Raw genomic sequence first — 72,089 nt, 5'->3', positions numbered from 1 at the left:
CTGCGTGACTTTAGGTATTACCCTTACTCCAACTAATAATAATATATTCAAGGTCGTGCGTAATAACCATTTAAGTGCAACGGGAATCAAGAAACTTGGACAGAAAGGGAGAGAAAGAATTATTGAGGCCAGGATTGGATAGCCATTACTCAAGGATCCAGAGACGGTCTGTCCTCATTCTCCTGCCGTTTCTTCTGTTCTTATTTTTGACAAACTCTTCCTAATAGTGTTTCAGTTTATTTAATTCTCAATCGAATCTAACGGAGCCTTTCTATCCTCAAGATAAGGAGGTTTTTTTAATCTTTTTATTTTGGCGTATGGAAGGACAAAGGGTAGTCAAACTCCGTGGATTTTTTAACCATCTCCACGTTCTTTGTAGATTTTGTACAAGGAACATCCAACAAATCCTCCACCAAAATCTTGCATTCTCTTTCCAGATATGCATTATATACTGCGCCGTTCGTATTTTTCGATCTGCAGTAATCCTTTCTCCGTAACTTTCTCAGTAACTTTAGAACATCTGGTTTCCGAAGTCCGATATGACTTTCACTTTATCCCTCTAAATATTCCCATTCGGCTGGAACTTTAGCACACTTTCTCTCTCTCTCTCGTTGCTGCTATATTTATGTTTTCAGCCCTGCATTTTCCACCGTTTTGTTTTTATTTCTTTGCTAGAATAACAAACGAAAGCAATAAAGTTAGCAGTCTATCCAGTACTACGATTTGTGAGATAGACTACCAATTCAGCACCATCACCATCTGGTAATCCAGTTACTAATTTTCCATCTACTTTTGACATATTTGCATAATTTTTCAGTAAATTATCATCCACTGCACCTGCAGTACAGATTCATGAAGCGCTCAGCACTTATGACTGGCTATGTAACCGATATAATAATTATTGTTCCTCAAGCTGTTTCTTTCGCACGTTGCCCAGGGTCTTCTTTTTACGACCTGTTAGAAATTGAAGACATCTTGTTTTAATGTCTCCTTTGAAAAATAAGTTCAGTCGAAGAAATCTGTGCAAATATCTGATCACTGATATCCAACAGTCTCTAAATTCGCCAAATTTATCATCACCTTGATAATTTCACTTATTCTTTCTTCACATTATCTGCGACCTTAACATAAGCGCGAAAAGAAAAATTGCAGTTTTCCAGATGGGACTGAGAGAATGATCATGTATTGCCAGCATTCATTAATTATGTTTCCGTTCCTTTTGTTTTACAGTCTCTTCTTGCCCCGTTCAATGTTATTCAGTATTAGATGGCGTTAACGGATATGTTCAACCTTGACACCTTTTGGTTTTATTTCTTTTAGATTGCCTTTCCTTTAATCTTTTCAATTTTATCCTGCACATTTTCATATACATAAAAGAAGAATTTTCCTATCACAATCCCAACGTCATATTCAGAACTGGTGTAAAATGCCCCTGAGTGAAAGGAGTCTGTTTTTAATCTTTCCTGGCGTTTCAGAATCATCGTGTGATTTTTGATTTACTGTTCACGCATTTCGAAAAATGTATTGTCATTCCACTTGGTATTTCTGTCCCTATTGTGGATTTCCTTTCTATTCCATACCTAGAGCACACTCTCTTCAAAGAGTCATTTGCCTCAAATATATAGGCACAGGGCTCCGCAATACCAACTTTCACTCGAAACAAATCCATTACAATATCCTGCTCTCTTACAATCTGTAGCTTAGTTAGTAAAACGATAATGTCTTCAACAACGTTTTTTTCAACCGCATTCGCTTCTCTTGTTCCCTTTATGGAACAATTCACATACACCTCAAAGTCACGCCATACTTTCATACATCCTCCCCCTCGTTCTATTTTTCCAACACGTGTTCCGTTTTCTCCATATTAAAGGACAGAGTTCCCCAAATGACCAGAGCATATACAGTTTCCTGTCGTGTAAATTCTTCTTCTTTCTCGAATCCCCGTAAAAAAAAATGCTGCACTGGGGCATTTGTCTTCCTTCATGAACAAAATTAGCCGGTGCGCTATTCAGGCAAAAAAAATATATTTGAAAATCAATTGCATTGCAAACTTGAATTATTCCCATAACTATGAGGCAGTGACTGGGTATTCTTCAGGAGCTATCATACTGAACTTTGCAGCGGTCATTGACCTCAGCACGGTGTCACGTCATTTAAGGAATGTCCTTTCTAGTTGCACATTCAGAGCCAGCTCTTCAGCGCTTGACGTCCTGTTTTGCGGAAACTGCCAAAATGTTTGGCCTGGAAGTCAGCCTGAAGAAAACTCCATCAGCCAGCTCCCCACCATGACTACCAGCCCCCCCACATCTCCATCGGGCACACAAAACTCAAAACGGTCAACCAGTTTACCTATCTCGGCTGTACCATTTCATCAGATGCAAGGATCCACAATGAGATAGACAACAGACTCGCCAAGGCAAATAGCGCCTTTGGAAGACTACACAAAAGAGTCTGGAAAAACAACCAACTGAAAAACCTCACAAAGATAAGCATATACAGAGCTGTTGTCATAGCCACACTCCTGTTCGGCTCCGATTCATGGGTCCTCTACCGGCATCACCTACGGCTCCTAGAACGCTTCCACCAGCGTTGTCTCCGCTCCATCCTCAACATCCATTGGAGCGCTTTCATCCCTAACGTCGAAGTACTCGAGATGGCAGAGGTCGACAGCATCGAGTCCATGCTGCTGAAGATCCAGCTGCGCTGGGTGGGTCACGTCTCCAGAATGGAGACCATCGCCTTCCCAAGATCGTGTTATATGGCGAGCTCTCCACTGGCCACCGTGACAGAGGTGTACCAAAAAAGAGGTACAAGGACTGCCTAAAGAAATCTCTTGGTGCCTGCCACATTGACCATCGCCAGTGGGCTGATATTGCCTCAAAACGTGCATCTTGGCGCCTCACAGTTCGGCGGGCAGCAACCTCCTTTGAAGAAGACCGCAGAGCCCACCTCACTGACAAAAGGCAAAGGAGGAAAAACCCAACACCCAACCCCAACCAACCAATTTTCCCCTGCAACCGCTGCAACCGTGTCTGCCTGTCCCGCATCGGACTTGTCAGCCACAAACGAGCCTGCAGCTGACGTGGACATTTACCCCCTCCATAAATCTTCGTCCGCGAAGCCAAGCCAAAGATTTATTTGCTGCGCCTCACGGCTCCATGTTTCACTTAAAGGTGAAGGCAATTATCCGCTCAACAGCGACTGATGATTGCATGGTTGTTTATTTTAATTCCAAATGTCTCTCTCGTTATAAATACACACTGGTTGTTTTCAACAAATGAAGTGCCCTGCAACTAATCGCTACTCCTATTAAAGGTGCAATTAAGCCATTAAATTGCTGGGCGCTAAAACACTTCCGAAAATTAAAATTACTAATCTTATCAGGCATGTTGACTTTCTGCCACCTTTTTTTTGTAATTTTTTATTTATCACACTATGAATCATATCAACAAAAATATGTACAGATATTTCTCATTAACAGTACACAGTAACAATTTCCCCCTTTTCTCCCCTTCCCTCCCTCCCCCCTTCCCACCCCCTCCTAAACCAATAAATATTAAACATATAAAATACAATAAAACCATAAAATAACATCTTCACACAAAGAAAAAACAAACAAGAAAAATGTGTCATCTACTTTTACATATTAAATCTAATCGTTTTTATCTTCTTGGAGGTGGATGTCCGAGGCAAGCTCTTTCTGTTATGTTTCATTTATGGTTCCCAAATTTGTTCAAACAATGTACCTTTGTTTTTTTTAAATTATATGTAATTTTTTTCCCCAATGGAATACATTTATTCATTTCCATGTACCATTGCTGTATTCTCTTCCATTTTCCAAGTTGACATGATACATTTTTTTTTTGCTACTGCTAAGGCTATCACAATAAATCTTTTATGTGCTTTATTCAATTTGAGGCCTAATTCTTTACTTCTTATGTTATTTAAAAGAAAAAATGCTGGATTTTTTGTTGTTGTTTTTTGTAATTTTATTTAATATCTGATTTAGTTGTTCCCAAAATGTATTCACTTTTGTACATGTCCAAATTGTATGTATTGTTGTTCCCATTTCATTTTTACAGCGAAAACATCGATCGGATAATGTTGGATCCCATTCTTTTAATTTTTCTATAACCAATTATACTGTATCATGCGTAACCTTGTGTTTTTTTTTTTAATTTTTTATTTTTCACACCATAAATCACATTAGCCATGATATACACTATTTCTTTTTCACACATATACAGTGACTTTTTCTTCCCCCCCCCCCCTCCTCCCAAGCCACCCCCCCACACCCCCCTCTCATCCATTTTAGGTATACAATCTAGGTTGCATTAAGCCAGTCAGACAATGTTGTCATTCAACAAAAATACACCAGAAATTCTACTGAGTCCATTCTTTTCTTTCCTTCTCCTTCCATCAACTTAGGTAAAGTTTGTCCCCGGTAGGTTTTCGCTATTGTATTTAATGTAAGGCTCCTATACTTGTTCGAATATTTCAATATTATTTCTTAACCTATATGTTATTTTTTTCTAATGGAATACATTTATTCATTTAAGTTTAGTAGTTTCTTCCTTTTAATTTGGTTATGTATTCCATTAATATTTAAAGTCATATAGTTCAGCGTAGCCCTTTTATATTTTGTTTATCTTCTCTTTCCGTTTTTCCATCATTACCTTTCCTCCTTTTCCATTTCTGTTTTCTTATTTTCAACTCTTTATAAGACAACATTCCTACAACATCCAACATTTTCCTTATTCTCCTATTTCTATCTTATTTATCCCCAATCTCCCCTTCCCCTCCTGAGTTGTCCTTTATCCCTTGTCGGACAACCACATCTCCCCTCTCCATTTGGATTTGCGAATCTACTCGCAAGCGTCAACTGATTTTGCAGTGACCGCTATTTCCCCCCACCCCGCACCCCCCAGAAAAGATTTCACTTTTCATATGTCACAAAGGTCACTCTTTTAATTCCCTCCTTATTCTCTCTATTCCATTACCTTCCCTTATTAATTCTTGTCTATACTATCTATATTTTCCTCTAAGTACAGATACATTCACGTATGCACATTGTCTCTATTCACTCTTATACCTCTTTACCCGCATACATATCAATCGTGATCATTTTTACTCTCATTACCCGTCTTCATCCCTCAGTCTATTTTTGTCTTTACCCACATACATATCCATCGTGATCATTTTAACTCTCATTACCCGTCTTCCTCCCTCTGTCTATTTTTGTAATTGTTCTGCAAATTTTCGTGCTTCTTCTGGATCCGAGAATAGTCTGTTTTGTTGTCCTGGAATGAATATTTTCAATACCGCTGGATGCTTTAGTATAAATTTATACCCTTTCTTCCATAAAATCGCCTTTGCTGTATTGAACTCTTTTCTCTTCTTTAGGAGTTCAAAACTTATATCTGGATAAATGAAGATTTTTTGCCCTTTATACTCCAGTGGTTTGTTGCCCTCTCTTACTTTTTCCATTGTCTTCTCCAGTACCTTTTCTCTTGTAGTATATCTTAGGAATTTTACTACAATAGATCTTGGTTTTTGTTGTGGTTGTGGTTTAGAGGCCAATACTCTATGTGCCCTTTCTATTTCCATTTCTTGCTGTAGTTCTGGACATCCTAGGGTCTTAGGGATCCACTCTTTTATAAACTCCCTCATATTCTTGCCTTCTTCATCTTCCTTAAGGCCCACTATCTTTATGTTATTTCTTCTGTTATGGTTTTCCATTGTATCTATTTTTTGAGCTAGTAGTTCTTGTGTCTCTTTAGTTTTTTTATTAGATTCCTCCAATTTCTTTTTTAAGTCTTCTACCTCCATTTCTGCTGCTACTGCCCGCTCTTCCATCTTGTCCATTTTCTTTCCCATTTCTGTTAAGGTCATCTCTATTTTATTTATTTTCTCTTCTGTGTTGTTTATTCTTTTTCTTAAATCCTTAAATTCCTGTGTTTGCCATTCTTTAAATGACTCCATGTATCCTTTAATAAGAGAAAGTATATCCTTTATCTTGCCTTTCTTTTCTTCTTCTATTTCACTGTACTCTTCCTCTTCCTCTTCTTCTTCCTCTGGGTTGACCATCTGCTGTTTCTTTGGTGTCCTTTCCTCCTCTTCTTTCTTGTTTCTATTGTCTTCTGTGGTCTCTTCTTGCTGCAGGTGTTCTGCAGCTGTCGTTGCCGGCTGTGGAGATTGACTCCCCAGCTGGTCCCCCCTCCCGTCGGTGTGTTTTTCTTCATTCGCATCGCGCATGCGCGGTTGCGCACTTTTACTCGGCTCTGCGAGCCATTTTTGTAGTCCATTATTTACCGACCTGAGGGAGCGGGTTTCTCTCTCCGCAGCGGGCCTCTTCGGACAGGTAAGGCCTTCACCTTTTTCCTCCTTTGTCTTCTCTTCCTCTCTTCTTACCGTTGCTTTCAATTTTTCTTTTTTTGTCGCCATCTTCTTTCCACCTTTATACTCACTTTTCTGTAATTTGTATTTCTGTGCCTTTGTGTTTTCCTTTGTTTATCCCGACTTTTCTGGAGAGGGCTGGAGTTCACCGTCCGGCCACTACTCCATCACGTGACTCCTCCCGTAACCTTGTGTTTATGGTATTCTTCATAGTTGGCTTTCTGCCACCTTGATGTGTAATTGTTTTATTTACTTCTCCGCACAGTGAACACGATGACGATGGTGGTCCTGTCCCACGGAAATTGCGGACTTTCTCAAGGTGTCACTCGCTATCTGATAGCGATGGCATAAGCGGATACTTTTGATGTGATATTTGACCTTCTACTGAGACAAATTCCAATTGTATTCAGCCTTCCGCACTCTTTCCCCGTGTGTAACATCCACATGGTTCTGCTTTTTTTTAAACTTTTTTATTTTTCACACTATAAACCACATTGATCAAGATACATACATTTTCCTTTTCAAGTATATACAGTGTTGTTTTCTCCCCACCCCCCTTCCCATCCCACCCTCCCTACCGCCCCTCCCATTCATTTAAAGTTCAGAATCTAAGTTACATTAAACCCGTCAATGTTGTCACTCAATAAAAATAAACAAGAAATTCCACTGAGTCAATTCTTTTCATTTCCTTCTCCTTCTGTCATTTTAGATGGTAGATATCCCCGGTAAGTTTTCTCTATTGTGTTTCATGTATGGCTCCCATATTTATTGAAATATTGTAATATTATTTCTTAAATTATATGTTATTTTTTCTAATGGAATACATTTATTCATTTCTATATACCATTGTTGTATTCTCAAGTTATCTTCTAATTTCCAGGCTGACATAATACATTTTTTTGCTACAGCTAGGGCTATCCTAACAAATCTTTTTTGAGCACCATCCAAATCAAGTCCAAATTCTTTGTTTTTTATGTTACTTAGGAGGTAGATCTCTGGGTTTTTTGGTGTATTGCTTTTTGTGATTTTATTTAATATCTGGTTTAGATCTTCCCAAAATTTTTTCACTTTCTCACATGTCCAAATTGCATGAATTGTTGTTCCCATTTCCTTTTTACAGCAAAAACATCTGTCACATACTGTTGGGTCCCATTTATTTAACTTTTGAGGTGTAATGTATAGCCTGCGTATCCAGTTATATTGTATCATACATAACCTCGTATTTATTGTATTTCTCATAGTTCCAGAGCATAACTTCTCCCATGTTTCATTCTTTATCTTTATGTTTAAATCTTGTTCCCATTTTTGTTTAGTTTTATCATTTGTTTCCTCATTCTCTTTTTCTTGCAGTTTAATATACATATTTGTTATAAATTTTTAAATTATCATTGTGTCTGTAATCACATATTCAAAATTACTTCCCTCTGGTAACCTCAGACTGCTTCCCAATTTGTCCTTCAAGTTGGATTTCAGTTGGTAGTATGCCAACACTGTATTGTGAGTTATATTATATTTATCCTTCATTTGTTCAAAGGATAATAATTTATTTCCTGAAAAGCAATTTTCTATTCTTTTGATCCCTTTTTTCTCCCATTCTCTAAAGGAAAGGTTATCTATTGTAAAAGGGATTAGCTGATTTTGCGTCAGTATTAGTTTTGGTAATTGGTAATTTGTTTTATTCCTTTCTACATGAATCTTCTTCCAAATATTGAGCAGATGATGTAATACTGGAGAATTCCTACGTTGTACCAATTTTTCATCCCATTTATATAATATATGTTCAGGTATCTTCTCCCCTATTTTATCTAGTTCTAATCTAATCCAATCTGGCTTTTCCCTTGTTTGATAAAAATCTGATAGGTATCTTAATTGTGCGGCTCTATAATAATTTTTAAAGTTTGGCAGTTGTGAGCCTCCTTGTTTATACCATTCTGTTAATTTTTCTAGTGCTAACCATGGTTTCCCCCCTTTCCATAAAATTTCCTTATTATTTTCTTTAACGCCTTGAAGAATATCTCCGTCAAGTGTATTGGCAATGCCTGAAATAGGTATTGTATCCTTGGGAAAATGTTCATTTTAATACAGTTTATCCTTCCTATTAGTGTTAGTGGTAAGTCTTTCCAATGCACTAAGTCATCCTGTAATTTTTTCATTAGTGGATAACAATTGTGTTTATATAGATGGCCGAGGTTTTTATTTATTTGTATACCTAGGTATCGTATTGCTTGCATTTGCCATCTGAATGGTGATTCTTTCTTAAATTTTGAGAAATCCGCATTATTCATTGGCATTGCTTCACTTTTATTTGCATTAATCTTGTATCCCGACACTTCTCCATATTCCTTCAATTTCTTATGATATTTATTGATAATTCTGGTTCTATTAAGTATACTATAACGTCATCTGCAAATAAACTGATTTTATATTCTTTGTCTTTTATTTTTATCCCTTTTATTTTATTTTCTGTTCTTATCAGTTCTGCTAGTGGTTCTATGGGTAACGCGAACAATAAGGGTGATAGTGGGCATCCCTGCCTTGTTGATCTGCTTAAGTTAAATTGCTTTGATATATATCCATTTACTGTCACTTTCGCCAATGGCCCCTTATATAATGCTTTAATCCAATTAATATACTTCTCTGGTAAACTGAATTTTTGTAATACTTTGAATAAATAATTCCATTCTACTCTGTCAAAGGCCTTCTCTGAGTCTAAAGCAACTGCTACTGTTGGAGCTTTATTTCCTTCTACTGCATGAATTAAGTTAATAAATTTACAAATATGGTCTGTTGTTCGTCTTTTTTTAATAAATCCAGTTTGGTCTAGATTTACTATTTTTGGTACATAGTCGGCTAATCTGTTTGCTAATAGTTTAGCTATTATCTTATAATCTGTGTTAAGTAAAGATATTCACTGATTCCGTATTCATTTCAAAGTACATTTTAATTTGTCTTTCAATTAATTCTCTAAAATCCTGCCTTTTAAGTAGCATGGAGTTTAATCTCCATCTATACATTCTTGGAGGGATATCCTCTAACTCTATTGTCAATATCAGGGGTGAATGGTCCAATAATATTCTAGCTTTCTATTCTGTTTTACTTACTCTGTCTTGCATACGAGCTGATAACAGGAATAGGTCTATTCTTGAGTATGTTTTATGTCTACCCGAATAATATGAATATTCCTTTTCCTTTGGGTGTTGTTTCCTCCATATCTCCAAAAGTTGCATTTCTTGCATCAATTTAATTATAAATTTGGTTACTTTGTTCTTTCTGTTAATTTTTTTCCCAGTTTTATCCATGTTTGAATCCAAATTAAGGTTGAAATCCCCTCCTATTAGTATGTTCCCTTGCATGTCTGCTATCTTCAAAAAAATATCTTGCATATATTTTTGATCTTCTTCGTTAGGTGAATATACATTGAGTAAATTCCAAAACTCCGAATATATCTGACATTTTATAATTACATATCTCCCTGCTGGATCTATTATTTCCTCTTCTATTTTAATTGGTACATTTTTACTGATTAATATAGCTACTCCTCTAGCTTTTGAATTATATGACGCTGCTGTTACATGTCCTATTCAATCTCTCTTTAATTTCTTGTGCTCCATTTCAGTTAAATGTGTTTCTTGCACGAATGCTATATCAATTTTTTCATTTTTCAGTAAATTTAGCAGTTTCTTCCTTTTGATTTGGTTATGTATTCCGTTAATATTTAAAGTCATATAGTTCAACGTAGCCATTTCATACTTTGTTTATCTTTCCTTTCTGTTTCCTCATCATCACCTTTCCTTCTTATCCATTTCTGCTTTCTTGTTTCGAACACTTTATAAGACAACATTTCTAAAACATCAAACATTTCCGTTATTCTCCTATATAAAATTTCTTTAACCCCACTATCCCCTTCCCTTCCTGAGTTGCCCTTTGTCCCTTGTCGGGCAACCACATCTCCCCTCTCCATTTGGATTTACGAATTCACTCGCGTCAATTGATTTCGCAGTGACCGTAACTCCTTCCCATCCAGCCCCCCCAGAAAAGATTTTAATTTTCATATATAACAAAGGTCACTCTCTTAATTCCCTCCTTACTTCCTCTCTTCCCTTTCTTTCCCTTATTAATTCTTATCTATACTCTATATATTTTCCCTTAAATACGGATACACTCATGTACACACATATATACATACACACATATATATACCCATATACACACACATACATATAGTTTGTGGTCATTTTTACTCTCGTTACATGTCTTCATCTCTCTGTCTGTTTTGTAGTTGTTCTGCAAATTTTCGTGCTTCCTCCGGATCCGAGAATAGTCTGTTTTGCTGCCCTGGAATAACTATTTTAAGTACAGCTGGGTACTTTAGCATAAATTTATATCCTTTTTTCCATAGGATCGCTTTTGCTGTGTTACACTCCTTTCTCTTCTTCAGGAGTTCAAAACTTATGTCTGGATTGAAAAAAATTTTTTGACCTTTGTATTCCAGTGGCTTTTTGTCTTCTCTTATTTTCTTCATTGCTTTCTCCAATATATTTTCCTCTCGTTGTATATCTTAGGAATTTTACTAAAATGGATCTTGGTTTTTGTTGTGGCTGTGGTTTAGGGGCTAATGTTCTATGTGCCCTTTCTATTTCCATTTCTTCCTGTAATTCTGGTCTTCCTAGGACCCTTGGGATCCAATCTTTTATAAATTCGCTCATATTCTTGCCTTCTTCATCTTCCTTAAGGCCCACTATCTTTATATTATTTCTTCTATTATAATTTTCCATTATATCTATCTTCTGAGCTAACAGCTCTTGTGTCTTTTTTATTAGATTCTTCTAATTTCTTTTTTAAGTCCTCTACTTCCATTTCTACGGCTGTTTCTCATTCTTCCACCTCGTCCACTCTTTTTCCTATATCTGACATGACCATCTCTAATCTATTCATTTTTTCTTCTGCACTTTTAATTCTTCTTTTTATTTCACTAAATTCTTGTGATTGCCATTCTTTTACTGATTCCATATATTCTTTAAAAAAATATGTATCCATTGTCTTGCCCTTCCCTTCTTCCATTTCTCTATGTTCTTCTTCTTCTTCTTCCTCTGAGTTGGTCATCTGTTGTTTTCTTTTTACTCTCTTCTTTCTTGTTCTTGTTGTTTTCTATGTTCTCTTCCTGTTGTTGTGTTGTAGCTGTCATTCTCAGCTGCGGAGATCGACTCCTCAGCTGGTCCCCCCTCCCGTCAGTGTTTTTTTGTCATGCGCGACTCCTCGTGCATGCGCGGTTGCGCACTTTTACTTGGCTCCGCAAGCCATTTTTGTAGTCCGAGCTCGGACTTCAACTGACCTTAGGGAGCGGGCTTCTCTCTCCGCGGCGGGCCTCCTCGGACAGGTAAGGCCTTCACTTTCTTCTTCCGATGTCTTTTCTTCTTCTCTTCTTCCCGTTGCTTTCGACTTTTCTTTCTTCGCTGCCATTTTCTTCCCACCTTTACTTTCACTTTATTTTAATTTTTAGGTTTGTGCCTTTGTGTTTTTTTAAACTTTACCCGAGAGGGCTGGAGTTCCCCGATGGGCCACTACTCCATCACGTGACTCCTATCACACGGTTCTGCTTTCTGCAGCTACCGACTGTTCCGTCTGGTTCACCTCACTTTCACCTTCGATCGATTTGTGGCCATTTGTTGCGAGAACTTGAAAAGAAAATATTCCACGGAGAAAACGGCAGGCGTCGTCCTGGGGATAGTGACGGTGCTCAGCTGTTTAAAGAATATGTTCTGGTATTTTATGCTCACACGTGAATATCACCATTTTAATGAACCATGGTTTTGTTGGGATAGAATTGGTGTTGTCGAATCACCAGTCTGGGGAACAATCGAATTTCTTCATCAACTCCTCACCCCCTTTACAGCGTTTGTTTGATTCTGTTGCTCAATGCTGTCACCATCAGGCACGTCTTAGTGCTCAGTCGAGGACGCCAGAGACTGCGCCGTGCGAACAACGAACAGAGGCCAGGAGATGCAAGCATGGAAAGCCGAAGGAAATCATTGATCTTCCTGCTGAATATCTCGACTAATTTCATCCTGCTTTGGGCGGTCTTCACGGTCAATTCTTGGTATATGGAACTTTGTTTTGTATTCCCACCATTTTACCTGAGAGAAATGGGCTTCATGCTCCAGCTCTTTCGCTGTTGCACAAATACTGCTCTATATACATTGAGCCAAACAAAATACAGAAAAGAGCTGAAGAAGGCCATTAGATATCCTTTCAGGCTAATTACAAGGCACATTCACTTTCACTCCCGGAAATCCGCGGTGTTTTTCTATCAGTGCTCTCTCTCTCCCGGCCCCAATGCCAACCCAAATATTGTTTTAAAATTAAGGTCCTGCTGAACTGACGATCTTGGTTTCGCATGGATAACTGCGGCAGCTTCTAAATCTGGTGCATATGGAATCAGAGAAACTGGAGGGGCCATTTCATTCAGTCAAGGTTCCAAAATCGGCAGCTCTCTGCTGAACCTGAAGTTATTTCGCCACTTCTCACAAAATCAACGAGGCAGAGAGAGAGAGAGCAATGATAGAAAAACAACAATCAGGTCAAAATTAATTAATCAAAGCAAAATTCTGGTGTATATTAACTGCCAGCAGAACGTGGAGGTCAACTGCGGGGAACAGAGAAAGGAGAACCAAAACGATTCAGGTATGAACAACGGAAGGGAATCGGTGATTTTTGCTCTTCTCTCCGTCAGGCAGTTTTCTCCTGTTGTGGGTGACAGTGACAGGGCTGGCAAATATTAATAACGATAGAGGTGATCTGTTATGTCCCGCTTACACTGCGACGGCACTTGGAGTCATGCTGAAGTCCTTGACTTCCAGGTCAAACACACTTATTCATAGAATCACGCAAAACTACTTCAGAGAACAACTGAATGATATGGTTTAAAAAATCCGTCTCAGCTGCAACTTTCGTATGAATCACAATTATCTTATGCAAATATCAAACAAATTCTCTTTTTTTTCGATTTAAACCATCCTCCCGCCGCTCCCTCCGATAACTTCAAAACAGTTGAACATTGTTTTGTCACGATTTCGTTTCTACGGACGAGTAGAACAATTGGTACCTGCATCTGTTGCATTTCATGTTCACTAATGGAATGAGTGACACCGTGAGCAGGAAAGGGCTTTGGCAAATACTAGAGCGCATCGGATGTCCCCCAAAGTTCCTCAACATGATTATCCAACTGCACGAAAACCAACAAGGTCGGGTCAGATACAGCAATGAGCTCTCTGAACACTTCTCCATAAACAATGGCGTGAAGCAAGGCTGTGTTCTCGCACCAACCCTCTTTTCAATCTTCTTCAGCATGATGCTGAACCAAGCCATGAAAGACCCCAACAATGAAGACGCTGTTTACATCCGGTACCGCACGGATGGCAGTCTCTTCAATCTGAGGCGCCTTCAAGCTCACACCAAGACACAAGAGAAACTTGTCCGTGAACTACTCTTTGCAGACGATGCCACTTTAGTTGCCCATTCAGAGCCAGCTCTTCAGCGCTTGACGTCCTGCTTTGCGGAAACTGCCAAAGTGTTTGGCCTGGAAGTCAGCCTGAAGAAAACTGAGGTCCTCCATCAGCCAGCTCCCCACCATGACTACCAGCCCCCCCCCCCCCCCCACATCTCCATCGGGCACACAAAACTCAAAACGGTCAACCAGTTTACCTATCTCGGCTGCACCATATCATCAGATGCAAGGATCGACAATGAGATAGACAACAGACTCGCCAAGGCAAATAGCGCCTTTGGAAGACTACACAAAAGAGTCTGGAAAAGCAACCAACTGAAAAACCTCACAAAGATAAGCGTATACAGAGCCGTTGTCATACCCACACTCCTGTTCGGCTCCGAATCATGGGTCCTCTACAGGCATCACCTACGGCTCCTAGAACGCTTCCACCAGCGTTGTCTCCGCTCCATCCTTAACATCCATTGGAGCGCTTTCATCCCTAACGTCAAAGTACTCGAGATGGCAGAGGTCGACAGCATCGAGTCCACGCTGCTGAAGATCCAGCTGCGCTGGGTGGGTCACGTCTCCAGAATGGAGGACCATCGCCTTCCCAAGATCGTGTTATATGGCGAGCTCTCCACTGGCCACCGTGACAGAGGTGCACCAAAGAAAAGGTACAAGGACTGCCTAAAGAAATCTCTTGGTGCCTGCCACATTGACCACCGCCAGTGGGCTGATATCGCCTCAAACCGTGCATCTTGGCGCCTCACAGTTAGGCGGGCAGCAACCTCCTTTGAAGAAGACCGCAGAGCCCACCTCACTGACAAAAGGCAAAGGAGGAAAAACCCAACACCCAACCCCAACCAACCATTTTTCCCCTGCAGCTGCTGCAACCGTGTCTGCCTGTCCCGCATCGGACTTGTCAGCCACAAATGAGCCTGCAGCTGACGTGGACTTTTACCCCCTCCATAAATCTTCGTCCGCGAAGTCATGCCAAAGAAGAAGAATGGAATGAGTGAAAGTGATCGCTTGTGGAAATTAATTCACTTTGCATAACAGATGTCGCGATAGAGATTGGCACTAGTCTGTTTAATTAATTGGTATTATTTTCTTTGACCCCCTATCCGCTGTATAAGTCATGAAATACAATGTATTGTAAACTTTCCTGGAGTGCTATTGGGCAGATGAGACACGAATCATTCTTTTGGGCATCGTATTCATTAGGGGCAAAAAAGCACGGTCCCATTATTAAAACTAATACGGTATCTGATACATGAGTTTATTTCCCCCACCCCGAGGATTTGAAAGCTTGTATGCAATTTTCTTCCTTTTTATTTATTAATGTGAAGGGCACTTTTTTGGACTAGAAGTAATCATTTGTTTGCTGTCAGTCAATGTTAATCAAATGCAGGTTTAATTCTGATTTCTGTTCTCTCATTTTATTACCTATTCTTGTTCTGGTTAGTACTTACGATGTTAATAATTGCTATCTTGCCCGCCGATTGGGTGTTATTTGAGTACAGACAATATGACCACTTTTAAAAGAACACCGGAGAATTTAAATGACAGCACTGCGGCATTTGAAAAGTTATATTGCGAAAGAAATGTTATTGGCAAAGTAAACATGAAATAAAGCTGCATAGATTTGGTAATGCACCAAAAGATTGTGGCAAAATAAAATTAAACCAAGAACGTCATCAATATTACCCTATTTCGGCCAAATCTCTCAGGGTAGAATTTTGAATCTAATGAATAAATTGCAGTAGATGGAATTGCAGCCTTGTGTGTGTGTGTGTGTGTGTGTGTGTGTGTGTGTGTGTGTGTGTGTGTGTGTGTGTGTGTGTGTGTGTGTGTGTGTGTGTGTGTGTGTGTAGATATACACTGTAGAGAGAGAGAAATACTGTATATATAGAGAGATAGACAGATAGATTTATGTCCTGTAAAAATAGAATTCATATATAAGCACTGACCAGTTGAGGAACTGCAATCTTCAGAGCACGATATGAGACTCAGTCTTTAATTAGTAATGAGAAAAAAGATTCTTAAATACATTATCAACCTTTTGGACTCTTTTGGCTGAATGGATTAGAATTAATCAAGGATCAACATTCTCACTGCTTCTATCAGGAAAGAGGTATTGATGCCACAAAACTCACACCACCAGGTTCAGGAACAGCTGCTACCCCTCCACCACCAGACTCCTCAACGACAAACTCAAACAGAGACTCATTTAAGGACCCTTAATTGTGCACTTTATTGATTTTCTTTTTGTTCTCTCTGTATTGCACAGTCAATTTACATTTGTTATCTGTTTACAGTGATTTGTTTGTTTACAGGTTTACGCTGTGCACAGGTTTTTTTTTGTACTACCAATTAATGATAATTCTGCCACACCCGCAGGAAAAAGGAATCTCAGGGTTGTATGTGATGTCATATATGTACCCTGACAATAAATCTGAAAAGTATGAACAAGTTTTCATTGGCCAATAGTTAAATGTAATTTGGATTATATTTTGACCTAGGCAATACACTTCTCTGGTTAATTGAATTCTCCTCACAAAGGGAACTCCCAGTGATACTGATGTTTGGGTGTGTTGGGCACTTTTAAGTGTGAAGGTCAGTGGTTGCATTCTCTCTTTTAAGTCGAAGATGTTGCTTTATACTTCTGATGTGAATGTTACTTGTAACACATGTGGCAATGCATGAATGTTGTCTGTCCTTAAACGTGGGTGCCAACGTTTCCTTCATTTGGTGTGGAGTTGAAAATAACATTTAATATGATGTTACTGTTTACTATAATTGTGGTAACATTTGATGCTGAATTTCATGACCATATTGAATTTAACCTTTAAGTTCATATGAAGTTCAAAAATTAAATAAAATTGAACTTGCGTCAGAGCCACCTCAATTAGTTACAGTGCTGTTCATCAAAGTACATTCAGAATAAAAACGAGTGGCCAAACCCAGTTAAATATGGGCCCAAAAAGGTGGAGTAACATTGGCAGAAGGTCTTAACATGCCCATAGAGGTAGACAAAGGAGAAAACAAGAGGTAGTAGAGGAACATCAGTCTTCATTGTTGTTGACATTTCCAGACATGCAAGGAGCAGGCAGCAGGAAACAGAAGAACAGTGATGCACCCGTCTCAGTGCTCGGGCCTCCGGACAAACAAAGAGCAGGCAGTAGGAAACAGGTATAAGTGTTTCATTTCCCAGACAAGGCCCAGTATCCTGCTAGTATTTAATAAATAGAAAGAAGTGTCCGTAAATGGTTATATGGTTAAGTGCCTTGAATGGGAGACCTCTGTGATTGGGAGCATTCTGCGTGGTTTGGCTGAAGAACATCTTCAATATCTCACTGCAGCAGTCCACAGTTTAAGCAGGATTTAAGGTAGCCCTAGAAAACGACGGTAACTGAACTAAACTACTACCGCTGAATGTCACAAACCTGATCGTTCATGAAATGCTTTAAGCGACCGGTAATGGAACACAAGACATTGAACCTGTTCCAGTTTGCCTACCCTCCAAACCTGTCCACGGATAATAACAATTGACCTTCCTCTCCAACCTGGCTCATCTAGAGAACAATGCCCCCCATGCCAGGCTGTTTTTCATTGATTCCAGCCCGCAAAGGCTGGTGGTTAAACTATTCTAAACTCCAACTCTGCAAATTGGATTCTGGACCGCGTTACCAAAGTCAATCCGAGTTGGTTTCAAAACCTGAAGCTGCATCACGCTGAGCACAGGCGCACCTCAGAGCTGTGTGGTCAGGCCGCTACTGTTCACGCTGTTGACTCCCGCTGGAACTGCCAGATTCAGTTGTCACAGAATCGTCAAGTTTCCGGATGATGTAACAGTAGTTGGCCTCATGGAAAAAATGAATGATCGGCTTTGAGAGAGAAGGTTAAGCCGCTCGTGAAAGGGTATGAGAACAACCTGAACAACAACGTGAGCAAAACAAAAGAGATAATTGTAGACTTCAGAAAGTTGAAGGTCGAATATTCTCAATTATTCTACAACGGTTCCGTCGTGGAGAGAATAGAAAGCATAAAGTTCCTTGTGGGAATAGAAAAGACGGCCTATCCCAGACCTATAACATCTCCTCATTAGTTAGGAAGGCACAGCAGAGCCTCCACGCCCAAAAAGAATAGAAGAGAGCAAAACTACTGGCCTCCATGTGGACAGTTTACAGAAGCACAACTCGGTGTTGCCTCGTTGCCTGGTTTGGTAGCCGTAAAGCATTGGACCGCAAGTCAGTACAGAGGACCATCAAAACAGCCGAGAGTATCACTGAGGTCACCCTCTCCTCTATTGACGACATTTACTGGGTGCGTAAATGTTATCAATAGGAATTAAAGAATTATTGAGGACCCTTTCCATTCAGCATACACTACCGACAAGAATCAACATCATCTGGACTGCCAGGCTGGGAAATGTGTGTGCCTGTGTGTCTGAGCTCTGAGAGAGAGAGAGAAAGAGAAAGAGAGAGAGAGAGAGAGATATTATTGTGCACTGTGTATTGTGTGTGAATACGTGTGCACCATAATCAGGAGAAGCGCTGTTTCGTCAGGTTGTAAATGTAGAGTCAGATGATAAATTCGAAACTGTTACTTCCTCAGTTTCAGAATCCTGCGGTGGTGTCTAATTTTGTGTTTAGATGTGCGTCTCTGTGTTATTTTCAAGTCACTTTTTGGTTCGAGAATTCTTTATGAATAAAAAGTGATTTCTCTGAGTGAGATTCTTTTTTGCTTGAAGTTTTTGTGTGTCTGAATTGATTATTGGAGATTCGTCGTTATTCTGAGGTGCTAAAGAATATTCGCACAACATTAGATCCAACTTCTTTAATGTGGAACCTCTGTTCAGGGTTGTGGCAGCGATTCCATGCTTTAGACTAGAGACTTCTACTTCAATATAATCAAAGTGAAGTCTTTCCCCTCAACCCAGTGACAGCAATATAAAGGAGAAATTTGAAACAGTAACAAACGAAGTCGATCAAAGACTGGAGATTCATTCAACTGGTTTATTTATTCATTAGTCGAATGATTGAATTTACAGGGTATTTCACCGCAGTCTTGAACTGTTCTCTGAACTTTGACTGGGTTATCGCATAAATGAATGTGTTTGTGCAACAACTTAAGTTGAGCAGTATAAATCCGACTTCTTCCGATACATATTTGGATGGAGTATAATTAATTGGATCTATTCCTGCTATGATATAGTACAAGAAATCTGTCACATATACCATCCATAACAGTATGAAGCTGCCGGACAAGGTAAAGAGCAAGATCACTGATCTTCGTCTACTTTCCGTTTCTGGGTCACGGCGATTCTGGTTTCTCAGCCCCTTACGGACTCGACTCACTGCTAAAATGTATCTCACTGTCAGTGCGTTGAGCAATAAAATTAAACCAAATGGGAGCAATGGACAAAGAATCGCATCGAACCACTCAAACCCCATCCATCCTGGTTCAAGGAAAATATTTTTTTTATCCTTGCAACCCCGCGGCACATTGTCGATTGTCACCCAGGGCTCTAGCGTAAAGTAAAATGGCACATTTTTTACGCATATCAGAATTGTGATTGTTCCTAGAATTATAATCGCTGTTTTTCCAGTGCAATAGTTTGCTTTCAGTTTCTGACAACAAATGGCGACAAATCGGTCGAAGGTGAAAGTGACAGTGAACCAGACAGAGCAGTCTGTGGCTGCACAACTCAGGGCGTATAGAGCACTGCAGACAGGCGTGATGTCCAAGAAGTTCCTTATAAAGTAATAATCAACGATCCTCCACAAAATGACAGCAGTAATAATGGTCAGCAGGTCCGCCACTGCCATCGCTACCAGGTAGCATGTGGTACAAGTGGAGAGCCCACATTTACTCCGGGACAAGATCACAATCGCCACTAAATTCACTGCAAAATATAGAAAAGGAAAAGTCTTTGTTAGTTTCCATATCTAACACTGCATGCTAATTAGGGTAACTCTCCAAAGGCTTGTCAATGGTGGCTATTCCAACAGAATTCAAACAGGGGATTAAAGGAAAGGGGGAAAATAACATTCAACCGAGAAATTGGATGGAAATTTGTAGGTTCTGCTCGTGCTCCAACAAGGCAGGGAAATATTAACTTTTTGGGGGTCTAAAAGTGGTTTCGCAGACATCGTATTTTGAAGTTGTGGCATCGATCCTGGTACAGAAAAGCAAAAACTATCCTGGCACTAGATTTAAAAAAAACACTGTTACTGTTGTGTGGATCGTTAACGGGTTATCGAGCTGAATGAGTTACAAGACCACCATGAAGAACTCCTGCTTAGCCATCCGACGCCCGCACTTCGCCAAATCTGATCACCTGGCGGTACTTTTACTTCCGGCTTACAAGCAGAGACTGAGAACTACAGCACTCGTGATTAAGACGGTGGAAGAATGGTACTGGATATTGGGGTAATTTGTAGCTGTGGAAAAAAAATGGTCAACAGCTGAATTGACCTTAACAATGCGCAAGTCTGCTAAAGAATAACTCCCGATAACATTTAAGTCTGCTAAAGAATATCTTTAGATAACTTTGTTTTCTAATAAATACTTTAACCACACTATGTTCTTTGAACACCCTTCACTTCCCGGGATGTGATCAACTCCTTCATATCATTGGAACCCATTCTGATGACTTTACAAACTAACTTGTTTGTATAAATTCGAGCTGTGCGACTGTGTAGTTCAGAGCTGAGCCCTGGCTGTTACAGGGACTGTTCTCCGAGATATTTCATTCTAATAAAGTCTCCTGAAGTTGACGCTGAAGCTCCGTCCTCGTAGTTATTTCTCCTCGACAGTAGCTTGGATTAAATTTAAACGTTTTTGAGAAATATTCACATGAATCAGGCAATGAAATAAAGGTTTCATCAAAATGTAATTGAAGAGTAGTGGAAAGCCAAAAAAATGCAAAACAAATGAAAGATCCAGCTTTTGATTTTTTTTTAATAGAGAGCAAAAAGTCAGGGTGAAATTGCAACATGAAGTAAAATTCAAACAGCTGACATCTTGCCTATCACAATACTTTTCAATGTTGGTGGTCAATATTTTCAACGCTTCCGGTTCATTTTGCAGCGTCATTTCTCTGGGTTTATTCCAGTGCTTCATCAAATTGCCTGCACTGGAAGCCATTGCTCCAAGTATTCGCTGATTATTGCAAAGAAATTACATCCATTCGCAAACACCTAGTAGAGCCCACCTCACTGACAAAAGGCAAAGGAGGAAAAACCCAACACCCAACCCCAACCAACCAATTTTCCCCTGCAACCGCTGCAATCGTGTCTGCCTGTCCCGCATCGGACTTGTCAGCCACAAACGAGCCTGCAGCTGACGTGGACTTTTTACCCCCTCCATAAATCTTCGTCCGCGAAGCCAAGCCAAAGAAAGAGTAGGAATATGTAGGAACTCGACAACAATCGAAAATGGGCTAATAAGTAACGAGAATTTGCAGCAAGGAGCCAGTCGTCTCCTGCCTTCTCTGACATTACAAAGCAATGTTGCATGAAAATTGTTCTGTTACTCGGCTCATATCCATTCCTCTGATGTCCAATAAAATCCATTGGTTTCTGCTTTGAATTAATTCAACAGCCAAACAGCACTATAACCCTTCGGTCAATAATTCCAACGATTCCTTCTCTAAGGTAATGTTTCATCTTCGCTGTCACGTTCCTGGACACCTCAATTCAAGGGAAAAAAAAATATCTTCTACGTCTGACTTTTCAAATCCGGGCAGAATTAAAGGTTTCAATGAATATACTTCCTTCAATCTCAATAAATCAAAGAGCAACCTTGATTAATAATATCTCAAAAGTCGAACAATCAATGTGTTGAAACTTCGATACAATATGTATCAGTCCTTAAACCCGATTGCAATATTTCACTTGGCGTCACCTTAGGCCACCAATATATTTTCAGTACTCTTGGTCCCAAATCTCGTCAATAAAGACAAACGTGCATGTTGTCATTCCAGTCGCTTACTGTGATCTGTTGGAATCTAGGGGTTAAAACATTATGAAAGAAATGATTAATTAATAATTTTATGTTTACTGCATGGTTCAGGGAAAAAGAGGAATGTGATTAAGTGGCAATCACAGCATGGAGCAAAGTTGGCTGAGCAAAATTGTCTGCTCCCAAATACAGGGAGAGGAAATGCATAAAACGATTTAGGAGGAATGCTCAAACTGAGGAGGTGGTGGGTAGCACAGGAGACACAGGGCAGACCAGAACAAAGAATGGCCTGCAAGAAACTAAGTGAATGGAAAACCAGTCTAGGAGGAAGATTAAGGCATGAGGAGGTGTTAAAGAGAACAGCAGAAATTGGCCAGACAGGAACAGAATGGTGATTAGAAATATCTGGGGATGAATTAATTTCTGATCAAAACAACAGGATAGTCTGGCCTGGAGGATTAAGATGGGAGTGCTACACCCCAGATATCTGCAAAACAGGAGATGACTTGTGATAACCCTTATGCAAAAAAATCTAGCAAAGGAAGACAACTTTTGTTCTGGGTTGATCTATATAAACTGAGCCAACTGGACAATAGGGGTCAGTCTTGGGGAATAGCTCACTGTGCAGGTGACCTATGAACTAATGACTGACCCAGAGCTCTGTTAAGTTTTATTCTTGTGCTGTGTAATAAACTGACTGTTGAACCGAATACCTTCTCCTATCACTTCATTCAAAGAACACGCTGGACTCAGACTACACATAGACTAAATTAAGAGTAAGGTAAAGCCAGAGTCCGACAGATCACACAATATTTTTATCAGTAATGCATCACGGGAATAACTTGAACCCATGAATAGTAACTTCTGCGCCGATCAAATTAGTCCGCCATTGTATTTGCTTTTCTATCAAACAACTTTCTTCGTTTTCCACTTTATATTCTACTTGTCTTATTCCGGCATTCATTCATCTGCCCATCTGCTTAGAAGCCTCTGAGCATTCTCCCCGAAAAACAGACTGTGAGGCAACTCTGCATAGTCAGAAACCATGATGTAGGTGGCACTTTTGTCAGTCGTAAATATTAACGAGAGAGATTATGAGGAAATGGGTTTCTGCAACACTCACAACGAAACCGCATTAATGGTTGTATCAAACGAGAAAAGAATTATTTAAAATATAATTATCTTAATCGACGATAGCATGTTGCCCGCGATTAAAAATGGTTATAAATACCTTTCAGAAAGCCTTCCGAAAATGTACAAAACGCACCATCCAGTTAACTGCTACCGCCCTCTTATTTATAATTATGAATACAATGTCGAAATACCTACTCCCTGGTTTAACAAACAAATTTTTCTTTCGATAAAATAGTTTTGGTTCTCCGAAGTCACACCATCAATTCTAACTGTCCTGTTTACCAGTTCTTTCGTAAAATATCCCACATAGCCTTTCAAACGTTGATGTGACTTGAATTCGCCTATAACTTGTTATCTGTCTCTGTCTGTCTCTATCTATCTCTATCTGCCTGCAGAGAATAAACGATTGCAAATGATTGCTCATCTATTCTATGTGATTATTCTGGGATCGAGCATTTTATTGTCACTTACCAGGAACACCAATGATGGCAAGGATCATAAAGTATATTTTCTTGACACTGTTGATTGTTTCGAACATATTTGAACGCTTTGTTTCGGACTATGGGCAATGACTCTTCGTGAAGCTCGCTCTTGATGCAATCCTTGAAGTTAATATTTCTGCAGAGGATGTTCTCCACTGGGATTTGGAGCATCGCTCGATTTATTTGTAAAATGTTGAATAAACATATTGCGACATCTTGCTGGCACACCGTTATACCTAAATTGAACTGGAAATTTGTAAAAAGAATTCACAACATTTTGGAATATTCGTCAATGAAATGTGTAGATTTTTGTCTTGTCTTTGTGGAAATAAAATTCTAAGTTAGAGCTGAGCGACAATATAGTGGAAAAAGGTCTACTCCTTTCTCATTGAGGCAATTCAGAAACGATACGCATAAATATGGGTTGTGTCAATAACAGTTCATAATGAAATTAATGTAAGTATTGTTGGCCATACATTGTAAAATTGGACATTCAAACCAATGCACAGCTGTGGTCTCGGTGAATCTTAAAATGGACAAACGCATCTCTTTCCTCTGTTTACGGTAGATAATTAATTTAATTATCTTATCTGAGTGGTTCCTGGTTTACTCACTGCCTCTAGAATTTGCAGGGGGTGAGAATGCGAGAAAATTAAGAGAATAAATTTGAATTAGTGCAGGATTAGGAACTTTACCACGAACCTGGTCTCATTCATGCTGGGTGACTGGAAGAAATCTCTGATGTCACGCCTACAAAGAAAACCATTTCAATATCACCAGTAATCGCCAGTTATCTGTATACTTGTTGCAAATGCAAAACAATCAATTGAACCAAACTTGCGACCCAGTACCATCGCGTTATCTGATAATGTCGTCAGGAATAATGCAGCCCCTCGAGAGAATAATTAAAAGGGAATTCCTAAATTTGAGAACAAACTAATACAGTCTCTCTCGTTCACAAAATTTCCCAAAACCGAGGGAATGCATAAATTAAAATGCAACACAAAAATGTTCCCTGCCTCAATTTTAACACTGGCTACCAAATCGATTTAATTATCGAAGATAACAAACCTTTTCAATTTCAATTGAAAATAGAAAACATCTCCCATGTCTCTCGCTGAAACTAATCCAGCTGCAAAACCTTGTTCGAATGCACGAATTCTAGGTTTTGGAATATAACAAGATTCTTGCATTACTTTTTTTAATGAATGAACAGCACACTTATATTAGGCGCTCCTCCAATAAACAAATCAAAAGGCCACCATAACATAACCCAATATTTCAGGAATGTAGCGCGCTGATCAATAAAACAGTATTTGACACCATTACAGGCTCTCGCCGGTAACGTTTGGATCTGATAAAATAAACTCAACGGATTAAGAATAACTATTGAAACTACTTTGAATAACTTGTCTGTCACCACGAGAGTCTTTAATTGATAGGGTATTTCCAGGTGAAAAGGGAGTGTACAGCGGTTAACACAATTCATTCTTCACGAATTTGGAATGTGTTCAAAAGAATCGAGAAGAATTTTTATATACAAAATTTGACAGGAATCTCTTAATATTTGGATATGAATTTGGAATGCTCAGCCACAGAGGTACTTCAATATATGATGAAAGTAAGTATAAATATAAATTAGATGAGAGTAAAAAGGCTACTAATTATTTTTAAAAAAGAGAAACAAAATTTTCCATTTACGTCCAAAAAATGACATTGACTATCACAGATTGGTTATGATTAAGGTAGCACTTGAAGGTTCAAGAGCCTGGAAGTTGTGGTTTAAAACTTTTCTTGAACCTATAGGTACCGGAATTCAGGTACCTATACCTTTTACGTGAAGGTGGCGCAGAGGTGAGATCGTTTATGACATGATGACATTGATGGCTTTTTGAAGCCGCGCTTCACAGAGATGTCTTCAATTGATAGGCAATCGGTGAGAAAAGTGGGTAGATTTAGTTTCCAAATCAAGATGTGATGTAAACATCGATATACTTCCTCAGTACCATGGAACCATAGGCCACTGCAGCGCAGAAACTGCCCATCTAGTCTGTGCCAAAAGATTTATTACACCTACTCCCAGCAACCTGCACACGGGTGATAGTCCTCCATGCAAATTCCATCCATTCTCACCGTCGTCTGCGTGAAGTTCCCCTCAAACTTTTCACGTTTCACCTTTAACGCGTCTCACCCAACCTCAGTGGGAAATAAGTGTTTGAATTGACCCTTTCTATACCCCTCAAAAATGTGTATACCTCTATCAAACTTCCCCCATTCTCGGACGTCCAAACTGTTCACTATTCCTGTACAACTCAGCTCTTCAAGTCCTGGCAACATCTTATATATTTCAATATGGCTGTAGAGGTTTGACAGAATATTAGACACGCCAAATCTCCCCGGACTTCTTAGAAAGTAGAGGCGTTGGTGAGCCTTATGCAGACTTCTCTCCGTGTGATACCATGTGATATCTTCCGAAATGTCGATGCATAGCTCGTTGGATCAGCAAGCTTTCTTCACTGCTGTCTCCCTGATGAAGACAGGCCTCCTTTCCAAATGTTCACAATAAACTACTTGGGCTTGCTGAATTTGAGAATAGGATTGTTGCCCTGGCACCGGATAATCAGATTCGTGAACTCCATTCTGTCTTGTGACTCATTGTTTCCCGTTATCCGGCCAACAATTCCGGTTGTCAGCGAATTTATGAGTGGCATTGGAAGAAAACTTCGATATGCATTTGTGGCTGCAGCGGGACCAGTTCAGTGGTTTAAGCAGTCTTGTTCCGCCCTGTCACTGTTCAGCGAGAAGGAGTCATGCTGCCAGTCCTCTTTTACGTTTAGGCTGCAGAGATCCTCAACCCTGCAGAACCCTGAATTTACTGTTCGTTTAGTTGGTGTGATGGTGTTGAATGCCGAACTGTAGTCAATGAACTTCATTCTGATCTAGATGTTTATGTGGTATAGATAATCGAAAGCAAAATGGAGTGCAAAAGAGATGTCATCCGCTGCGGACTTTTTGAGACGGTAGGCGAATTGAAGTGGGTCCGAGTCCTTGTGAATCGAGTGAAACACTAAGGTCTGCAGAAACACAGAAATGCTGGAGGAACTCAGGCCCGAAACGACGGTAATACACTTTTACGGCCCATGGGCACTGCTAAGACCTGCTGAATTCCTCTGTGTTTTTCCCGGGTCCTCCTGAGGCAGGAGTCGATTCTCTATATCAAAATTTCTTAAAGCATTTCATCACGGTAATCAGATAATCAGTGGTCGATGATGAAGGGAACCTTATTCTTCTTGAGTACTGGCATGACGAATGCTCTTTTGAAACAAGGGGGGAGCAGTTCAAGACTGGAAATGTTTGGTCATGAAGGTTAGGTACACATTGAAGGCCAAATGATGTCCCAGGATTCTCCCTCTTGAAAATATTTTTGCGTCAGCGGAGAACAAAGTCGCTATGGTCTAATGAGGGTGCACCATGCTTTCCTTTTCCACGCAAGTGTCCAGGCGTTGAGCTTGACGGGAAGGGATCTTTCGCGGGTTTTAACGGTACTTGGTTTCACCGTCTCGGGTTGTTATACAATGCAAACCTGGCACAACTGCTTCACCTCCATCCGTGCCTCCAGCACCGTACGGAATTGTAATTTTGCTTCGGTAATTCCCCCAGAATTATACCCGGTCTTCCTGAATGTCTCCAAATTGCATGACGCGAACGCACGGATCTTGACTTCGGGAAGTTGTGGATCTCTAGGCCCACGGATAACTTCATTGGAGCAACGCATTTTTCAATGAATTTGGTAACAGCTGTGGCATATTCAAGCAGATTCGCCACCGAGTCGTTCAACGTGGCCCAGACTACTGATTCCAGACAGCCTCCAATCCGACTTCTGCTTCCCCAGTGTAGCTATGCGTAGTCTTCTCTGCTTGATCATCGTTTTTCAGTTTTTTGCTGAATATTGTAACGGGAAGACTAACCAGTTGGTCTGAGTGTCTACTGACGCGGAATGGACCGATGCTCTGGTGTGTTCATCCCATGTTGATGCAGGAGGTAGCATGGAAGGGCCTCCTTTAACTAGCCCATAGACGTCCTCAGTGGTGACTGTATAGTCTTCAGGATCAAGGGTCAGTTTTGACGTATGGAGAGGGGAAATGTGGTTCTGCAATCAGGAAAGCTGGCGTGAATTCCCTCGGGAGATTGAAGGTTTAGAATTTCAGGGCTAGACGTTCCAGATAAGCGTAGCAGAAATTGGATCGGATCGCTAGGCCGGAAGACCAGAGAGAGTAACCCATGATGCTGACACCGCCGCCTCGCCCTTTAACTCCGCACACCGTCCGAGCCATGCATAATGGACCGAATCTTTAGAGTTGAGATAAGCCATGTCTCTGTGAATCAAGAGTACCTAGCAGTTCTTAACTACTTCTCGCACAGTCTTATTATCCTTTGATCTTCAATTTTATTCACCAGAGATCATTTTCGAAAAAAATACTGGGGTGGCGGTGTACTCCCGGGCGACCACGTTTTCGTCCCTCAGATTCGCGGGGGGAGTGTGGAGACAGCAGGGGGTATGAATATTAATGAATTAAAACGGATTTAAAGCGCGTCAGTTTCAGAATTGTTATTACTTGCTTGTCGTGGGGCTGTTTCGTCGATTTCAATGCGAGATCGTAAAATCGCTAATTCCTTTCAGTGCGGTAAGAGTTTGTTTTTCAGTTTTTATTTCGAAACGTGAGCAACCCACTCTGCTGCTTTCAAGGTGTCATCCTGGCTCTCTCTCTCTCTCTCTCTCTCTCTCTCTCTCTCTCTCTCCCTCCCCCTCCTCTCTCTCTCTCTCTCTCTCTCCCCCTCCTCTCTCTCTCTCTCTCTCTCTCTCTCTCTCTCTTCAAGAATATCTGTGGAAATGTAGATCATTGCAATGTACTGATGTATTGGAACTATGAGGATAAGTATTATAGTACGATTACAACGTATTTTCGAGGACTTGAATGGTTTGACGGTGCTTGCATTGAAACAGTGGAAGCCAGTTTTAAAAATGTTTCAGAGGAGGTGCTGAGGAGTTGAAATGGGTCCAGCGACTCTGGGAGGGGCACTTTGATGCATTCCATCACCAGGCCATCGAAACTTTTATAATGATGGAGGTCAATTCGACGGGGCAGTAGTTATTGAGGCCTATTACTGTCACCATCTTTGATAATGGGTTTTTGGTGGCAGTCTTGAAACCGGTGGGGACGACGGACCTCCAGTGACACGTTGAAGATATCCGTAAGGCTGATCTGCACAGTTATCTGGTCCCACTGCCTTGCATGGGTTATCTTCAGTTCAGTTGCGGCCTTACAAGGACTCCATTCATAATGGGACACAGAGCATTTTTGGCGTCAGCCTGTTCTTCTCCTTGAACCATGCATAGAAGATATTCCATCTGTTCAGAAGGAGGTGTGTCTTTAACTTGCAAGGTTGTTTTGTGATCTGTTAAGGTATTGATCCCTTGCCACATGTATTTCATCTTACCGGGGTCACACAGCTGTCTTTGGATCTTCTGTGCTTACCCATGCTTTGCCTTCTGGGTTGCACTGGAGAGTTTAGCCCTTGCTGATAGTGCCATTTTGTCTCCAGTCCTGGAGACAGCATCACCAGCTATGAGAAATGCCTGGACCTCCGCATTCAAGATTTTAGGTGGTTCTTTCACCTCATGATTTTACAGACACCACACCCTGATGCGTTTTCAATGCTTGCAACAGATTCTGTTGAAGCCAAGCTTCTCAATGATGCTGACTTCTAAACACAAGCAGAGCATGTGGTCATTTCAAGAAGGAAACACTTCTTGTCTAAGACGCACAATGCCCATATAGAAAAATTAAAGGAAAATCAATGTAGTGAATGATGAAAATTTGTGAGAAAAGAAGGCCTTATGACCACAAGACTGAGGAGCATAAATCAACTATTCAGCCCATCCATTCTCCCCTGCCATTCAATCACGAGCTGATCCATTTTCCCACTCGGCGCCCTGACATCTCCCAATAACCTTTGATGGCCTGTCAATCTCAGTCTTGCACCCAATGATGTGGTCTCCAGAACCGCTTGTGCCAACAAATTCTCTGCAAATTCCCTCTGGCCGAAGGTCCTAAGCATTTCTGTTTTAAGTGGAGGCCCTTCAATCCTTGTTTTTCCCTTTTGTCCTAGACTCTCCCACCATAGGAAACAGCCTTTCTGCATTCCATTCCTTTCAACATTCAAAATGTTTCAATGAAATCCCCTCTCATTCTCCTAAATTCCAATGAATCAGGCCAAGAGCAGTCAAGTGCTCCACATAATCCTTTCATTTTCCGAATCATCCCAGTGAACCTCCTTTGGATCCTCTCCAACCTCAGCACATCTTTTTGTAAATGAGGAGCCCAAAACTGCACAACTGAGGTCTCATCACTGTCTTATAAAGTCTCAAGATCACTTCCCTGCTCTTATATTCTATTGCTCTTTAAATGTAAGCCAGCATTGCATTTGCCTTCTTTGCCGCCTTCTCAACATACAAGTTTACCTTCAGGCTATCCTCCAAGAGAACTCCCTGGTCCCTTTGCATCTGGTTATTTTCAATTTTCTTCCCATTAAAAATATAGTCTGCCCATTTATCTTTACTACCAACCTGCATGACCACACACTTTCTAACATAAATATTTCATTTGTCACTTCTCTCCCATACTCCTGATCTTTGTAAGTCCTTCTGCCACCTCTGCATTTCCTCCACACTATCTATTCCTCTGCCTACCTTTGTATCATCTGAAAATGTGGCCACAAAGCCTTTCATTCCATAATTCAGATCATTAATATACAAGATAAAAAGAAGCAGCCCCAACGCCAATCCCTGTGGAACACCGCTAGCAACTGGCAGCCAATCTGAATATGATCCTTTTATTTCAATTCTGCTTCCTGCCAATCAGCCAATGCCCTAATCATGCTAGTATGCTTCCTGTTGTACCGTGGACTCTTATCTTGTTAAGTAGCTTCATGTGTGGTTGGAGTAAAATACAAAGGTCTGCAGACACTGTGATTGATGTAAAAAATACAATGCAGGTCAAACATTGCACTTAATGTAGCAAAGATGAAGATACATAACCAACATTTCAGGCTTGAACCCATTAACAAGGTTATGAACAAATGTGATAATCACAAACAATAGTTAACGAGTCAATATACTAATAAAACATTAATGTTAAACACTAAATGTGTTCTCTCCACAGTTCCTGGCTGAACATTTGAGTACTTCCAACGATTTCAGTTCTTTTTATTAATTGGTGTATGCTTTTTGTTGCCATGCAAGTTCTGAAATCAGCTTTCACAATGTAATTGTTGTCAACTGAAGACCTTAAAATTAAAGAGGAGACAAACGGAGCTTGAACTAGAAACATGACCGAGGAGTCACATGATGGAGTAGTGACTGGTAGGGTAATACCAGCCCTCTCCAGAAAAAAGAAAAAAAGTGAAGAAAATACAAAGTTCAATAAATATAAAATATAAGAAATAAAAGATAAAGTTGTAGAGAAAAGAAAGAAAATGGCACCCAAGAAGGAAAAAGTTAAAACAATGGAAAAAAAAAGAAAAGACGCCAGAAAATAAAGGAGAAGGCCTTACCTGCACGAAGAAACAGGGAGCCATGATGGAGAAGAGCGCCTGATCTCTGAGGTTGGTTACGGCCCCGCAGAGTTGCGACTCCCTGACTGATGGACTGCAAAAATGCCACTCTGAGCCAAACAAAGGAGAAGGAAAACACTGACGGGAGGGGGGCTCAGTCGAGGAGCAGGCAACCACAGCACAACCAGCTGAGGGATGCCCGACACCAGGGCTCTCAGCTGGAAGAAGATGAAAGCAGCAGGAGAGAGAGTGAAAGGAAAGAAGAACAGCAGCAGGAGGCTCAACAGATGAGCATCTCAGAAGAGGACCAACAGCAAGAGGCCAAGCAAGAAGAGGCTCAACAAAGTGAGACAAGCAACTCATCAGGAAAGTCAGAAAAGATACAGATACAAAGAAGAGAAGAAGAAGACACAAACACAGGTACAGGCACAGAAGAAGAGGAAGAAGAAGATCAAGATCTTCACAGAGAAATAGAAGGAAAAACAGATGGACAGAATATAGATGAAGCTTTTTTCAAGAACAAATGAGAGCACTAAAAGAATGGTTGTCATTAGAATTTAGTGCAATTTTTTTTAAAAATGAAAAGAACAGAAAAAATGAAAAGGTTAGAGCTAGTCATGACAGAAATAGGGAAAAGAGTAGAAAATGTGGAAGAATGAAAACCGGTTGTAGAAATGGAAGTAAACGACTTAAGAGGGAAATTGGAAGAAAGTGAATAAAAAAACTTAAAGAGACACAAGAGTTGTTAGCTCAGAAAATTGATATGTTGGAAAATAATAGATGGCAAAACAACATCAAAATAGTGGGCCTAAAGGAAGATGAAGAAGGCACAGATATGAAGGAATTTATAAAAGAATGTATCCCAAAGGTCCTGGGAATGACAGAAATGCAGGAGGGAATGGGAAATAGAAAGGGCACACAGACCACGAGCTCTGAAACCACAGACACATCTAAAACCAAGATCCATTTTAGTAAAATTTTTGAAATATACAAGAGAAAATATACTGGAACAGGCAAGGAATAAAATGAGAGAAGACAATAAACCATTGTAGTTTATTCTTTTACCCAGACATAAGTTTTGAACTCTTAAAGAGGAGGAAGGAGTTTAATACAGCAAAAACAATTTTATGGAAAAAAGGTTATAAATTCATGATAAGACATCCAGCTGTACTTAAACTATTTATCCCTGGGGAGGAAAACAGACTATTCTTGGATCCGGAGGAGGCACAAGAATTTGCAGAACGCTTGCAGGAAAGAAGGAGAGAATAAAGAATGGTGATAATATAAAGATGTAAAAATAATGTTTATGTAAAGAACTAAAGAAGGAAAAGAGAAGGGAAAAAAGGAAGTAAGGGGGAAAATGGGAGAACATTGTTATATGTGTAAAAAAAGTGTTTTCTGGGGAGTTGGGGGGAGAGAATAACTGTCACTATAAAATCAGTTGCCGCTTGTGAGCAGGTTCGCAATCCAAATGAAAAGGGGAGTTGTGGTTGCCCGGCAAGGCATAAGGGGCAACTCAGAGAGTAGGGGTGGGGTATTTGGGGTTAAGGTAATATTGGATGTGGGAGTTGTTTGAGTATTTTATGTTTTAAATGTGTTGTCATACAATGAGTTTAAAAAGGGAAAACTGAGAGATGAAAATAAGGAAAAGCGGGATGGTGGTGGTGAGGAAGCGGAAATGAGGTGTAAACAGGATATAAGATCACCATGTTGAACTATATGACTATAAACATTAATGGAATACATAATCAAATTAAATGGAAGAGGCTATTAAATTTACTGAAAAAAGAAAAAATAGATATAGCATTTGTGGAGGAAACGCATCTAACTGAAATGTAACATAACAAATTAAAGAGAGACTGGGTAGGGCAGGGAGTGACAGCATCATATAATTCAAAAGCAAGAGGTGTAGCTATATTAATCAATAAAAATGTACCAATCAAAATAGAGGAGGAAATAATAGATCCAGCAGGGAGGTATGTAATGATAAAGTGTCAGATATATTCAGAATTTTGGAATTTGCTCAATATATATGCACCTAATGAAGAGGATCAAAAGTTTATGCAAGATATTCTTTTGAAGATTGTAGATACACAAGGAAATATATTGATAAGAGGGGATTTTAACCTTAATTTGGATCCAATGTTGTATATAACTGAACAGAAGACAATCAAAAAGAATAAAGTGGCCACTTTTATGGTTAAATCAATGCAGGAAATGAAACTTATGGATATATGGAGAAGGCAGCACCCAAGAGAGAAGGAATACTCATATTATTCAAGTAGGCATAAAACATACTCAAGGATTGATATGTTTTTGTTGTCAGCCCATATTCAAGGGAGAGTTAGGAAAACTGAATATAAAGCTAGATTACTATGTGATCATTCACCCCTGTTATTAGCAATAGAACTGGAGGACATCCCACAAAGAACATATAGATGGCATCAAGGAAAAAGGACAAACAAATTACTTATGATCCAATAGAGATTAATGAGAACTTTAAGGAATTTTATGAACAATTATACCAAACTGAGAATGAGGGGAAAGATGATAAAATAGAAGAACTTTAGCTAAAATTGAACTGCCGAAATTGCAAGAAGGGGAACAAAACAAACTGATAAAACCATTTGAAATAGAGGAAATACAGGATATATTAAAAAAGCTGTCGAACAATAAAATGCCTGAAGAGGATGGATTCACATAGAATTCTATAAAACATTTAAAGAGTTATTAATTCCTCTTCTCCTGGAAGTAATGAACCAAATAGAAGAAACACAAAACTCACCAGATTCATGTAAGACATCAATAATTACAGTAATACCAAAGATGGGAAAGGATCCACTAACACCAGCATCATATAGAACAATATCTCTACTTAATTCAGATTATAAGATAATAGCAAACTTATTAGCATACAGATTGGTCAATTGTGTACCAAAAAGAGTTCAAGATCAAACTGGATTTATTAAGAAAAGACAAACAGCAGATAATGTCTGTAAACTTATTAATCTAATTCATGCAGTTCAAGGAAATAAGAAGCCAACAGTGACTGTTGCATTAGATGCAGAAAAAGCTTTTGACAGGGTAGAATGGATTTATTTATTTAAAGTATTACAGAGGTTCAATCTACCAGACAAATATATTAATTGGATTAAAGCATTATATAATGGACCATTGGCAAAGGTAACAATAAATGGATATGTATCAAACCAATTGAAAAGTAGGTCAACTAGATAGGGATGTCCATTATCCACCTCACTGTTCACTTTAGCAATAGAACCATTGGCAGAACTGATAAGAACAGAAAATAAAATAATTGGGATAAAAATAAAGGAGGAGTATAAAATCAGTTTATTTACAGCTGATATCATAGTATACTTAACAGAACCAAAAATATCAATAAAAGAATTATGTAAAAAATTGAAGGAGTATGGAGAAATATCGGGGTACAAGATCAACACAAATAAAAGTGAAGTGATGCCAATGAGTAATGCGGATTATACAGAATTTTAAAAAGAATCACCATTTAAATGGCAAACACAAGCAATCTGATACCTAGGTATTAGGTTAGATAATAACTTAAGCCATCTGTACAAATTAAATAATCAGCCACTCTTAAAGAAATTGCAGGAAGACTTAGAATATTGAAAAGAATTACTGCTAACATTGATAGGAAGGATAAATTGCATTAAAATTAATGTCTTCCCAAGGATACAATACTTATTTCAATCGTTACCGATTCCCTTAACAGTGAAATTCTTCAATGAACTAAAGGGAATAATAAGGAAATTCTTGTGAAAAGGAGGGAAACCAAGGGTAGTGTTAGATAAATTAACAGAGAGGTATAACCAAGGTGGTTTGCAGTTACCAAAAATTATTATAGAGCCGCACAATTAAGGTATTTATCAGATTTTTACCGGACAAGGGAAAAGCCAGACTGGATTAAGATAGAACTAGATAAAATAGGGGAGAAGGACCGGAACATATACTTAATAAGTGGGATGAAAAGCTGGTACAATATAAAAGCTCACCAGTACTGCATCATTTACTCAATATATGGAAGAAGATCCACTTAAATAGGAAAAAAATGAATTACCAAATACCAAAATTACTATTGATGGAAAATCCACTAATCCCTTTTACAATAGATAACCTTTCCTTTAGAGAATGGGAGAGAAAAGGAATCAAAAGAATAGAAAATTGTTTTTTGGGAAATAATTTATTAACATTTGAACAGTTGAAGTACAAATATGGAATAATTCATGGTACAATGTTTGCATATCATCAACTGAAAGCTTGTTTAAAGGATTAATTGGGAAACAGACTGAGATTACCAAAAGGAAGCAGCTTTGAATATGTGATTACAGACACAATGATAATTAAAAGATTTATAATGAACATGTACATTAAGCTGCAAGATAAGGAAAATGATGAAATAATCTATAAACCCAAACAAAAGTGGAAAAAGGATTTAAACATAAAGGTAAAAAATGAAACATGGGAAAAGTAATGTTCTGGAACTATGAAGAATACAATAAACACAAGGTTACGCATAATACTGTATAATTGATTACACAGGTTATATATCACACCTCAAAAGTTAAAAGAATGGGATCCAGCATTATCAGATAGATGTTTTCGCTGTAAGAAGGAAATGGGAACAGCAGTACATTCAATTTGGGCATGTGAGAAAGTGAAAATGTTTTGGGAAGATCTAAATCAGATAATAAATAAAATCGCAAAAGATAACATACCAAAAAATCCAGAGATCTTTCTTCTAAGTAATATAAGAAGTAAGGAATTAAGCTTCAAATTGGATAAAGTGCAAGAATGGATTATTATGATAGCCTTAGCAGTCGCAAAAAGATATATAATGCCAACTTGGAAAATGAAAGAGAGCCTGAGAATACAGCAATGGTACATCAAAATTAATAAATGTATTCCATTGGAAAAAAATAACATATAATTTAAAAATTAAAGTCACATTATTTGGGAACCATACATGGAATATAACAGAGAGGGCTTCCCTTGGACCTTCACTCCCTAAAATGATAAGAAGATAAAATGACTTGATCCAGTGTGTAAAAGTAGATGACACGCTTTTCTTGTTTATTTTTCATTGTGTGATGACATTGTTTCATGGTTTTATTGTATTTTATATGTTGAATATTTATTGGTTTTGGAGGGGGTGGGAAGAGGGGAGTTAAGGTAGGGAGGAAAAAAGAGAGAAAATGCCACTGTGTATATTTAATGAGAAACATTTGTATATTATTTTGATTGTTAGAATTCACAGTATGAAAAATAAAAAGTTATAAATTTTAAAAAACTAGAAACATGACTGTGTTTGAAATCAAAGAATTTGGCTATAACATAGATCATCTCATTGATAAAGCACGATGATGTGTTCAGCAGGGATCATTTATCTCAACAATGTAAAGAAGGGAAATGGAAGCACTGAATATTCACAACCTCTTGAGACTTTGAAACACCTCAGTTTCTTGAATGATGAAATAAATGGTTCATGAAATTACAAAATGAATAAGTGACCTGTTTTGTAGGTAAGCAATGGAAAGTTAGAGACCCTCTGCAGTAAATGGCTATAATGATAAAGTTCAGCCAATTTATAACAGGAACCATTGGTTATTTGTTCAACTAAGCAATGTCCCTTTCTGTATGCATTGACAAATATGCAATAGTTCCTTCTGCTGTTGAAATTCAATGGGAAGAAGGTGGATAATAATATGTTTAATTGAAGAACAAATGCTCACAATTGAGGGCAGAAAACATAATGATCCACCTGTTTATTCATAAAGGGCAATGGATGAAAAATTGCTTCTCTCAAATTGTTAGCTGTGAAAACATCTTGACCAATTCTAAAATGTCATGTTAAACCTGGCCACCATGCTCAAAAGATCATTCCTGTTTTTGAGAATTCCCTGCACTGACAACAGTAAATTTGTTAAATTAAGAAAATGGGAAATTCAATATATGATCAGTAATCAACAATTGGAATATCAGTCACCTGACTGCAAAACAATTCAACGCAAAATGTCTCAGAACAAGCTAACATGGAGATTTGCAAATATTCTGAAATATGCTTACTGGAAATTCCAATAATGGAAGTGATATGTAATATATTTTACTGCCACTGTAAAATGTTTCCAAAATGTTCTAATGATGTAGAGTGTTCTTTTGTGATGCACACAGCCTGACTCGTTTAAAATCTGAGATGAAAAAATTCCAGTTCCTTCAAGTTATACATTGAGAGAGTATAAAATAAATTTATTTGCAGATGATGTTTTGATATATCTAATGAACCCTATGCAATGGTTGGGGTGTCTTCATGCGAGATTGGAACAATATGGTACATTGTCAGGTTATAAGGTTAATTGGGATAAAAGTGAAATAATGCCTTTAGCAGCTGCAGATTATTCATCTTATAAGCAGATTGCAAAATTTAGGTGATCCTGATAAAATTAAATACTTGAATAATTGTAGATGATAATTATAATCATTTATATGATTTGAATTATTTGGCATTATTTGCCAATAACTTTGATGGGGTGAGTGAATTGTGTAAAACTGAATATCCTTCCCCAAATACAATATCTTTTTCAATCGATTCTGTGCAGAATTCCTTAAAATTTTCTTAAAGATTTGAATGCCTTAGTGAGGACTTTTCTGTGGAAGGGTAAAATGGTGAGGGTGTCGTTACAAAAACTGACTTGGAAATATGTTTTAGGAGGATTGCAACATCCTCATTTTCAACATTAAATTTAATAGGCACAATTAAAATTTATTAATAGAATATCTGAAGTGGACAAATCTTTGGCTGAAATTGAAATGGCTCAGATTAATGAACAAAGAAGGAATTATTTTATTTATAAATGGAATTCTCAGCTTCTGCAGAGTTATCATTTACCAGTCTCGAAGCATTTCATGGAGTTATGGTATAAGAAAAATGAAATTATAGGGACTGAAGGCAAAGTTTTGGCCAAAACTTCTTTGTATCAGAATAAACATTTTTTTCCTTTTCAATGAATAATCAACCCTTGAAACTTTGGGAACAGAGAGGTATTAAATTGGTGCAGGATTGTTATGAAGCTGGGTATTATATTTCATTTCAAAGAATGAAGGAAAAATATGGAAGTTCTTTGAATATGTTATTTACTTATTATCAGGTTCGAGCTTTGCTGTTAGATAAATTTGGTTATATATTAAGGTTATCTAGGAGATCTAGATTTGAAAGTTTACTTATTGAAGGAGACAAAAAGGGATTTATATCAGAGAAATATGCCTTATTGCAGTATCAGATGCATAAGCCGGATGTTTATAAAGCAAGGATTAAGTGGGAAAAAAGATTTATCTGTTTCAATTTCTCAGGATGAATGGATGACTATATGTGAATATAGTATGACTAAATTAGTGAATGTAAGATATAGACTAGTTTATTATAATTTTATACATCAGCTTTATTTAACTCCTAGAAGTTAAAGAAATGTGAGTTTTTTTCTTCTGATTTGTGTTTTCGATGTGGTAAACAAGTTGGTTCTTTTTTACATTCAGTTTGGTTGTGTGAGACAGTGAAACCTTTTTGGAGTAGAATTATGGAATTTTAGAAGGTTTATTTAAATTTAAACTTTCACTTAATCCTGTGGTATTTTTATTGGGTTAGATTAAGAAATTGAGTTTGGAATTAAAATTAGATAAGTTTCAAATTCCATTTTTAACATTAGCATTAGCTGTGGCGATAAAATATTTGGCTATAACCTGGAAAAATGAGACTGATTTAAGCATTCAAAGGTGGCATATGGAAATGAGGTCTTGTATTCCACTGGAAAAGATAACAAATACTTAACATAATAATTATTCACTTTCTGTTAAAGTGTAGAGACTATATATGAAATATTTGAGTTTAAATATGTAGTCGTTTTCTATTTCTTCTCCCTTGGGTGGGGTTGCACCAAACATGGTGACTGGTTGATTGTTATAAGTGTTGAACTCTTTCTTTCTTTTTATTGGGGTAGCTAGTGGGGGGTGGGGAGGGGGCGATTATATGGGATAAAACATGTATATTTGTACTTTATTTTTTGTTTGCATCCCTTATTCTGAATTATAAATAAAATATACAAAAAAAGTTACATGTTGAGAGGTTTCCACAAAAATTGTGAGGTTGTATCATCCTTTAAATGTGCAGTGTTTGAACAATGAAAGTGCATTTTAATTAGTTGATTACCAGACCAAAGTAAATCCCAATGGTGATGACATCAGTTACATGAGGGAATTCATTCAAATTAGTAAAAATACTCTACAATTTTGATTAAATTACTTTTGGCCACATGTCGCATCTGGGTTTTGTTAGAATGGTAAGCATTTATTGTCTATAATTCGTGAACCGTGCAGACTTCTAAGGTATTTTTGATTAATTACATCGGTGTATGTGCTATGGAAAATAAAGTGCATAAACTAAGGTCTTATATCTCTAATAATTATTGGAGATTACCAATTTCCAGATGCTAAACAATTTCATCCTGGCTGCCAGCTTATGAGGGCAATAGAGTAATTACGCAGCACCACAGCAGGTGTTTCCAATTTCAATTTGTTCAAATTAGATCACAAATACTTCTTTAAGGGGAATGCCAATTTTTCACCCACAGAACAATTATTGTGAATGAATATGATGCATTTCAAATATTGTGCTTATCTGGAGGCTAAATTCCAATTGTTACTATGTCCAAATGCAGGGTCTCGAACTGAAAAGTCATCAGTTCATTTTCTCCACAGATGGTGCTGGTCCTGTGTTCCATCAGGAGTTTGTTTATTGCTTCAGATTCCAGCATCTGCAAAGTCTTGTATCCCTGAGTGTTACAGTGTATGGAAAAAACATTGTCCAGTATGCTGAATAAATTTCTGCCTTTTTTATTTAGCCAGTTCAAGTTTGGCCAGGACAGGATTCCACTGTGATTACTCTTTTCAGTAACATGTATATTGTTCTCGATACTGCTACGGGATAACTTACCAGGAGACAGAAGCAGCCAGGTAGGTGACACAATCGCTCAAGGGGTAGCAGAGACAAGGTGAATGCTAGTAGAATGAAACATGATCGTTTGGGGGATCAGATAGAATATGTCACCTCCAGGGTGTCAGAGACAAAAATATACATACCTGTGTGATGCAGAATAACCTCAATGAAGATGGTGAACAGATGAGTTCATTGAAATGTTAGTAACAATAATAAAGTTAGAAGAAGGAACGAGGCCCTGGACTCAATATAGGGAGTTAGGTGGAAGATTAAAAAGCAGTACCTCAAAAGAGTTTTAATTTCTGCATAACTCCAAGTTCCCCTGATATTGAGGACAATAATAGGATTAAACATGGGAATGCAGGGCTGGGGATCTGGTGCAGAAGTGGAGGGGGAGGATTCTTATGTTTTTTTGTTTTTTTTAAATTTTTTATTTTTCACACCATAAATCACAATAGCCATGATATACACTTTTTCTTTTCCACACATTTACAGTGACTTTTTCTCCCCCCCCCCCCCTCCTCCCAAGCCACCCCCCCACCCCACCCCCCTCTCATCCATTTTAGGTATACAATCTAGGTTGCATTAATTCAGTCAGACAATGTTGTCATTCAACAAAAATACACCAGAAATTCTACAGAGTCCATTCTTTTCTTTCCTTCTCCTTCCATCAACTTAGGTAATGTTTGTCCCCGGTAGGTTTTCGCTATTGTATTTAATGTAAGGCTCCCATACTTGTTCGAATATTTCAATATTATTTCTTAAACTATATGTTATTTTTTCTAATGGAATACATTTATTCATTTCTATATACCATTGTTGTATTTTCAAATTATCTTCCAATTTCCAGGTTGACATAATACATTTTTTTGCTACGGCTAGGGCTATCTTAACAAATTTTTTTTGTGCATCCTCCAAATCAAATCCAAATTCTTTGTTTTTTATGTTACTTAGGAGAAAGATCTCTGGATTCTTTGGTATATTGTTTTCTGTTATTTTATTTAATATCTGATTGAGATCATCCCAAAATTTTTCTACTCTCTCACATGTCCAGATTGCATGAATTGTTGTTCCCATTTCTTTTTTACATCGAAAACATCTATCAGATACTGTTGGGTCCCATTTATTTAACTTTTGCGGTGTAATGTATAGTCTGTGTAACCAATTATATTGTATCATACGTAGCCTCGTATTTATTGTATTTCTCATCGTTCCAGAACATAATTTCTCCCATGTTTCCTTTTTTATCTTTATATTTAAATCTTGTTCCCATTTTTGTTTAGTTTTACCATTTGTTTCCTCATTCTCCTTTTCTTGCAGTTTAATATACATATTTGTTATAAATCTTTTGATTAACATTGTATCTGTAATCACATATTCAAGGTTACTTCCCTCTGGTAAACTCAGATTGCTTCCTAATTTATCCTTCAAGTAGGATCTCAGTTGGTAATATGCCAGCGCTGTATCTCCATCCTCGGCTGCACCATTTCATCAGATGCAAGGATCGACAATGAGATAGACAACAGACTCGCCAAGGCAAATAGCACCTTTGGAAGACTACACAAAAGAGTCTGGAAAAACAACCAACTGAAAAACCTCACAAAGATAAGCGTATACAGAGCCGTTGTCATACCCACACTCCTGTTCGGCTCCGAATCATGGGTCCTCTACCGGCACCACCTACGGCTCCTAGAACGCTTCCACCAGCGTTGTCTCCGCTCCATCCTCAACATCCATTGGAGCGCTTACACCCCTAACGTCGAAGTACTCGAGATGGCAGAGGTCGACAGCATCGAGTCCACGCTGCTGAAGATCCAGCTGCGCTGGATGGGTCACGTCTCCAGAATGGAGGACCATCGCCTTCCCAAGATCGTGTTATATGGCGAGCTCTCCACTGGCCACCGTGACAGAGGTGCACCAAAGAAAAGGTACAAGGACTGCCTAAAGAAATCTCTTGGTGCCTGCCACATTGACCACCGCCAGTGGGCTGATAACGCCTCAAACCGTGCATCTTGGCACCTCACAGTTTGGCGGGCAGCAACCTCCTTTGAAGAAGACCGCAGAGCCCACCTCACTGACAAAAGGCAAAGGAGGAAAAACCCAACACCCAACCCCAACCAACCAATTTTCCCTTGCAACCGCTGCAATCGTGTCTGCCTGACCCGCATCGGACTTGTCAGCCACAAACGAGCCTGCAGCTGACGTGGACTTTTTACCCCCTCCATAAATCTTCGTCCGCGAAGCCAAGCCAAAGAAGAAGATCTCCAGTTATATTGTACTTATCTCTCATTTGTTCAAAGGATAAGAATCTACTTCCTGAAAAACAATTTTCTATTCTTTTAATCCCTTTTTTTCCCCATTCTCTAAAGGAAAGGTTGTCTATTGTAAAAGGGAGTAGCTTATTTTGCGTCAATATTAGTTTTGGTAATTGATAATTTGTTTTATTTCTTTCTACATGGATCTTCTTCCAAATATTGAGGAGATGATGTAATACTGGAGAAGTTCTATGTTGTACCAATTTTTCGTCCCATTTATATAATATGTGTTCAGGTATCTTTTCCCCTATTTTATCTAATTCTAATCTCGTCCAGTCTGGTTTTTCCCTTGTTTGATAAAAATCTGATAGGTATCTTAATTGTGCAGCTCTATAATAATTTTTAAAGTTTGGCAATTGTAAGCCTCCTTGTTTATACCATTCTGTCAATTTATCTAGTGCTATCCTCGGTTTCCCCCCTCTCCATAAAAATTTCCTTATTATTTTCTTTAACTCTTTCAAGAATTTTTCTGTCAGTTGTATTGGCAATGCCTGAAATAAGTATAATATCCTTGGAAAAATGTTCATTTTAATACAGTTTATCCTTCCTATCAGTGTTAGTGGTAGATCTTTCCAATGCTCTAAATCGTCCTGTAATTTTTTCATTAGTGGATTATAATTGAGTTTATATAATTGGCCTAGATTTTTGTTTATTTGTACACCTAGGTATCTTATTGCCTGCATTTGCCATCTGAATGGAGATTCCTTCTTAAATTTTGAGAAATCCGCATTATTCATAGGCATTGCTTCTCTTTTATTTACGTTTATCTTGTAACCCGACACTTCTCCATATTCCTTCAATTTCTTATATAATTCTTTTCTTGATAGTTCTGGTTCTGTTAAGTACACTATAACATCATCCGCAAATAGACTGATTTTATATTCCCTGTCTTTTATTTTTATTCCTTTTATATTATTATCTATTCTTATCAATTCTGCTAGTGGTTCTATAGCTAGCGCAAACAATAAAGGTGATAGTGGGCATCCCTGCCGCGTTGACCTGCTTAAGTTAAATTGCTTTGATACATGTCCATTTACTGTCACTTTCGCTAACGGTCCCTTATATAATGCTTTAATCCAATTAATATACTTCTCCGGTAAACTGAATTTTTGCAATACTTTGAACAAATAATTCCATTCTACTCTGTCGAAGGCCTTCTCTGCGTCTAAAGCAACTGCTACTGCAGGTGCTTTATTTCCTTCTACTGCATGAATTAAGTTAATAAATTTACAAATATTGTCTGTTGTGCGTCTTTTTTTGATAAATCCAGTTTGGTCTAAATTTACAATTTTCGGTACCTGTTCTGCTAATCTGTTTGCTAATAGTTTAGCTATTATCTTATAGTCTGTGTTTAGCAAAGATATTGGTCTATATGATGCTGGTAAGAGTGGATCTTTCCCTTGTTTTAGTATTACTGTAATTATTGCTGTTTTACATGAATCAGGTAAGCTTTGTGTTTCATCAATCTGGTTGATTACATCCAGGAGGGGCGGTATTAATAAGTCTTTAAATGTTTTGTAGAATTCTATTGGAAATCCATCCTCTCCTGGTGTCTTATTATTTGGTAATTTTTTTATTATCTCTTGTATTTCTACTGTTCCAAATGGTTCTCTTAATTTATTTTGTTCCTCTATTTGTAGTTTTGGTAGTTCAATTTTAGTCAAAAATTCCTCTATTTTCCCTTCTTTCCCTTTGTTTTCAGTTCGGTATAATTGTTCATAGAATTCTCTAAAGTTTTCCTTAATTTCTTTTGGATTATATGTAATTTGTTTGTCTTTTTTCCTTGATGCCAATACCATTTTCTTAGCTTGTTCTGTCTTAAGCTGCCATGCTAGGATTTTGTGCGTTTTTTCCCCTAGTTCATAATATTTCTGTTTTGTCTTCATTATATTCTTCTCTACCTTATATGTTTGTAATGTTTCATATTTTATTTTTTTATCCGCCAATTCTCTTCTTTTAGTTGTATCTTCCTTCATTGCTAATTTTTTTTCTATGTTTACTATTTCCCTTTCCAACTGCTCTGTTTCCTGATTATAGTCCTTCTTCATCTTGGTTACATAGCTTATTATTTGCCCTCTAATGAATGCTTTCATTGCGTCCCATAGTATAAACTTATCTTCCACTGATTCCGTATTTACTTCAAAATACATTTTTAATTGTTTTTCAATAAATTCTCTAAAATCCTGTCTTTTAAGTAGCATGGGGTTTAATCTCCATCTATACATTCTTGGAGGGATGTCCTCTAGCTTTACTGTCAATATTAAGGGTGAATGGTCCGATAGTATTCTCGCTTTATATTCTGTTTTTCTTACTCTATCTTGCATACTAGCTGATAACAAAAATAGGTCTATTCTTGAGTATGTTTTATGTCTAGCCGAGTAGTATGAGTATTCCTTTTCTTTTGGGTTTTGTTTCCTCCATATATCCAAAAGTTTCATTTCTTGCATTGATTTAATTATAAATTTGGTTACTTTGTTCTTCCTGTTAATTTTTTTCCCCGTTTTATCCATATTTGGATCCAAATTCAGGTTGAAATCCCCTCCTATTAGTATGTTCCCTTGCGTATTAGCTACCTTCAAAAATATATCTTGCATAAACTTTTGATCTTCTTCGTTAGGTGAATATACATTAAGTAAATTCCAAAACTCCAAATATATCTGACATTTTATCATAACCTATCTCCCTGCTGGATCTATTATTTCCTCTTCTATTTTAAATGGCACATTTTTACTAATTAATATAGCCACTCCTCTTGCTTTTGAATTATATGATGCTGCTGTTACATGTCCTACCCAATCTCTCTTTAATTTCTTGTGCTCCAATTCAGTTAAGTGTGTTTCTTGGACAAATGCTATATCAATTTTTTCCTTTTTCAGTAAATTTAGTAGTTTCTTCCTTTTAATTTGGTTATGTATTCCATTAATATTTAAAGTCATATAGTTCAGCGTAGCCATTTTATACTTTGTTTATCTTCTCCTTCCGTTTTTCCATCATTACCTTTCCTCCTTTTCCATTTCTGTTTTCTTATTTTCAACTCTTTATAAGACAACATTCCTACCACATCCAACATTTTCCTTATTCTCCTATTCATATCTTCTTTATCCCCAATCTCCCCTTCCCCTCCTGAGTTGTCCTTTATCCCTTGTCGGACAACCACATCTCCCCTCTCCATTTGGGTTTGCGAATTCACTCGCAAGCGTCAACTGATTTTGCAGTGACCACTATTTCTCCCCACCCAGCCCTCCCCAGAAAAGATTTCACTTTTCATATGTAACAAAGGTCACTCTTTTAATTCCCTCCTTATTCTCTCTATTCCATTACCTTCCCTTATTCATTCTTGTCTATACTATCTATATTTTCCTCTAAGTACAGATACCTTCACGTATGCACATTTTATCTATTCATTCTTATACCTCTTTACCCACATACATATCAATCGTGATCATTTTTACTCTCATTACCCGTCTTCATCCCTCAGTCTACTTTTGTAATTGTTCTGCAAATTTTCGTGCTTCTTCTGGGTCCGAGAATAGTCTGTTTTGTTGTCCTGGAATAAATATTTTCAATACCGCTGGATGCTTTAGTATAAATTTATACCCTTTCTTCCATAAAATCGCCTTTGCTGTATTGAACTCCATTCTCTTCTTTAGGAGTTCAAAACTTATATCTGGATAAATGAAGATTTTTTGCCCTTTATACTCCAGTGGTTTGTTGCCCTCTCTTACTTTTTCCATTGTCTTCTCCAGTACCTTTTCTCTTGTAGTATATCTTAGGAATTTTACTACAATAGATCTTGGTTTTTGTTGTGGTTGTGGTTTAGAGGCCAATGCTCTATGTGCCCTTTCTATTTCCATTTCATGCTGTAGTTCTGGACATCCTAGGGTCTTAGGGATCCAGTCTTTTATAAACTCCCTCATATTCTTGCCTTCTTCATCTTCCTTAAGGCCCACTATCTTTATGTTATTTCTTCTGTTATAATTTTCCATTATATCTATTTTTTGAGCTAACAGTTCTTGTGTCTCTATCGCTTTTTTATTAGATTCCTCCAATTTCTTTTTTAAGTCTTCTACCTCCATTTCTGCTGCTACTGCCCGCTCTTCCATCTTGTCCATTTTATTTCCCATTTCTGTTAAGGTCATATTAATTTTATTTATTTTCTCTTCTGTGTTGTTTATTCTTTTTCTTAAATCATTAAATTCCTGTGTTTGCCATTCTTTAAATGACTCCATGTATCCTTTAATAAGAGAAAGTACCTCCTTTATCTTGCCTTTCTTTTCTTCTTCTATTTCACTGTACTCTTCCTCTTCCTCTTCTTCTTCCTCTGGGCTGGCCATCTGTTGTTTCTTTGTTGCCCTTTTCTTCTCTTCTTTCTTGTTTCCATTGTCTTCTGTGGTCTCTTCTTGTTGCAGGTGTTCTGCAGCTGTCGTTGCCGGCTGTGGAGATCGACTCCCCAGTTGGTCGCCCCTCCCGTCGGTGTGTTTTTTTTCATGCGCATCGCGCATGCGCGAGGAGTCGCGCATGCGTGGTTGCGCACTTTTACTCGGCTCAGCGAGCCATTTTTGTAGTCCATTATCTACCGACCTGAGGGAGCGGGTTTCTCTCTCCACAGCGGGCCTCTTCGAACAGGTAAGGCCTTCACCTTCTTCCTCCGTTGTCTTCTCTTCCTCTCTTCTTACCGTTGCTTTCGATTTTTCTTTTTTTGTCGCCATCTTCTTTCCACCTTTATACTCACTTTTCTTTAACTTTTATTTCTGTGCCTTTGTGTTTTCCTTTGTTTTTCCCGACTTTTCTGGAGAGGGCTGGAGTTCACTGTCCGGCCACTACTCCATCACGTGACTCCTCCCCGGATTCTTATGTTTTTAATGTTATTTAAAAATTGCAACCATACATGCTTTCAAATATATTTCAAAGATTTAATAATATATTCAATATCAAATACATGATGATATTACCCCATCACCTCCCTCCCCTCCTCCCACCCCCTACAGTCTCAAGAAAAGAAAGAACAGTTAAGAGTTAGAATGGAAGAAAAAAAGAAAGAAGAAAGGAATATAAACAAAATGAGAAGTGTTAAAAGTGTTAAAATAAACAAGAAAATGTGTCATCTACTTTTTACACACTGGATCAATTCGTTTTGTCTTCTTATCGTTTTAGGGGGTGAAGGTCCAAGGGAAGCCCTCTCTGTTATATTCCATGTATGGTTCCCAAATTTGTTCAAATAATGTCATTTTATTTTTTAAATTATATGTTATTTTTTCCAATGAAATACATTTATTAATTTCGATGTACCATTGCTGTATTCTCAGGCTCTCTTCCATTTTCCAAGTTGGCATTATATATCTTTTTGCGACTGCTAAGGCTATCATAATAAATCATTCTTGCGCTTTATCCAATTTGAAGCTTAATTCCTTACTTCTTATATTACTTAGAAGAAAGATCTTTGGATTTTTGGTATGTTATTTTTTGTGATTTTATTTAATATCTGATTTAGATCTTCTCAAAATGTATTCACTTTCCTTCTTACAGCTAAAACATATATAACCTGTGTAACCAATTATACTGTATCATGCATTAACTTGTGTTTATTATATTCTTCATAGTTTCAGAACATAACTTTTCCCATGTTTCATTTTTTATCTTTTTGTTTAAATCCTTTTTCCACTTTTGTTTGGGTTTATAGCTTATTTCATCATTTTCCTTATCTTGCAGCTTAATGTACATGTTCATTATAAATCTTTTAATTATCATTGTGCCTGTAATCACATATTCAAAGCTGCTTCCTTCTGGGAATCTCAGTCTGTTTCCCGATTTATCCTTTAAATAAGCTTTCAGTTTTTTTTTAAATTTTTTATTTTTCACACTATAAACCACATTGATCAAGATACATACATTTTCCTTTTCAAATATATAGTGTCGTTTTCTCCCCCCCTCCTTCTTCCCATCCCACCCTCCCTACCTTCCCCCCCCCCACATTCATTTAAAGTACAGAATCTAAGATACATTAAACCAGTCAAACAATATTGTCACTCAATAAAAATAAACAAGAAATTCCACTGAGTCAATTCTTTTCATTTCCTTCTCCTTCTGTCATTTTAGGTAGTAGATGACCCCAGTAGGTTTTGTCTATTGTGTTTCATGTATGGCTCCCATATTTGTTCAAATATTGTAATATTATTTGTTAAATTATATGTTATTTTTTCTAATGGAATACATTTATTCATTTCTATATACCATTGTTGTATTCTCAAGTTATCTTCTAATTTCCAGGCTGACATAATACATTTTTTTGCTACGGCTAGGGCTATCCTAACAAATCTTTTATGTGCACCATCCAAAACAAGTCCAAATTCTTGGTTTTTTATGTTTCTTAGGAGGAAGATCTCTGGGTTTTTTGGTATATTGCTTTCTGTAATTTTATTTAATATCTGGTTTAGATCTTCCCAAAATTTTTTTCATTTTCTCACACATCCAGATTGCATGAATTGTTGTTCCCATTTCTTTTTTACATCAAAAACATCTGTCAGATACTGTTGGGTCCCATTTATTTAACTTTTGAGGTGTAATGATCTTGTGAGGTATCCAGTTATATTGTATCATACGTAACCTCATGTTTATTGTATTTCTCATAGTTCCAGACCATAACTTCTCCCATGTTTCCTTCTTTATCTTTATCTTTATGTTTAAATCTTGTTCCCATTTTTGTTTAGTTTTACCATTTGTTTCCTCATTCTCCTTTTCTTGCAGTTTAATATACATATTTGTTATAAATTTTTTGATTATCATTGTATCTGTAATCACATATTCAAAATTACTTCCCTCTGGTAACCTCAGACTGCTTCCCAATTTGTCTTTAAAGTAGGATTTCAGTTGGTAGTATGCCAACACTGCATCTTGAGTTATATTATATTTATCCTTCATTTGTTCAAAGGATAGTAATTTATTTCCTGAAAAACAATTTTCTAATCTTTTGATCCATTTTTTCTCCCATTCTCTAAAGGAAAGGTTATCTATTGTAAAAGGGATTAACTGATTTTGCATCATTATTAATTTTGGTAATTGGTAATTTGTTTTATTCCTTTCTACATGAGTCTTCTTCCAAATATTGAGCAGATGATGTAATAGTGGAGAATTCCTACGTTGTACCAATTTTTCATCCCATTTATATAATATGTGTTCAGGTATCTTCTCCCCTATTTTATCTAGTTCTAATCGAGTCCAATCTGGCTTTTCCCTTGTTTGATAAAAATCTGATAGGTATCTTAATTGTGCGGCTCTATAATAATTTTTAAAGTTTGGCTGTTGTAAGCCTCCTTGTTTATACCATTCTGTTAATTTATCTAGTGCTATCCTCGGTTTACCCCCTTTCCATAAAAATGTCCTTATTATTTTCTTTAAGTCCTTGAAGAATTTCTCCGTCAAGTGTATTGGCAATGCCTGAAATAGGTATTGTATCCTTTGGAAAATGTTCATTTTAATACAGTTTATCCTTCCTATTAGTGTTAGTGGTAAGTCTTTCCAATGCTCTAAGTCGTCCTGTAATTTTTTCATTAGTGGATAATAATTGAGTTTATATAGATGGCCGAGGTTTTTATTTATTTGTATACCTAGGTATCGTATTGCTTGCATTTGCCATCTGAATGGTGATTCTTTCTTAAATTTTGAGAAATCCGCATTATTCATTGGCATTGCTTCACTTTTATTTGCGTTAATCTTGTAACCCGACACTTCTCCATATTCCTTCAATTTCTTATGTAATTCTTTTATTGATAATTCTGGTTCTGTTAAGTATACTATAACGTCATCTGCAAATAAACTGATTTTATATTCCTTGTATTTTATTTTTATCCCTTTTATTTTATTTTCTGTTCTTATCAATTCTGCTAGTGGTTCTATAACTAACGCGAACAATAAAGGTGATAGTGGGCATCCCTGCCTTGTTGATCTGCTTAAGTTAAATTGCTTTGATATATATCCATTTACTGTCACTTTCGCCAAAGGCCCCTTATATAATGCTTTAATCCAATTAATATATTTCTCTGGTAAACTGAATTTTTGTAATACTTTGAATAAATAATTCCATTCTACTCTGTCAAAGGCCTTCTCTGCATCTAAAGCAACTGCTACTGTTTGAGCTTTATTCCCTTCTACTGCATGAATTAAGTTAATAAATTTACAAATATTGTCTGTTGTTCGTCTTTTTTTAATAAATCCAGTTTGGTCTAGATTTACTATTTTAGGTACATAGTCGGCTAATCTGTTTGCTAATAGTTTAACTATTATTTTATAATCTGTGTTAAGTAAAGACATTGGTCTATATGATGTTGGTGCGAGTGGATCTTTCCCTGTCTTTGGTATTACTGTAATTATTGCTGTTTTGCATGAATCTGGTAAGCTTTGTGTTTTATCAATCTGGTTGATTACTTCCAGGAGGGGAGGAATTAATAAATCTTTAAATGTTTTATAGAATTCTATTGGGAATCCATCCTCTCCTGGTGTTTTATTATTTGGTAGTTTTTTTTTATTATCTCTTGTGTTTCTACTATTTCAAATGGTTCTGTTAATTTATTTTGTTCCTCTATTTGCAATTTTGGTTGTTCAATTTTAGTTAAAAATTCATCTATGTTGTCTTCTTTCCCTTCGTTTTCAGTTTGGTATAATTGTTCGTAGAATTCTCTGAAGTTTTCATTAATCTCCGTTCGATTATATGTGATTTGTTTGTCTTTTTTCCTTGATGCCAATACCATTCTCTTAGTTTGTTCTGTCTTAAGCTGCCATGCTAGAATTTTGTGTTTTTTCTCCTAGTTCATAATATTTCTGTTTTGTCTTCATTATGTTCTTCTCCACCTTAAATGTTTGTAGTGTTTCATATTTTATTTTTTTATCTGCCAATTCTCTTCTTTTAGTTGTGTCTTCCTTCATTGATAATTCTTTTTCTATATTTACTATTTCCCTTTCCAACTGCTCTGTTTCCTTATTGTAGTCCTTCTTCATCTTGGTTACATAACTTATTATTTGCCCTCTGATGAACGCTTTCATTGCGTCCCATAGTATAAACTTATCTTTCACTGATTCCGTATTTATTTCAAAGTACATTTTAATTTGTCTTTCAATTAATTCTCTAAAATCCTGCCTATTAAGTAGCATGGAGTTTAATCTCCATCTATAAATTCTTGGAGGGATGTCCTCTAACTCTATTGTCAATATCAGGGGTGAATGGTCCAATAATATTCTAGCTTTCTATTCTGTTTTTCTTACTCTGTCTTGCATACGAGCTGATAACAGGAATAGGTCTATTCTTGAGTATGTTTTATGTCTACCCGAATAATATGAATATTCATTTTCCTTTGGGTGTTGTTTCCTCCATATATCCAAAAGTTGCATTTGTTGCATCGATTTAATTATAAATTTGGTTACTTTGTTCTTTCTGTTAATTTTTTTCCCAGTTTTATCCATGTTTGAATCCAAATTAAGATTGAAATCCCCTCCTATTAGTATGTTCCCTTGCGTGTCTGCTATCTTCAAAAAAAGATCTTGCATAAATTTTTGATCTTCTTCGTTAGGTGAATATACATTGAGTAAATTCCAAAACTCCGAATATATCTGACATTTTATAATTACATATCTCCCTGCTGGATCTATTATTTCCTCTTCTATTTTAATTGGTACATTTTTACTGATTAATATAGCTACTCCTCTAGCTTTTGAATTATATGACGCTGCTGTTACATGTCCTATTCAATCTCTCTTTAATTTCTTGTGCTCCATTTCAGTTAAATGTGTTTCTTGCACGAATGCTATATCAATTTTTTCATTTTTCAGTAAATTTAGCAGTTTCTTCCTTTTGATTTGGTTATGTATTCCATTAATATTTAAAGTCATATAGTTCATCGTAGCCATTTCATACTTTGTTTCTCTTTCCTTTCCGTTTCCTCATCATCACCTTTCCTTCTTAACCATTTCTGCTTTCTCGTTTTGAACACTTTATAAGACAACATTTCTAAAACATCAAACATTTCCCTTATTTTCCTATCTAAAATTTCTTTAACCCCACTATCCCTTCCCCTTCCTGAGTTGCCCTTTATCCCTTGTTGGGCAACCACATCTCCCCTCTCCATTTGGATTTGCGAATTCACTCGCAAGCATCACCTGATTTCGCAGTGACCGTAACTCTTCCCCACCCATCCCCCCTAGAAAAGATTTCAATTTACATATATAACAAAAGTCACTCTCTTAATTCCGTCCTTACTTCCTCTCTTCCCTTTCATTCCCTTATTAATTCTTAGCTATACTCTATATATTTTCCTTTAAATATGGATACACTCATGTACACACATATATACATACACACACACATATATATATATATATACCCATATACACACATACATATAGTTCGTGGTCATTTTTACTCTCGTTACATGTCTTCATCTCTCTGCCTGTTTTGTAGTTGTTCTGTAAAACTTCGTGCTTCCTCCGGAACCGAGAATAGTCTGTTTTGCTGCCCTGGAATAACTATTTTAAGTACCGCTGGGTACTTTAGCATAAATTTATATCCTTTTTTCCATAGGATCGCTTTTGCTGTATTACACTCCTTTCTCTTCTTCAGGAGTTCAAAACTTATGTCTGGATAGAAAAATTTTTTTTGACCTTTGTATTCCAGTGGCTTTTTGTCTTCTCTTATTTTCTTCATTGCTTTCTCCAATATGTTTTCCTCTTGTTGTACATCTGAGGAATTTTACTAAAATGGATCTTGGTTTTTGTTGTGGCTGTGGTTTAGGGGCTAATGTTCTATGTGCCCTTTCTATTTCCATTTCTTCCTGTAATTCTGGTCTTCCTAGGACCCTTGGGATCCAATCTTTTATAAATTCTCTCATATTCTTGCCTTCTTCATCTTCCTTAAGTCCCACTATCTTTATATTATTTCTTCTATTATAATTTTCCATTATATCTATCTTCTGAGCTAACAGCTCTTGTGTCTCTAACTTTTTTATTAGATTCTTCTAATTTCTTTTTTAAGTCCTCTACTTCCATTTCTACGGCTGTTTCTCGTTCTTCCACCTTCCATCTTTTTGCTATATCTGACATGACCATCTCTATTCTATTCATTTTTTCTTCTGCACTTTTAATTCTTCTTTTTATTTCACTAAATTCTTGTAATTGCCATTCTTTTACTGATTCCATATATTCTTTAAAAAAAAATATATCCATTGTCTTGCCTTTCCCTTCTTCTTCCATTTCTCTATGTTCTTCTTCTTCTTCCTCTGGGTTGGCCATCTGTTGTTTCCTTGTTTTCTTTTTTCTCTCTTCTTTCCTGTTCTCTTTATTTTCTATGTTCTCTTCCTGTTGTTGTGTTGCAGCTGTTATCCTCAGCTGTGGAGATCGACTCCTCAGCTGGTCCCCCCTCCCATCAGTGTTTTTTTTTCATGCGCGGTTGCGCACTTTTACTTGGCTTCGCGAGCCATTTTTATAGTCCCGAGCTCGGGACTTCCACTGACCTTAGGGAGTGGGCTTCTCTCTCCACGGCGGGCCTGCTCGAACAGGTAAGGCCTTCACCTTCTTCTTCCGACATTTTTTCTTCTTCTCTTCTTCCCGTTGCTTTCGACTTTTCTTTCTTCGCTGCCATTTTCTTCCCACCTTTATTTTCACTTTGTTTTAATTTTTATTCTTGTACCTTTGTGTTTTGTGTATTTTTTTAAACTTTTCCAGAGAGGGCTGGAGTTCCCTGACCGGCTACTACTCCATTACGTGACTCCCGCCAAGCTTTCAGTTGATGATATGCAAACATTGTACCGTGAATTATTCCATATTTGTACTTCAACTGTTCAAATGTTAATAAATTATTTCCCAAAAAACAATTTTCTATTCTTTTGATTCCTTTTCTCTCCCATTCTCTAAAGGAAAGATTATCTATTGTCAAAAGGATTCGTTGATTTTCCATCAATAGTAATTTTGGTATTTGGTAATTCGTTTTTTTTTTCCTTTCTAAGTGGATCTTCTTCCATATATTGAGTAAATGATGCAGTACTGGTGAGCTTTTATATTGTACCAGCTTTTCATCACACTTATTAAATATATGTTCCGGTACCTTCTCCCCTATTTTATCTAGTTCTATCTTAACCCAGTCTGGTTTTTCCCTTTTCTGGTAAAAATCTGATAAATACCTTAATTGTGTGGCTCTATAATAATTTTTAAAGTTTGGTAACTGCAAACCACTCCGTTCATTTATCTAATGCTATCCTTGGTTTCCCACTTTCCACAAGAATTTCCTTATTATTCTCTTTAGTTCATTAATAAATTTCTCTGTTAAAGGAAATAATGAATGAAATAAGTATTGTATTCTTGGGAAGACATTAATTTTAATGTAATCCCTATCAATGTTAGCGGTAATTCTTTCCAATGTTCTAAGTCTTCCTGCAATTTCTTTATTAGTGGCAGATAATTTAGTTTGCACAGGTGGCTTAAGTTATTATCTAACCTAATACCTATGTTTCGGATTGCTTGTGTTTGCCATTTAAATGGTGATTCTTTTTAAAATTCTGTATAATCCGCATTACTCATTGGCATCACTTCACTTTTATTTGCATTGACTTTGTACCCCAATATTTCTCCATACTCCTTCAATTTCTTATGTAATTCTTTTATTGATATTTCTGGTTCTGTTAAGTATACTATGATATCATCTGTAAATATTATTTTTATCCCATTTATTTTATTTTCTGTTCTTATCAGTTCTGCCAATGGTTCTATTGCTAAAGCAAACAATGAGGGGGATAATGGACATCCCTGTCTAGTTGACCTACTTAATTTAAATTAGTTTGAGACATATCCATTTACTGTTACCTTCGCCAATGGTCCATTATATAATCCTTTTATCCAATTAATATATTTTCCTAGTAGATTGAACCTCTGTAATATTTTAAATAAATAATTCCATTCTACTCTGTCAAAGGCTTTTCCTGCATCTAAAGCAACAGCAACTGTTGGCTTCTTATTTCCTTGAACAGGATGAATTAGATTAATAAGTTTACAGACATTATCCACTGTTCGTCTTTTCTTAATAAATCCAGTTTGATCTTGTTGTACACTTTTTGGTACACAATCGACCAATCGGTATGCTAATAATTTTGCTATTATCTTATAATCTGAATTAAGTAGAGATATTGTTCTATATGATGCTGGTGTTAGTGGATCCTTTCCCATCTTTGGTATTACTGTAATTATTGGTGTCTTACATGAATCTGGCGAGTTTTGTGTTTCTTCTATCTGGTTCATTACTTCCAGGAGAGGAGGAATTAATAACTCTTTCAATGTTTTATAGAATTCAATTGGGAATCCATCCTCTTCAGACATTTTATTGTTCAGCACCTTTTTTAATATATCCTGTATTTCCTCTATTTCAAATGGTTTTATCAGTTTGTTTTGTTCCCCTTCTTGCAATTTCAGCAGTTCAATTTTAGCTAAAATTCTCCTATTTTATCATCTTTCCCCTTGTTCTCAGTTTGGTATAATTGTTCAGAAAACTCCTTAAAGCTCTTTAATCTCTATTGTGTTGTATTTAATTTGTTTGTCCTTTTTCCTTGATGCCAATACAGTTCTTTTAGCTTTTTCTGTTTTAATTTGCCAGGCAAATATTTTAAGTGTTTTTTTTTTTCTCCAAGTTCGTAATACTTTTGCTTTATTTTCATTATGTTCTTCTCCACCTTGTACATTTGTAATGTTTCATTTTTTATTGTTTTTGTCTGCCAATTTTCTCCTTTTCATTATATCATCCCTTTTTACCAGTTCCATTTCTGTACTATCTCCCTTTCCAACTGCTCTATTTCCCGATTGTAGTCCTTTTTCATTTTAGTTACATAACTTATTATCTGCCCTCCAATAAAGGCTTTCATTGCATCGCATAATATAAATTTGTTTTTCACTGATTCCGTATTTATTTCAAAATATGTTTTAATTTAGCTTTCAATAAACTCTCTAAATTCCTGCCTTTTAAGTAGCATGGAGTTTAACCTCCATCTATATGTTCTTGGTGGGATGTCCTCCAGTTCTATTGCTAATAACAGGGGTGAATGATCATATAGTAATCTAGCTTTATATTCAGTTTTCCTAACTCTCCCTTGAATATGGGCTGACAATAAAAATGTATCAATCCTTGAGTATGTTTTATGCCTACTTGACTAATATGAGTATTCCTTTTCTCGTGGGTGCTGCCTCCTCCATATATCCATAAGTTTCATTTCCTGCATTGATTTAACCATAAATTTGGCCACTTTATTCTTTTTACTTGTCTTTTGTCCAGTTTTATCAAACATTGGATCCAAATTAAGGTTAAAATACCCTCCTGTCAATATATTTTCTCGTGTATCTACAAACTTCAAAAAAAAATCCTGCATAAACTTTTGATCCTCCTTATTAGGTGCATATATACTGAGCAAATTCCAAAATTATGAATATATCTGACACTTTATCATTACATACCTCCCTGCTGGATCTATTATTTCCTCCTCTATTTTGATTGGTACATTTTTATTAATTAATATAGCTACACCTCTAGCTTTTGAATTATATGATGCTGCCACTACGTGTCCTACCCAGTCTCTCTTTAATTTGTTATGTTACATTTCAGTTAGATGCATTTCCTCCAATAATGCTATATCTATTTTTTTCTTTTTTCAGTAAATTTAATAGCCTTTTTCATTTAATTTGGTTATGTATTCCATTAATGTTTATAGTTATATAGTTCAACGAGAGCATCTCATATCCTGTTTACACCTCATTTCTGCATCCTCACCACCACCACCATCCCCCTTTTCCTCATTTTCATCTCTCAGTTTTCCCTTTTTAAACTCCTTGTATGACAACACATTTAAAACATAAAATACTCCAACAACTCCCACATCCAATATTACCTTAACCCCAAATACCCCCCCCCTACTCTCTGAGTTGCCCCTTATCCCTTGCCGGGCAACCACAACTCCCACAAGCGATCCTGCTTGCAAGCGTCAACTGATTTTGCAGTGACCGTTATTCTCTCCCCGCAACCCCCCAGAAAACACTTTTTTTACACATATAACAAAGTTCTCCCTTTTTTCCCTTACTTCCTTCCTTCCCTTCTCTTTCCCTTCTTTAGTTCTTTACATATACTTTGTTTTTACATCTTTATATACACTTTATCACCGTTCTTCATACTTATTACATCTCGTCATCTCTCCTTTTGTCCTACAGCATTCTGCAAATTATTGTGCTTCCTCCGGATCTGAGAACAGTCTGTTTTGCTCCCCGGTTATAAATATTTTATGCACAGCTGGATGACTTAACGTGAATTTATATCCTTTTTTCCATTGGATCGATTTTGCTGTATTAAACTCCTTCCTCTTCTTTAAGAGTTCAAAACTTTTGTCTGGGTATAAAAAATATTTTTTGACCCTTGTATTCCAATGGTTTATTATCTTCTCTAATTTTATTCCTTCCCTGCTCCAGTATATTTTCTTGTTGTATATCTCAAAAATTTTACTAAAATCGATCTTGGTTTTTGATGTGTCTGTGATTTTGGAGCTAGTGCTGTGTGTGCCCTTTCTATTTACATTCCTTCCTGCATTTCTTTCATTCCCAGGACCTTCGGGATCCATTCTTTTATAAATTCCTTCATATCTGTGCCCTCTTCATCTTCCTTTAGGCCCACTATTTTTATGTTGTTTCGTCTACTATAATTTTCCAACTTATCAATTTTCTGAGCTAACAACTCTTTTGTCTCTTTAATTTTTTTTATCACTTTCTTCTAATTTTCCTCTTGTCATTTACTTCTATTTCTACAGCCGTTTCTCATTCTTCCACATTTTCTAATCTTTTCCCTATTTCTGTCATGACTAGCTCTAATCTTTGCATTTTTTCTTCTGTTCTTTTCATTTTTATTTTAATTGCACTAAATTCTAATGACAACCATTCTTTTAATGATCTCATTTGTTCTTCAAAAAAAATTATCTATATTCTGTCCATCTGTTTTACTTTCTATTTCTCTGTGGAAAATCTTGGTCTTCTTCTTCCTCTTCTTCTGTGTCTGTACCTATGTTTGTGTCTTCTTCTTCTTCTCTTCTTTGTATCTGTGTCTCTTCTGGTTTTTCGGATGAGTTGCTTGTCTCACTTTGTTGGGTCTCTTCTTGCTTGGCCTCTTGCTGTTGGTCCTCCCCTTCTGGGCTGCTCATCTGTCGAGCCTTCTGCTGCTGCTCTTCTTGCCGTTCACCCCATCAACTTTCTTCCTCACCTGGTACTACACTCCCTCTCCTGCTGCTTTCCTCATCTTCCTGGTGTTGGGTGTCCCTCAGCTGGTCATGCCTTGGTTGCCCTCTCCTTGGCAGAGCCCCCCTCCTGTCGGTGGTTTCCTTTACCTTAGATTGTGCAGTTGCGCACTTTTGTTTGGCTCAGAGAGCCATTTTTCCAGTCCACCGATCGGGGTTCGCAATTCTGTAGGGCAGGGACTGACCTCAAGGGTTGGGCGCTCCTCATCACCACAGTGTCCTGTTCCTTCCTGCAGGTAAGGCATTCTTCCTTCTTCTCTGGTGACTTTTTTCTTCTTTTTTTCCAGCTGTTCTTACTTTCTTCTTGTTTCTCTTCTCTGTATCTTTATCTTCTATTTCTTGTACTCTATTTCTATTAAGCTTTGCTTTTTCCTAACTTTTTTTCTATTTTCCTGGAGAGGGCTGGTTTTCATGACTGGCCACTACTCCATCACGTGACTCCAATTATGCCCTTCTGGTTTATGCCAAACTATTTTTCTTCCAGAACATTTCCCTTTTCACCCTTAACCCATGCCCTCTGTTTAGTGTCTAAAAATCTTACTTATATTTACTCTATCTCATAATTTTGTATTATATCCATCAACTCTCCCCTCATTCTTCAACACTCCAGAGACATTCCCTGTAACTCCCTTCCTGAAGTGCTGGCAACATCCTAGTAAACCTTCCCTGCACTCTTTCAATTTTATTGATATCTCTCCTGTAGTTATAAGAATTGCACACAGCACTCTAAATTTGGCTCTACCAATGTCTTATACAATAACTAACCAAATCTTTAAGGACATTAATGAGATATTTATAGTGTATTCGATCTTCCAGAAGACATAACTGTACTCACTATACTATTGGCTGAAGAACAAGTGCATTAACATGCGTTCAATCTATAATCAATGTAATGCACAGCATCTGTATATGTGAGCTGTGTTTATAGCCTGTCTGCATCTATCCTGACTAAGCATGCCCAAACCTATGCAAAATTATTTGCATCGCACTTGCATTGAGTGCATACTCGGTCATGCTTGGACTGACCAAAACAGCTTGTTTTATGGGCAATATACAAGTAGATTTAAAATATGACAGGAAATCACAAAAATATGCCATATCTAGAAAAGTGTATGTGATAGGACAGTAATAAGGTGATTTTCATGACCAGCTGCCAAAAATTCAAAACATAAACCCAAAGGTGTTTAGTGAATAAAATCTTCATTGTCCAGTATTATTACACTGATCCTATAATAATTTGGAACACTTTGAGTACAATGGCTTGGAAAGGAATTTATCACTCTATCAATTATTCTTCTTTCAATAATACTTCTCTGCTGCTTATGTGAAGTTGTTTTTCATCTGATCATTCAGTTATAAGTTGTCACGAAATGATAAAAATAAGTGAATGAGAAAGTAGATTGTAAGAATATGTTAAAAATGTAAGTTTTAACTTGGTGACTGGAAGAGAAAAGGGGGGCTGCATTCTTTTCTTATTACCAGCCTGGGAGATGATAAGAAGATCCTTAATTGGTAGAATGGAGTGAGACTAACAGACAAATCCAGAGATAATTTAATGAATGTATACTTATAAGGTCCCTTCGAATGGACCAGAAACTAAAGTATGGAAACTAGACATTAAGTGATGTTGTAAGAAATCAGTAGTTCCAAATGCAGCTGTTCCACGAATGTCGCATTGCACAGTAAATTGGAGACCGCACCGCTATTATGGCACATTTTTTTCTCTATGTGGTGACATGTTTTTAATTTAACTAGGCATTATTTTCATACAAGATGTTTCTATTCAGGGATGCTGAGATGCAAATAAAGAGATACTTATTTAAATTTTATATAATCATAAATGGGGTCGACTTTAACTCATAAAAAGACATCTTTTTTACATTTTCATTGATTTAGAATTAGATAATTACCAGATCTCTTTTATTTACTTAGCGCTGGCAGTGGCCAAGAAATGTATAGCGATTACTTGGAAGAATAGAAATGTATTGTCTTTAGATAGGTGGTATTCAGAGATGCAGTTTTGTTTGGTTATGGAAAGAATATCTTTTTCTATACAAGATAAGATGTCTGACATGATAATTTTCTGACGCTCATTCCACTGCTGCATGATCGTATTCTCGTTTAAATAATTTAAAGCATTGTACCTCTGCCCATTCGCATAACTAAGGCTTTCTGTGAAGTGAAATTAACGTGCAAGCTGCAGATGCTGGAACATTAAGCAAATGAAGAAGTGCCGGAGGAGCTCAACAGGTCTTATAGCATCCATGGGTACAAATAGTCAGTCAGCCTTTGGGGTCTAAATCCTTTATCATGACCAGAGGGAAGGGGTAAAATTAATTATCTAAGGGAGGAATAAAATTTCTGGGGCTCATAGTTGTTGTGTATAGGGCAGAGGGTTCTAAAGATGAAGAGGTAGGCAGAGGGAGACACGACTAGGAAGGAAGAAAATATAGAGAGGGGTAAATAAGTACAGGAGTGGGGAAAGAAATGTTGGAAAGTGTTTGCGGTATCTAACATAAGGAAAATCGATGTTTAATGCTATTAAGTTTAAACTGTCCATGAAGAATATGATGTATTGTTCCAGAAATTTACATTTAGCGTCACTCAACAAACGATGAGGACACGAACTAACGCGTCATTGTAGGAAGAGTTGGGGTAGTTCAAATGATTGTCTACAGCAAGCTTAGGTTAAGAACTACAAACACAGATATTGTGTTCAGTAAAGCAGCCAGCTAATCTGAGATTGGTCTCACCAATCAAGATGATTCCACAGCGAGTTCAAATCATGTAGTGGATGAGGCTGGAAAATGTCCATGTAAAGTTTTATCTCACTTAGGACGACAGTTTATGTTCCTGATGAGCGAGAAAATGCAGCGACAAGTTTAGAACTTTCTACAATTAGAGCGAGCTGTGGTGGATGGGATGGAAATGTGAGTGAGAATGGAAGAGTGAACCAGAGGGTTTAGGACAGAAAGATCCCGGCGAAAATGAAGAAGAATTGAGAGGGGACGATATGGTTGTTAGTGGTATCACATCGAAGTTGACGGAAGTGTCAAATAATATCTCGGATGTGGATGATGAAGAAGAAGAAAGTGAGGACCAGAGATACTCGGTCCTTTTTCTTCCTGTGGTAGGTGGTCAAAGACTGAATTAGGAAAATAAGAGGAGATACAAACGTGGGCTTTATCATCGCCAGTAAGGAGCGATCCGAGTTTATCAGAGAAAGGGGTTATTTCGGATGTCACGGATTGGAAGTCATTATCCAGGGAACAGATAGAGTGGAGACAGACAAATAGTGAGAAATGGATAAAATCCTTCCAATGGACGATATATAATCCCAGTAGCTGTTAGATTAAGTGAGTTGAGTCTCACAGTTAACCCTCACAGCTAAATGAATTACCCACCAACCAAGAGAGGAAATAGATGTGTCCGTTTTGCTGTTCTATACTAAAGCTCGTTCTCACCAATTCATGAAGGAACTCTTGCCGGCCTAATGGTTTTCCATGAGCATCACTATAATCTTTTGTCTTGGAGCCAAGAGACTGGGGCCCAGCTGTCGGGCGATGCTCACTAGCCCTGTAAAAGAAGAATAATGCATGATACGTAATTTAAAATCAATTCAACAAACGGTGATTGACAGACGAGAAAAGATGCAGAGGCCGAGAAATCTGAAACATAAATAAAACTCTGGCAATATTCAGAACATCAAATAGCAACAACAAAGAGAGAAAGTGAAAATGTCAGTTATTCTCATATTTCCGCAACGTTGGCTATTTCCTGCTTCTCCACTTGTTAAAGTGCATTTCTCTCACAGTCCGACTCTGTAGTTGTAACTAGCATTCTCGATGATGCAATGGCTTGAAAACAACCTTCCTCGTCCCCACTTGAATCTTACCGTCAGTTTCATTCCGATAAACTCCGTCTGAAAATCTCTTTGAAACTTTTTAGCACCCTGAATGTTACACTTATTTTGTAACGTTGCTTTGTTATCATCTCTCCCATTCTATTTTCACATTCAAAATCCCATACATATTTTCTCATACTCAATCGCACTTCCATTTTTACTCAAGGAATTTCCATTGAATTCTCTCAATATTAAAATTAATTGCTTTCACTCTGAGAATATAATTGCAGTTCCATCACAGAGATAAATTCAATGGCATGTTTTCATTTTTTAATCTCATTCCTGCTACGTCGCTCTGAGTCTGATATTACACTTTCCTCTTTCTGAACTGATCTCATAGAATCTCCATCCCATGTGCAGTATTTGAACTGCATATTGGAACTTGATTCCCTCTCTCTCGACATTTGACACCAACTCTTACATGCTTATAATTTCACTCCCTCTCTTCGTTTTACAGATATGGTTCCCTGAGGGAATTTCGTCTTTGTTCATTCTTCGAGAAGACCATCTATTTCCTTTCTCGGAGAAAATCTCTCCACTAACACCTCTATTCATATTTTTTATGACTGTGGAGATCAAGCCTATTTTCAAATTATAAACGTTATTTCAATTCCTAAAATCATGGCTTATTGTCATTTTGTCACTCAATGTTTCGCACTTCATTCCCAGATTCTGTTCCCTGATTCTGAGAATCTCCATCAATTCGCTTATTTCTTGAACCGGATTTCTGTTCCCCAAGTGTCCGAATTTCACATTCGTCCAGTCATTTGAAAGCTCATTCCTATTCCTTTTGCTCTCATCCTCTCAACCGTGTTCTTCTGGTTGAATGTTCCATCCTCGTTCGAATTCTCTCACTCGCTTACGATCATATTTTATCCTTTTACCACTGACATAAGACGAAACAGAAATATCCATTCCTATATCCTGCCACTTTCGCGTTCCACTTTCACCAGAAGTTTTCATATTCCTCCAAGCATAAAGCTTTGATGGGTTCTTTCACACTTTTAGTCTCATTCCCTTTGCCGCAGTCTGGGAATGTCATTCCAATTTCGTCATTTTGGGAATCTTCTTCCGATTTCCTTAAACTTAAAAATGATGACTCCATTCTCGATCTCTGCCTCATTCCCGCTGTTTGAAAATTTACATGCTCTGGTGTCCAAGAGTGAATCATAAAGGCTACATCTATTGCATATTTGTGATTAAACATACTATCGAATATTCAACAGCGGTCAAATTTAGGTTTGCCTAGATGTGGAAGGAGCATGTTTACTCTTTGTGTTGGAATGGGGAAGAGAGATTGAGGAGGAGAGAGCGTGATGGTAAGAGGAAGAGAGGGAGGGAGAAGGAGGGAAAGACTCATAGATGGAAATATACAAAGATGAATTGCTGCCATTTCAGACGACTTGAACCCCGAGATCCACCTCACAGATACAAAAATATAGTCGTTGGTATCTGAAACATGTTTGTGTCATACAAACATGCACTGCAGTAGGATTGAGCTGTTGCCTATAAATATACTGAATTTATATGTTCAATAGCACATTTACCGCACTCGGAGTCCATGTACAACAAATGACATTCTCTCAGGATCTTCTCATTCACTGAGAGAGACACGTTTTCCGAAGTCTTAGAGGAGGGACGCTGTTTTGAGCTTCCTGACATTGCTTGAAGTTAAGTGCCATCGACTGGTTCGGTCTGTCCTTGGATGAAAATGCGAACAGCTGACTTGGCCAGTGGAATGGAACATGAGTTGCACCAGGTGCGGTTATAGGTCACGCGTGAGCTTCTGAGTGAAATACCCAAAGGTATTGAGGTTTGTGGGAGATGGTTGTGTGGATCCCGATTCCGCAGGGTGCTCACACGAAATGACTGAATTCAACTACAGTCTTGGTTGGATCATTCTTTAATCTGCAGATTGGGTTAATTTCATTCACCGCTACTACTGAACTGTCATTCAGGAATCAGTGACAAAAGTGCCCCCGAGCAGCTCCAATACATTCTTTTTTTTCCTGATCGGGAGCATTCTGAATAATGTAACACCAATCATAATCGACCTCATCTTTTAACAACCAATAATTAGTTCCTCTCATATACAAAGTATCTCTAAGTTAGTACGCTTGCTGTATAATATTTTACCAATCCTAAGACCACAGCTTATCAATACTAAAGCTAGTTTCTCACATCTGCGAAGTCTCAGGGTGCTAATCGGTGCAGGTGCATATCAACAAATGCTCTATTGTTCTCTCAGATGCTGCTGCGACCTTCATTGTTCTGACATATTTTGTGTGTCAGCTTTTAGCTAATTTCTATCTTCTGAGCATCATGTTGCTGAGCACGACTACACTAAACTAGCACCTAGTTCTACCAACAGTTTAGCCAACGTCCTCTGTTGCTAACGTTGTGTGTGACTAGCAGGCCCGATGCACGAGTGGCAGAACATGACACAGCGGTTGACGTGAGTGAACAGTGGACAGTGTGAGCGACCGGCAGACTCCATTGTAAAGCAAGAGACATTGACATCGATCTGGCCGGCCAGATGTGTGTGTGTGTGTGTGTGTGTGTGTGTGTGTCTGCGTCTGTGTGTGTCTGTGTGTGTGTGTGTGTGTGTGCCCGTGTGTGGATGTGTATGTGTGTGTTTAAGTGTGTGTGTGTGTGTGTGTGTGTGTGTTCATGTGTGAGAGAGTTATCAAGAGCTACTCTGTGGCTCTACAGCGGAACGTTATATTGAGTTTCTAAATCGCAGGAGTTACTGAGTTATTTTGATGCTAATTCTTGATCTGCTCCGCTGGTTTGCATTTTCCATGCCCCGTCGGTATTCCATAAAGATTGGAATTGTTTTATGAATTTAAATAGTTGTACTTTTACACGTTAATCGCTCATTCTAACGTCTAATTTCATTGTGAAGATTTTAATGTTATTTTTATTTTAAGATATTTTGTAGGTCTGATTTGACGTTCCACTTAAAAGTTTATCGTAATTATGATTCGTTGAATTGGTACCTGCTGCTTTATATTGGGTGCATGCCTTAGGGTATTTGAACTAATGATAAAATATTGTTTACAACTTCTGCCTGGCACTGGCTTTGGACGTGTTCAATTAGATTCCTCGACTTCGTCAGTCGATGTTCCAATGGTACACCAAACGGTATTATCGTCGTATTTGTTTAGGTAAGAACCAATGCATAACTTTGTAACCTAATAAATGTATTATGAGCTCTACCAATTTAGCTACCTTTCTACCTCGGCACAGCCACGGTATTTCTGAGCTCTATACTATTTTCAGTTACTGCATGAGGTTCGGTTTGTTTAATGTATCGGGAATGCAAGAACAGATTGAATTCCTTGTGAGGTACGAAGCATTATTTTAATTGCAGGTCCCATGGTCATCGTCGTAGATGAACTAGTTTGTGTCATTTGAAGTCTGTTTAATTTTGATCATTACTTCGAGGGACTTTACTCCGAGGTTTCCTTTAGGATTACATCAATCTCTCTTTGCCTCTGAGGGGTGATATTTTATTTGATCACACCTCGTTGTCAAATTAATTATTTAAATTGCGCCTGACGATAAAGATTTCTTGGCTCCTCGCGTCATTGAGCACATTTCACAACTCGAGAGATGGAAGATTTCACTAGTTCCTTCAGTTGTTCCCTGAGCTTTTTCTGGGTAATGGTGTAAAGGGCCGTGTTTGTACAGCAGCTCAACAGCTGCAGCATGAAACCTAGGTCTTGCACAAAAATAGCTGGACTGACAAACACAACGCGAACATAATACAACTGGACCCATATGAAATACCCTGTGAACAGCGACCATAACAGGATGAAATTCGCCGAGATAGCATACAGCAAAGTGACGGATTTCCTGCGGCTCTCCATCTCTGGGTCTCGAAAACTCTCCCGACTGCTGGCACCTCGAAGTCTTCTGCGCACCCTGCTAGTCACCAGAATATGTCTTACAGTTAACCCATTGAGCAGCAAAATGAGGACAAATGGGATTGCCGGTGTGAAGATATGATGAACGAATGTGGCTGTTGCCCAGTTCTCTGATGTCCGAACACCTTCTCTTGTCAAACAAAACCAAGGGGTATTATCAGTGAAATATTCACCTGTGAACATAAAATACCAGAAAATGTTCTTCGAAAAACTTAGCACGCTCACCGTTCCAAGTACAAACGTCGCCGTTTTCTCGGTGCAATAATTCCTTTTCATCTTCTGGTAACAAATGGCTACAAACCGATCAAAGGTGAATGCGACGGTGTTCCAGACAGACCAATCTGTCACTGTATAAACAAGGACGGCGTGAATATTACACAAAGGGATGGACTTGAGGAAACGGAAGTAGTACCTGTAGGCAATTGGTATCTGCCTCATTATCAGATCGAAGATAACGATCAGTAGATCCGCCGCCGCCATTGCAAGGAGGTAAAGCGTGACATTTTTGGACAGACCGCAGTTCCCTCGGGACAGGATCTTAATAGTCACTGATATTACTGTAAAAAAAGGAAAATAAATTATATTTCTGACGCTGAATAGAGTTCAGAAATAAACAGTAAACGACTGGTTACTTTACAAATCCCCCGAAACCTAAAGGAAGGTCGAGCCATGTTTATGGATTGAAACTGTGGGGAGAGTTGGTGACCAGAAACGAGCATCCTGCGTAAAAGCAATTCCTTGCCATGCATCTCTGCCGGGTTACATACGCATCTTACTCATAGCCAGGACTATGCACTGTGGGGTACTTCCAAAATAAATCCATGTGATTGATACCAGCTCGATTACCATAACTGCCGGCACTACAAGGGTGTTTACGTGTCCATTTTACCGTAATTTTAGAACACGTTCCATTCTCTTTGGCTTGGCTTCGCGGACGAAGATTTATGGAGGGGGTAAATGTCCACGTCAACTGCAGGCTCTTTTGTGGCTGACAAGTCCGATGCGGGACAGGCAGACACGGTTGCAGCGGTTGCAGGGGAAAATTGGTTGGTTGGGGTTGGGTGTTGGGTTTTTCCTCCTTTGTCTTTTGTCAGTGAGGTGGGCTCTGCGGTCTTCTTCAAAGGAGGTTGCTGCCCGCCAAACTGTGAGGCGCCAAGATGCACGGTTTGAGGCGATATCAGCCCACTGGCGGTGGTCAATGTGGCAGGCACCAAGAGATTTCTTTAGGCAGTCCTTGTACCTCTTCTTTGGTGCACCTCTGTCACGTGGCCAGTGGAGAGCTCGCCATATAACATGATCTTGGGAAGGTGATGATCCTCCATTCTGGAGACGTGACCTACCCAGCGCAGTTGTATCTTCAGCAGCGTGGATTCGATGCTGTCAGCCTCTGCCATCTCGAGTACTTTGATGTTAGGGATGAAGTCGCTCCAATGAATGTTGAGGATGGAGCGGAGACAACGTTGGTGGAAGCATTCTAGGAGCCGTAGGTGATGCCGGTAGAGGACCCATGATTCGGAGCCAAACAGGAGTGTGGGTATGACAACGGCTCTGTATACGCTTATCTTTGTGAGGTTTTTCAGTTGGTTGTTTTTCCAGACTCTTTTGTGTAGTCTTCCAAAGGCGCTATTTGCCTTGGCGAGTCTGTTGTCTATCTCGTTGTCGATCATTGCATCTGATGAAATGGTGCAGCCAAGATAGGTAAACTGGTTGACCGTTTTGAATTTTGTGTGCCCGATGGAGATGTGGGGGGGCTGGTAGTCATGGTGGGGAGCTGGCTGATGGAGGACCTCAATTTTCTTCAGGCTGACTTCCAGGCCAAACATTTTGGCAGTTTCCGCAAAACAGCATGTCAAGCGCTGAAGATCTGGCTCTGAATGGGCAACTAAAGCGGCATCGTCTGCAAAGAGTAGTTCACGGACAAGTTGCTCTTGCGTCTTGGTGTGAGCTTGCAGGCGCCTCAGATTGAAGAGTCTGCCATCCGTGCCGTACCGGATGTAAACAGCATCTTCATTGTTGAGGTCTTTCATGGCTTGGTTCAGCATCTTGCTGAAGAAGATTGAAAAGAGGGTTGATGCGAGAACGCAGCCTTGCTTCACGCCATTGTTATTGGAGAAGGGTTCATCCAAATGCTGAGCTTTATTCCATATAATTAACCGGTGCAGAGAGAAAGACATTTAAAATCTGGAGATGTATGTTGGGAGGAATCTGGGTAATTTATTGTTGGGAACAGATTGAGCACGGTGGCATTTTTGGGGGGGTTGCTGACCAGTAAACTCAATAAAGATCTTCTCCGGTAGGTTGAAATTCATTTCTGTTCGTGTTTTGACATGGTTAGTAGCTCCAATCCACTTCTTCGCAATCTGATTAACCTCTTTGAGATTGCATCGAAAATTTACTTCCTTCCAGGTCTCCAGGTGGCGCTCATGGAGTGAACACATTTTGGTTTTTGCTCCATAAAATATACTATTTTTAACCTGTATCCACCTTTGAACTAACTTCACAGAAGTCAGAAAGATCTTTATTATTGCTCTAATTATACTTGAGTCTGAAAATTTTGAAGAAATGACTGAAGGAAAAGCTACACGAGCTGAAACCCGGGCAGAAGAAGGTAACGGCCGAGAGAAGAAACAACCAGACATTAAACTAAGTGAGATGACCTTCGCTGACTTTTTAAAATTCTTTCATGATGAATTCAAAGATGTTTGTCGCAAAAAAGACCTAGCTGAACTTCGTACAGCTTTAATTGCCTCAGAAGCTGAAACCAAAAAACAACATACCTTAATTGCAGCTCTTCAAACTGAAGTTCAACAAAAAGAGATTAGACTGACTGAGGTCGAACAGAAACTTTCCAAAGCAATTAAACAACTAGAAGTGCTCCAGCTGAAAAGCATTCATTCAGAGAACCGTTCCAGAAGACAAAATATTCGTTTGGTTGGAATTCCTGAAGGCATTGAGAAAGGAGATCTCCTGACGTTTTTTGTCGAGCTTTTAAAAGAAGCATACCCATCCGAATTCCCTGCTGATCCACCGTTACTTGATAGAGTACATCGTATCTGGAACCGAAATGCTGAAGCTTCCAAACCCAGAGTGGTGATGGTCCGTATGCATTACGTGAGTACAATGGATAGATTGATTCGTACAGCCAGAAGACTTGGAAATGTGACTGTTCGTGGCTTTAGTCTAAGAGCCTATGAAGATTTTAGTCCGGAGGTAGTACGCGCTCGAAGACTGTTTAAAGATCTGATGTCCGAATGTTTTGAGAAGAAACTGAAACCTGCGCTGCTGTATCCTGCGAGGCTCAGGATTTCTCTGGAGAACCAAGCTCGTCAAATATTCGACTCCGTGTCTGCAGCACGGAACTAGCTGTCGGCTAATTTCCCGTCTAGCGTGACCTCTCAGCCCGAGTGACCGATAAAAAATGCGGTAGATATCGGTCTTTTTCAGGTTAATAGTCAGATTCTGATTTCTGACCATTCGAAAAGTAATAGATCATTATAGCTCTAATTATCCTGTTCATCTTTAACACATTTTTATATATTTTCTTTCTCCTCTGTGAGAATTTTTTTTTAAATATATAAGTGTATGTTTAATTTTATATTAATCTATTTTATTTCTGAATTACTGAAAATGGCGATTTTTTATTTTTTGTTTATTAAAACTTTTCATGGTTTTTTTTACATTCACCATTTTCTAAACTAATTTTAAAATGATTTAACTCTTTATGACTTTGTTTTATCAGTAGGTACTACACAATTACGATTTTTCTTTTATTTCTTTTTAAATATTTTTCTTTCAATATTTAGTATTTGATTTTAGCTTGAGTTCTCCTTTTTATAAGTTTAGGTGGTGGATCTTAACTTAATATTAGGAGCTGCCGTCTGAAGACATGGGGGTAGGTTTAGTATTATCTCTTCTTTTCTCTCTGATCACTCTCTGGTCAGATGGGGGGTGGGTTTTGTTTTTCCTTCAGGGGTTTTTATGTTTCATTTTCTTTTGTTTTTTCTTGATTTTTCTTATAGAACTACAGATATGGCTGACACGTCGTCATTTCCGGTCCTTCCTTATATCTTAATTCTTCTTCCGGGCGCATGGGTCCCTGCTTTGATTAACCCTTTATATACTGGAGGGTTGACCTAAGTAATGGATCAAAACATTAATTTTGTCTCTTGGAATGCTAATGGTCTAAACAACATGTTTAAAAGGAGGAAGGTCTTTAAAGTATTCCAGAGACTGAAAGCACAGATTATTTTTTTACAGGAGACTCATGTGAGGAAGGAGGATAATCTGCGTTTTTTTAAATCTTGGAAAGGCCCACAATTTCATGCCAACTCATGCTCTAAGACTCGAGGTGCATCTATTTTTATTGATCCCTCTATTACATTTGTTCAACATGACATCACTGTAGACCCTAATGGCAGATTTTTATTGGTTACTGGGTTATTATTCAATATTAAGGTTGTCATGGTTAATGTTTATGCCCCGAATGTAGATCACCCTGAGTTTTTTAGATCTTTGTTTACTATTTTACCCAATTTAAATAAATATCATTTAATAATGGGTGGGGATTCTAACTGTTGTCTGAATCCCCTGCTAGATAGGTCGAAACCTTCACAGCTCCTACCAAATAAATCGGCTACATATATTAACTCTTTCCTTACTAACTCTGGAGCTGTTGATATTTGGAGATTTCTTCACCCGACAGATAAAGAGTTTTCCTTTTTTTCTCATGTATACCATTCATACTCGAGAATTGATCACTTTTTTATTGATTCACGTTTTATTCCACTTGTAACTGCTTGTAAGTATGACATTATAGCCATTTCGGATCACTCTCCATTACAACTCTCTCTTAAATTCAAAGACTCTGTTTCTACTATTAAGCACTGGTGTTTTGATGTTACATTATTGCAAGATTTAGACTTTGTAAAATTCATGAAAGAACAAATTAACTTTTTCTTTTCAACAAATTACACTACGGAAATTTCTTATGGAATATTGTGGGATACATTCAAGGCTTATATTCGTGGTCAAATTATTTCTTACTCAGTAGCTTTGAAGAAATGCATCAAAAACAAGATTCATCTATTGGTTGAGAAGATTAAAGACATTGATAAGAAATATGTGACTGATCCTACTGAAGAACTTTAGAAAGAATTGAACTGCAGATGGAATATAATTTGTTACTTATATCTTCGATTGAAAACCAGCTAATTAGATCTAAATCTGATTTTTATGTGCATAGTGAGAAATCGGGTAAACTGTTAGCTAATCATCTGAAGAATATTTCAGCTAGACGCCAAATTGTGGAGATTCGCAAACAGAATGGAGAACTGACTGTTAACCAGGAAGAGATAAATCAATCTTTCCAAAATTTTTATACATCCTTATATAGTATAGAATCCCCTCAAGACCTTAGTAATATGTTTAATTTTTTAGAACATTTGAAATTCCCAAAAGTATTACCTCAAGATAACTTAGAATTAAGTAAACCCATTACAGATTCGGAGATCAATAATACTATTTTCTCACTGAACTCGGGGAAAGCAC

At 37.8% G+C, this 72,089-nt stretch overlaps 2 protein-coding genes across 2 annotated transcripts in view; both read right to left on the bottom strand.

Annotated features, from left to right (window-relative positions):
• Positions 1-18,900: 18,900 nt before the first annotated feature.
• On the bottom strand, positions 18,901-62,381 carry LOC138762926 (probable G-protein coupled receptor 139). Its single transcript, XM_069936435.1, has 3 exons — positions 62,174-62,381; positions 23,456-23,712; positions 18,901-19,790 (listed from the first exon to the last, which is right to left on the bottom strand). Exons 2-3 carry the CDS (start codon positions 23,520-23,522, stop codon positions 18,901-18,903), a joined length of 957 nt encoding a protein of 318 aa, XP_069792536.1. The 5' UTR covers positions 23,523-23,712; positions 62,174-62,381.
• Positions 62,382-66,112: 3,731 nt separating this feature from the next.
• LOC138762925 (probable G-protein coupled receptor 139) overlaps positions 66,113-72,089 on the bottom strand; it is a 14,140-nt gene continuing 8,163 nt past the window's right edge. Inside the window, exon 2 of the mRNA XM_069936434.1 lies at positions 66,113-67,099. Coding sequence (XP_069792535.1) covers positions 66,201-67,099 — 899 coding nt within the window. The 3' untranslated portion in view covers positions 66,113-66,200. The remainder of the gene's footprint in view (positions 67,100-72,089) is intronic.

This window comes from Narcine bancroftii, chromosome 5, assembly GCF_036971445.1.
Source record: "Narcine bancroftii isolate sNarBan1 chromosome 5, sNarBan1.hap1, whole genome shotgun sequence".
In the NCBI taxonomy this organism is placed as follows: domain Eukaryota; kingdom Metazoa; phylum Chordata; class Chondrichthyes; order Torpediniformes; family Narcinidae; genus Narcine; species Narcine bancroftii.
Note: the sequence above shows the minus strand (reverse complement) of the source record. Positions and strands in the feature narration are given on the sequence as shown.

Excerpts from the sequence above, each read along its gene's own strand:
- LOC138762926 (XM_069936435.1), bottom strand. The coding sequence starts at position 23,522 with ATGTTCGAAACAATCAACAGTGTCAAGAAAATATACTTTATGATCCTT. Across the intron at positions 19,791-23,455 it reads TGCCATCATTGGTGTTCCTG|TGAATTTAGTGGCGATTGTG; the intron begins GTAAGTGACAAT and ends TATATTTTGCAG.